At 47.8% G+C, this 70944-nt stretch overlaps 4 protein-coding genes across 4 annotated transcripts; 1 reads left to right on the forward strand and 3 right to left on the reverse strand.

Moving 5' to 3' along the window:
- On the reverse strand, window positions 11100–13671 carry LOC8057237. Its single transcript, XM_021464838.1, has 5 exons — window positions 13122–13671; window positions 12815–13019; window positions 11787–12745; window positions 11576–11694; window positions 11100–11492 (listed from the first exon to the last, which is right to left on the reverse strand). The coding sequence occupies exons 1-5, from the start codon at window positions 13669–13671 to the stop codon at window positions 11100–11102; spliced, it is 2226 nt and encodes a 741-aa protein (XP_021320513.1).
- On the reverse strand, window positions 29931–32409 carry LOC8057238 (putative cyclic nucleotide-gated ion channel 9). The gene has a single exon (XM_002466707.2). It carries the CDS (start codon window positions 32312–32314, stop codon window positions 30185–30187), a length of 2130 nt encoding a protein of 709 aa, XP_002466752.1. The 5' UTR covers window positions 32315–32409; the 3' UTR covers window positions 29931–30184.
- Window positions 32885–34577, forward strand: LOC8057239 (protein ROOT PRIMORDIUM DEFECTIVE 1). The gene has a single exon (XM_002464125.2). It carries the CDS (start codon window positions 32948–32950, stop codon window positions 34211–34213), a length of 1266 nt encoding a protein of 421 aa, XP_002464170.2. The 5' UTR covers window positions 32885–32947; the 3' UTR covers window positions 34214–34577.
- LOC8062208 (9-cis-epoxycarotenoid dioxygenase 1, chloroplastic) lies at window positions 48312–51020 on the reverse strand. The gene has a single exon (XM_002466708.2). It carries the CDS (start codon window positions 50771–50773, stop codon window positions 48938–48940), a length of 1836 nt encoding a protein of 611 aa, XP_002466753.1. The 5' UTR covers window positions 50774–51020; the 3' UTR covers window positions 48312–48937.

Genomic DNA, 70944 nt, shown 5'->3' on the forward strand with positions numbered 1-70944 from the left:
CTATATTTATTTTTGTTTTAAAATATGGATATAAATGTAAAAGTGTGCTACTTGTTTCGATAGCTAGGATGACGCAACATACAATGGTACCTAACTATGACTGTCCATCTCAAATCGCGGATGGTGCATGGATCTGTCTAGACTGTCAATCTCAAATCATGGATGGTGCATGGATCTGCCTAGACACGATACACTCCTAGGACAAGAGACGAACTTGAGCCAAAAAGTAAAGTGCAAGTTTTAAAATGCACTTTTTTGAGTATTTATGGATGAAATTGTGCCTACAATACGAAGTTTAAGGACAACAATCAAATTTGATAGTTCTGTAGGACAATACCGAGTCCAAAAAATAAGTTTAAGGATAAGACTAAGCTTCGGATGGTAGTTGAGAGACCAAAATGAATATTCCACCTAATTTGTTTATGTTAGTGTTCCATGAATGTGTTTTGTAACTTTTTTAAGAGTGGCAATGTTGGTCTCATGTCAGTCAGTTAGTTATAACTCTTTTTTCCACACCCATGATTAAGATGTGGCTCTGAGTCCTTGTGGTTGTATAACATTTTTATACGAAGACATATGATGATTGAGAAGAACACAAAATAATCTTTTTTGACGTTGGATCAGTATAAAATATAAATAAATATAATATATATGCATGAAATGGATGGGTAAATGTTGAAGGTGCATAGTAATTTTGTGTATAATGATCCACGACATGCCGGCCGATTTGGTCCTATCATGGGCATGCTCATGAATTGATTCACGACTCCATGGGCATGATCATGAATTGGTGCATAGGTTTGACATACAAAAACAAGAAATATTGTAACATCCCAAAAATTCACATTCAAAAATCACTCGCATTAAAAATTATTTCCAAAATATATTTCAAAAAACTATAAATCATTTGAGCTCTATATTATCTCCATCCGATTTATTTTCATCCATCCCAGTTATCCATCTTTAAATATAACCTGCACCACATGGCATGAGCATCACATGTCCGCTACTCATCCCTCTTGCTCGCTCGCTCTGCCCGATATCCGGCAACGGCGCGTGCGCCGACCCCACCACCATCAGCGCCGCAGTGCACTCGCGCCCGGCCCCCTCGCCGAGCGCACTCGTTCGCACGCGCACCACGACATGTGGGCCCCACCTCTTGCCTTTTTTCCACTCCTCTTTTGTTGTACAAAAGATAGCAAGTCGCAACGCACAACTAGGCACCATTTATATTCTTTTTCGCGCACAAATAGCAGCAAGTACCAGCAAGCTTACGTGCAAGAAAGCATAGCAGTGCACACACACGTGGTATATCTCATGTATGCATGCAGGACAACATGCACCGTCCATTTGCATGCACTTGCATGCAAGGACATGGTGATTAGGCATCGTCCATTTGCATGCACCGTGCATGCAAATGAGACATTGTCCTTTGCATGCAGATTAGGCACCGTCCACCATCCTGTCGTCCTGTGTAGCCATGCACTACAGTAGCAATTCTAATGGCATGAAGCTGAGCACTAGAGGTATAACCTAACTCATCTTGCCTATAAAAAGCCAGCCTCGGGTGCTCACTCTCACCACGCGGAGAAGCACGTTCACTCACTCGCTCACTCGCTCTCACTTCGCGTATATCGTATACGGCCATACGCACAAGCCGAGCTCGACTGTCGTCGCAAGACGAGGTGAGCAGCTCATGAGCATCTCCTTGCTCTTCTCTGTCTTTCTGTAGTATTTTTTCGGTATCTCTCATTGTATTTGTCTGTGTTGATATTTAGTAACGCAATAAGGAAACGATCCGCAAGCGCACGGATATCGGTGAGCATTTCACCCGGGAGGTTATCTAGAGTTATCGTATTTATATTTTTACCACTGGGAGAAAGGGTGCATCTGACTAACCAAATCTATTGCTACTATCCCTTTAGGCACAAAGAATGTCTTTCGATGTGAGTGATAAATAGAGAAGACTGCAACCGTAGTCTTCTTCTAACCTTGGTAAGGATGATCTACTGTTCTAATGGGGAGGCTAACGGAATCTAGACACCACAAAGGATGTTCAACCCGCACCTATAAACTCTATCCTTCCTGCTAACGAGATGTGATCTACAAAGGTAGCTCGGAATTGTCACGTTCCTCACTACTACCACGGTCCAGCTAGTCAGGGAATATCTATGAGTACCCCAGCCTAAACACCACGTTTACGCCAGCAATGATTACTCTAAACTCTACGCGAAGAGATTAAAGTAAACTCATAAACCATAAGAACAATAAAACAAGAACTTACTAGAATTTAGAAGTCGAATTACTGAAGAATCCTAGGAGTAAGCTTCGGGTTAGGAGAACTTGATCCCGCAGGTACAAGCTTGGAGTAGACACCGACAGGCCGGGCTTCCTCCAATCTACACCTCCACTCTATCTCTCTCAATCTAGTAGAAACTAGAAGATCTATTTCTACCTTACATTGGTTGCTAAGCCTAAAAAGAAATATTAATTAGAGAAGAGGTTTTCCTTCGAGGGCACCCCTCAGTCTCTATGATAATTTCTTCATGTCTTCTCCAGGGGCCAGGGGGGTCTCCTTATATAGTCCTCTCCTTCTATGCGTTTTTGGGTCGATAGGCGAGGTGGTACTATGTTTTCCTTGATCCAATAGGTCGGTGGAACATCCCGAGCGAAGAGAGTCCTGAACTGCATCCAACAGGGGGCGGGCGCCCAGGTCCTCTGGGCGGGCGCCCTGGGCCAGCCCCATTTCGGCCTCCGCTTCCTTCCCGTGGCTTCTGGAGTCTTCTAGATGGTAGAAAATTACGCGGTGTGTTGATATCTCTATGTAATCCTGACATGTGGGCTTTTCTTCCTTATTTCCTGATAACCCCCTGCAGAAATAGACAAACACCAAAACTCGTGGAATTCTGTCAGATAAAACCCTAAGTCTAGATGTTGATTTTATTTAGATCCTTTTCTTTGTTTATTTGATAATTAAATTTGATACTTAAGGACCGTCAACAAACTCCCCCAAGCTTACCTCTTGCTCATCCCTGAGCAAGGATAGACTTAGCTATGGATCAGAAGTTGTTGCAATATCTTAAAAATTTGACGGTACACATGCTTTTAATTAAGATCTCATCTCTGAGTTAGAGTAAACTGTCAAGAATTAAAACGTACTTACTTTACCTCTCACCATGGGACTTGTAACCGTCACTTCTGTCTTGAGTAGTTAAAAGATAGAACAGTCTAGCCAAGTGCCATGTCTCTTATTCTTGATCAGCTATAGCTCTGGGGTTTTTTTGCAGATTTTCAAATAAAACTCAGAGAATCCTTGTATGACTCTCTCATATCTCTCTTTTGTGGTATTTTTGGATCCTTACCAAGGCATTGATGGTATATGCCTTCTCTCAAGATATGTGGTATTTTATGGTATAAGGCATAGTGATATTGCCTTCTCTCTCACCCTACTCTAATAAGGCTTGATATCTGGAGCTCATAGGTGGAAGACAGTTAATACATACTTACAAGACATTTATTGCATAGTCAAGCCATGGATCTAGAGAAACAAATCAATAAGCCAAATCAAGATGTGCATGTGTGGCGAATGAATGGTGTATGGTGATGATGGTAATAACAATGGTGAAAGTCTAATTCTACTTTTGCTCTTTTGAGGGGATACATACCTTCCTTGCTTTTTGAAACTTTATGAGGAGAATGAGATGCTCTTCTTTTTCTTTCCTCTCAGGTGGGTATCTTGTACCCCTAATTCTACTGTCGGACACTTGTCCATTTTTACCTCTCGTCTCACTTTTTCTTTCTTTCGAGGTTCCGGGCACTTGCCCCTTTTTATTTCCTCGTTTATATATATATATATTTTTTCTTATCTTTTCTTTTTTTTCAGAGCACTCATCTCTTGAGATAATATAGCAAGTGGTAGTAACCAAAATATTTGGAGCATTTATTTCACAGGGAATAACAGGGATAGGAAAATGTTTTTGACTATTCTCTCCCGGATTAGGAGTAGAATATTTTTGGGTGATTCTGGAGATGGAAATGGATGGATATATGTGGATGGTACTTTCGGAGTAGAAGTAGCATATATGAGTGAACGTGCAAGTGAATCTTGATTTAACCACATGACAAGCTCCTAAGGGTCTACACAGTTTGACCACACTCAATGCTCATAAGCAGTAAATACTAAATGTGTGGCTCAAAGTCTAGCAAGCATGTATATATGGCTGTGGTAGGAATTTAAACTCTCATCATACAGGAACTCATCATGCAATATTTTAAAGATTTTTCAAAGATAAAATTCTCCAGAATTCTAGCATCTCTAGGAACAGATAAACAGCAGCTCAACCTTCCCATATCATATCTGTTAACAACTTAGATTTCAGATCAAGTTTTCATCCCACAAGTTTAGATCTAGAGCAAGCTTTAAATTATAACAGTTATGTCTAAACTTGAGAGGGAACTTCAAAATTGCAAATTAGGCAGAGCAACTATTCATCATATCCATGCTAGAGTTTTATTATTAAGATTCAGATTAGCAAAGCCACTTTATTTATTTATTAAATATACTAAGCAAAATATATATATAAGCACAAAATCTTTATTTGGTTTTTTATGGTTTATGTATTTTAATATTCTAACATAATATAAGTATAAAGATAGGTAGAAATACTTAGCGAGATAAATGGGGGTGCTCTCCCCAAGCTGAATTTTGACGTAATTTCTCTTGATGTAGCTAGCAGGTGGCAGAGGTGTATTTGAAAGTCAGCAGCATTCTGACAGCGATTAGAATGTCCTCCGTCTGCTAGTCTTCTTGATTCTTAAATTCTGTGGAGCTCAAATAGACAACAAAGCTTGTGGAACTAATTAAGTGTTAGCATAAATATCTAGCCCTTCATCATGTTGAGCTTCCTTAATAAATGTTATTTATTTAGCAGGATCATACACTTATTATTATTTTTTTATATTTTTATTGTAAGATGAAAACTTATTTATTTTATTTTTATGCCACCACAGTGAATGTACTTATGGGTTTTATGCCATGAGCATACTCACATGGAGCTTACTATTTTTTAACATTTTTATTTTCTTTTCAAGATAGCATGAACCTGATTACCTAAGCAAATTATAATTGAATAATTGAAAGGAAAGGGTAACTACCAAGTTTACCTCTTGGCAAGGCGTTCGATATTTTTATGTCCTCCGAACGAGACTCTCTGTTTTCTCAGTCGTCCTGGGATTTGCTAGGTGGCGTAGTCGGTGATTCCGGCGGCGCCTCTCTTCGTGTATAACTATCTTCTCCCTCCACACCTGACTCGGTGCTACGGTCTCCTCAGGACAGTTCTGTTCAAGCTGTATGACTTCAGTCCTTATCACTTTTCCTTCGTAGTCTACCCATCCGTTCTTGATGATTTGCCTCCTCTTGGTTGCGGTTGCGTCGTCTTCTTGTCCTGACCTGCTTAGATTCTTCAACTATATAGTTATGGTCAGTAAAATAGTTGCGTACCTTCTCAGAGGGGAAGTACATGTGGACTTCTCCGGTTCCAATGTAGATGATTGCTTTGATAGTGTTGAGGAACGGTCTTCCAAGGATGGTGGGTGGATCATATTCGTCTTCTCCCATGTCAATAACCTGAAAATCATCTGGAGCTGAATATATTGGTTGTAGGGGCATGGTTCCATGCAGGAGCTGATAAGTGACTGCGGCCATTATGTTGTCGTCAGATCCGGTGTCGTAGAGTGTCTTCTGAAAAGAGTATCCATTGATTGCGTACTCGATGCTTGAAACACCAGGGTCGTCCTTCTTGATCAAGAAAGGTGACTTGAGTCGACGATGTTGACCTCTTCCGACAAGGATCCAATGTTTTAAGTCTTCTGGACAAGACTTTCCACCATCTTTATCCTTTAGGTGCATCATTTGATTAGGTGTGGACCTTGACGTCTGCACCTCTTGATACGGTGTCACCCATGTTCTTCTTTGCCCAGCAGTTCGAAGTATGGTGTTGGCAATATCCTGCTCAGTGTGTTTGTGCTCATAGATCTAGGTCCTTCACTTGGTGGAGTCTGGGAGTTGTAAAACTCCTCCATGTTTTGCTTGAAGTATACCTGTTCATAGAGACAAGGCAGAGATCAAGTGCATGGGTTCTGTTGGTGGAAAACACCAACAGAACCAAAAGTGTATTTGTTCTTCTCTAACCTTAAGACAAAGTTGATGGATAATAAGATCATGAGTGTAGTATTTGAAACATTTGTCAAATCAGATGGCTCAACCTAATGGAAAGATAATCTATCTATATTTATATTTTGTTTATATCTTCCAAATATTGAATGTGCAACATATTAGCTTATATGTTTAGGAGCGTGGGATCACGAAGGTAATACTAAGAACAAAGATTAAAGGACTAAACATGTTGAATTAATTGAGTTGGTTAATCTGGAGTTATAAATCATACATGTTTGTCTCTTTATTTATGTGAATGCTAGAACCAAGGAGAAGCTTATAAAAGCGATAGTCAAGTACCTTAAGGTGTTACCTTACTTGAAGAGTGACGGTACAGTATCACCTTGTGGAAGCTTTCCTTTCTTAGCGGTTGTGCATCTTGTTTGTGGCACCCTCCATGAATCATCTCTTATGAGCCACGTCTTTCTTGTGCAAATTATTAAACTTCATGTGTCACTTTCTTCATCTCCAATGCGAGTTTATCTCAGGACTTCCTAGGTTGATATTGAAAGTTTTCCTGCAGGGGTTAGTCCAACAAAATATCCCATATCTACTATAGCATACTATCGGCTTAAAAATCAACCTAGACACCATGTCTAATTTGATTTAAAAGGGCATTTTAACCTAAGCACCATGCTTAATTTAAAATCCCTTGGAAGTAAGATCATCATTCCTAAACTAAGCACTATGCTTAATTAAGAGATAAATAAAACTATTCCAAACCTAGACATATACTAAAGCAAATAAAGGTAGCATGAGAGCATTTATAGAGATCTACTTAAGTGGAGATGAAGTAGTGTAATTAGTATTTAACAAATTGATCATGTCTCAAAGGTAAGGACAACCAACGTAGCAACATGGCAAAAGATGTTTTTATGTAAAGTACTCCCCCAAGCTTGAATTTTACAAAATTCAAGTATGGATGAATTTAATTCAATGTTGTGTGATGGTTGGTTGGACATACCCTGTGCTTGTCATTCATCCGATCTTCTTGCTCCAATCCTGGAAAGGTTAGTGACAAGAATACCCGAAGGAATATTTCTACAATTATCTTTATATGCTCAATACACAAGGCAATGTTGCAAATATCATAGGATTATCGGGAGGTTCAAGAGAAAAAGCATAGTAGAAATTATTAAGCTCAAGGATGGGTTGGATAGCCGAATTATGGGATTGAAATGTTTGGAAATCGGCTATTAAAACTTCCTCTCCTTGTATGGGAGATGATTCCTTCTCTATCTCTAAGATTTTTCTATGAAGACTAGTGCAAGAAGGATGTCTACGAATGAAGACATACCTTCCTTTACTAATAGATAAAGAAAGAAAGACTCTACCAAAGGTTATATGATTAAGACCAATGTGAAAATATCTAGGAAAAACATGGTCTTGTAGGGCTAGGTCTAAACCAGAATTTATAGAAAAATTAAAAGATTCCCTAGGTGTAGCTAAAAGTGCATTATCTTTTTGATTAAAAGATAGGACCTCAGCTATAGAAAAGGGTTGGTTTTGACCTATTGCAATCAACTCCAGACACAGATCATAATTAGGGGCAGGACGTGTTGACTCCCATGGTCTATGGCTGGTCTCCGAAGGTGCAAAGAATTTAATAATAGGTATGGAATTTGAGTTATCCATAAAGATAAAAATAAAAAGAATAAAAGTATAAAAGTATAATACAAGATAATAGCAAGACTCAAAGTTATCTCAGCAAACCGTCTTTCTCCCCGGCAACGGCGCCAGAAATGCTTGTTGATATTTGGTAACGCAATAAGGAAACGATCCGCAAGTGCACGGATATCGGTGAGCATTTCACCCGGGAGGTTATCCAGAGTTATCGTATTTATATTTTTACCACTGGGAGAAAGGGTGCATCTGACTAACCAAATCTATTGCTACTATCCCTTTAGGCACAAAGAATGTCTTTCGATGTGAGTGATAAATAGAGAAGACTGCAACCGTAGTCTTCTTCTAACCTTGGTAAGGATGATCTACTGTTCTAATGGGGAGGCTAACGGAATCTAGACACCACAAAGGATGTTCAACCCGCACCTATAAACCCTATCCTTCCTGCTAACGAGATGTGATCTACAAAGGTAGCTCGGAATTGTCACGTTCCTCACTACTACCACGGTCCAGCTAGTCAGGGAATATCTATGAGTACCCCAGCCTAAACACCACGTTTACGCCAGCAATGATTACTCTAAACTCTACGCGAAGAGATTAAAGTAAACTCATAAACCATAAGAACAATAAAACAAGAACTTACTAGAATTTAGAAGTCGAATTACTGAAGAATCCTAGGAGTAAGCTTCGGGTTAGGAGAACTTGATCCCGCAGGTACAAGCTTGGAGTAGACACCGACAGGCCGGGCTTCCTCCAATCTACACCTCCACTCTATCTCTCTCAATCTAGTAGAAACTAGAAGATCTATTTCTACCTTACATTGGTTGCTAAGCCTAAAAAGAAATATTAATTAGAGAAGAGGTTTTCCTTCGAGGGCACCCCTCAGTCTCTATGATAATTTCTTCATGTCTTCTCCAGGGGCCAGGGGGGTCTCCTTATATAGTCCTCTCCTTCTATGCGTTTTTGGGTCGATAGGCGAGGTGGTACTATGTTTTCCTTAATCCAATAGGTCGGTGGAACATCCCGAGCGAAGAGAGTCCTGAACTGCATCCAACAGGGGGCAGGCGCCCAGGTCCTCTGGGCGGGCGTCCTGGGCCTGGCCCCTTTCGGCCTCCGCTTCCTTTCCGTGGCTTCTGGAGTCTTCTAGATGGTAGAAAATTGCGCGGTGTGTTGATATCTCTATGTAATTCTGACATGTGGGCCTTTCTTCCTTATTTCCTGATAACCCTCTGCAGAAATAGACAAACACCAAAACTCGTGGAATTCTGTGAGATAAAACCCTAAGTCTAGATGTTGATTTTATTTAGATCCTTTTCTTTGTTTATTTGATAATTAAATTTGATACTTAAGGACCGTCAACAGTCTGTACCGATTCACTGACAAGAACTCCACGAACTAAACCATGACACATAGAAGAGCTCTAATGATCCCTGCTAATTTCTCTCCTTCCATGCATGAGTGGGCCATAAGCATTAATTTCACCAAATAGTACATGCATGCAACATGCACTACCAGCCAAAAATCATCTCGTGAAGAATGCATTCCTTAATCATTGTTAGTCTTTTTCGCGTGATTAAATTCCGGTCATTTCGCAAATGCCACATGCTAACTCTGATTTTAATAATTCTTTTTCCTAAATTCATCTAAAATCATGATCTACCTCCCATATTAATTTCATAATTTTTGGAGCTCATTTGAATTTATGTGATTATTTATCTGTGCTTGTTGTCCGTGTCGGTCGTCGCGTATTTTAGCTGACGGAGTGAACGAGCCAAAGAACGCGGACGTTGGAGACGAGTACCGCGAGTTTGACGCCGAGGACCCGGACTGTCAGCAAGAGTTTGCCGAAGACGCCGACGGAGGCAAGTCTAACCGATTCCCTTTGATGCATATTGATTCTATTTTTAAACATAACCCGTAGAAGCCGTTTTAAATATTGCATGTACGATATATGTATGAAGTATTTTCGCTGCTCAGTAAAAACCTATTGAATAGCCATCCTTGAATTGATATTACCCGATAATTGTCTTGTTCGAACCTAGGAACAAATAATATGCTATGACAGAAATATTATTATTTAGTATGCCTAGGACTTGCTACTCATCCTGGATACTCATCGCTATATTTTCTCAAATATAATGATTTTGAAAGTAAAAGGTGTGAGTGGTGAAAATAAATTGTGGGTATTGTGAAAAGGGTAACGAACAAGTTATAGATGTGATCACTATAGAGATGGGGCGGATGGGATCCCTGTTGGGGGATGCCTTGGTGTTATGGCTTATACCTTGCGGAGTTAAGTGTAACGAACAAGTTATAGATGTGATCACATCTTCACGCTGTTGGGGTACAAATACTGTTAGTTACCCTTTTCACATCTTCACGCTGTTGGTGTTGTGGGGTACAAATACTGTACAAATACTGTTCGTTACCCTGTTGGGGGATGCCTTGGTGTTGATTTATCCATATGCCTTGGGATGCTTTGGTGTTGTGGCTTATACCTTCCGTAGGGTAAGATTGGATTTGCTGAGTACTTTGTACTCACCCTTGCTTTATTAAACAGATGAAGATCCGAACTTCGATCCCGAAGTGGCGTTCGAGTAAGATCGTGTCTGCACCCAACTAAGCCTGTGGCCAAAGTTACGCTAGGCGCCGGGCGGAATCTAGGCGGAGACCCCTTGCCTAGCGCCTAGGAGGGATTAATCGCGACTAGGCGTTCCTAGGCGTTTTTCTAGGCGTTTTGGCAATATAGCCAATATATATGTATATATCCTATATATTATGTATATATCTATTTATAGCACAAAATCTGAATATAGGTGACAATCAATATGAAAAGAGGGTGAGTAGACATACCTGATCCCTTGGTAGGTAATTCTTACATGTTCCTAGCACCTATAACACATTTGGAGCTAGTAAATACTAAATAGTGAATAGACAGCATGCTGTTCATAAAAAGAAAAAATAGACAACAAGTTGGTCACTTATCTTGGGATTTCCACAACCTCCCATCCATGAGCACACTGCACACCATATCAACTCCTAGTAATTACAAATTGAAAGCACAAGCATAGGCACATTTGCACAAAGCACTAGGACATTTGATTAATAAAGGACAGCACAATCAGTCAATCACATAGCTGCCCACAGCCCCACACACAAACACATAGATGCAGTTCTTAGTTCTCACAAGCAAATTAAAGGACAACACAAGCAAAAGTCACAAAAGAACACAGTCACTCATAGACAGTCACACAAATGCAGTTCAGTAGGGTTCAACATAGTCATCCTCATCTTCCTCGAAGACTTCTTCTTCAGACTCAAACTCTTCTCCTTCATAGAGGTCCCTCACTCTTGCACTTCTACGCCTCTCTAGCTGTTCTTCTGCTCCTACTGCCTCTCCAATCACAGACCAAGGTATTCCTGTACCTTCCATCTCTTCCTCATCTTCCTCATCTCTAAAGTCAACTAATGCATAATCATCTCCACCCTCTTGGAGAAAACCTTGAGCTTCAGTAGTTTGACTAGACAAGAGAACATCAGGGAGTTTCTTTGACTTGATCCTTTCTCTCCTACTAAGTAGTTTGGAGTTGAATTCAATATAGACCAATTTGTTTAGGCGAGTTGTAGTAAGCCTATTTATTTTCTTAGTGTGCACCTATGAACAAAAAACAACAGAATTTTTAGATCTGCAATTTAATGATAATGTTGCTGAAATGCTCATAATAGATAGGAACGAACCGCTTCAAATACACTCCAATTCCTTTCACAGCCCGAAGAACTTGATGTCAAAGACAGGATCCTTGTAGCCATCTTCTGTAAAGCAGGAACCTCTGTTCCATACAGCCACCACCATGACGCTGAGAAAAAAGAAGAAACACAAACATAACTGTTAGTTTTACAGAAAACAGCCATGAGCCATGTTAGTTTTACAGAAAACAAACATGTATACCTCTACCTGGATTGTAGTCAAAACTCTCAAAAGTCCTTGCAAGCTTCTTATTAAATGGTCCTTCTCTATTCTGAAACATTTTCAGTTCAATGTTGGCAGCCTGATGTTGCTTGTCCTCATCATGATAATAAAATTTCTCAACAGCAGCTATAAATCCTTCTGTTATTTTGGGCTCATCAAAGATTGCTGGGTTACTATAGCTGTAGTGTGGATTCAGCAAATAAGCTGTCAAATGCAGTGGGGAATCAAGTCTTCCAGCCATCTTCTTTTCAATAACAGCTATGACTTCCTTGTATCGAGACTCAACATTGCCAAAGGCTTCTTTGATCTCTCTCTTTGCCTTTAGTAGTGAGCCATAAACAAAACCCATGGATGGCTTCACATCCCCATCAACCAAACGGAGCACTTTGACCAATGGCTCAAAAACAGCCAATGTGAGCTTCACATCCTTCCAAAAGGTTGGACTCAATATGGTTGCTGTTGCCTCTTTTCCTTTCTTTGATTTGACATCCTTCAATGAGTCCCACCTACTGTGCACCACCATCTTTCTTAACTGGTCCTTCTTTTCTTGTAAACTGGACAAAGTGAGAAAGTATGAAGCAAACCTTGTTACTCCAGGCCTCACTACCTCTTTCCCCTCTGTGAAGTGTCTCAGGCACTCCAATGTTCTTGTGTGGCCATAGACAAATATGGTAAATGACTTTGCTTGGTCAATCACTTTCCTGAACCGAGCCATATTGCCAATTCCTTGCAGCATCAAGTTGATTGTGTGAGCTGCACAAGAGGTCCAAAAAATGTGTGGTCTCTTCTCTTCCAATAGTTTATTTGCTCCCATGTTGTTAGAGGCATTGTCAGTCACCACTTGCACCACATTTTCTGGACCAATGTCTTCAATTGCTTTGTCCACTAGTTCAAAGATTATTTCACTTGTGTGTGACACACCTGACATCTCATTTGAGCTGAGGAAGGTGGTTCCATCAGCACAGTTAGTGCACACATTCATAATGCTTCTTCTCTTCCTATCTTACCAAACATCGGTCATAATGGAGCACCCATTTTTCATCTTCTCGGCTTCACGTTCCTGCAGCAAACTCTTCATTCTTTCATATTCTTCTTCCAACAATCTGTCTCTCAGTAAATCATGACTTGGAGGTACAAGTCCTGGACCAAACTGCCCAATTGCTTCACACATTTGCTTGAACTCATCATTGTCACATGCATTGAAAGAAATGCCTGCCAATGTTAAGAAATAAAGCCTAATTAGTGTTTTGTACAGAAATAACAGCATCTACTAAATTTTAAAATGCAAAAACAGAATAGTATACTAGCAGTTACCATGTGTATAGGCCCATCTTGCAATATACTTATGCACCTCATTTGTTCTTTGTTTCCAAAGTTCCTTGTTCAGCTGCTGTTGCTTCAAAGATTCAGCCTTGGTAGCTTTAGGATCAATAGCCCGAGTCCATTTGTCAAGGGGACCTAACTTGTGAGGCTCTGAAGCAGAACTCCCAATACAAGTGACTTCCTCTGACCCTCCAACTCTAGATACATCAACTTCCTGTCTAAGTTCTAACTCACGAATAGTTTTCTCCTCCCTCTTCCTTTTTGCCTCTTCTAGTGCTTTCTTGCATTTCTCTTTAGCCTCTAGAGCCTCCGGTGTTCTAACCATGCATTTCTTCACATTCTTGCCCTCGTGACCCACATGCTCCTTCAACCTATGAATCCCTCCACTCATCTCCTTATTACAAAACTTGCACCTCACCTTGTCCTTGTTGTCAGGATAAACAAGAACACCATACTCCCATCCAATATCATCCGAATTCCTTTTGAGCATATTCTCCTCACTGTTTCCTCCCTCAACTTGTGCAGCCTCTGTTGGCGACATCCTGCATAGCATTCAGGCATCCCGCATCCATGCATTCAGAGGCATAAGTGCATAAGCATAACATTCATTCATTCACAATTTCACATTCACTAATCAAACAGGCATAGCATCCATGCAGAACAGAACAGGAGAGGGGACCGTGGACTTGGAGCAGGGGAGAGGAGCTGGGGAGGGGGAGGGGAGTGGAGCAGGGGAGAGGAGCTGGGAGGGGAGTGGCCGGAGGGGGAGGGGTGAGGAGCAGGGGAGGACCTTGCGCTTGCGGACGAGCAGCTTCCAGGCCAGCGGGGAGGAGCTCGCCCGGCAGGGAGGAGGGCGTCCGGCGGCGGCGGGGAGGAGGACGTCCGGCGGCGGCGGGGAGGAGGGCGTCCGGCGGGCAGGAGCTCGACCTGCAAGGGGCAAATGGCAGCCACGCGGGAATCCTCGGCCTTATTCACGCCGCGCGGCCGCCTGGGCGCGCAATCGCGCGGGACAGCTCCCGCCCTCGACCGCGGCCGCCAAAATTTCCGCGGCCCGCGCGCGCGTCCGCCTACGCGCCGCCTAGCGCGCTTCAGCGCCGCCTAGCGCGCTTCAGCGCCGCCTCGACGCCGCCTAGCTCCGCCCAGCGCCGAGACGCGCGACTACCCCCCTGGGCGCGGCGACGGCCTTCGCCCAGCGCCTACTCGCGACTAGGCGCCCGCCCAGCAGCGCCCAGCGTAACTTGGCCTGTGGCATTAGGACTCGTCAGATGTTCGGTTGTGATATCGTTTGTTTTTGGGTTCTTTGGACCTATGTTGTATTTTGGTGTCTTTATTATTATAGCGTGCCTTTATTTTCCACGTTTATCGAGACTACTGCGCTGAAATTTATCTGATGTAATAAATGTGTTACTAGTCTCCTGGGACTAGTATTGTATCACATTTATGTTCCTGTTTTACTAGAGGCGCTTCAAATATTGACAGGGCCAAAGAGGCATATCATGCTGTCGAGGGTATCGGTAAGGGGTACCCTCAGCGATGCGCATTATGAGATTGCTCGTACGAAGGTTGGGACCCCCAATTCGACGCTTTAATCTTACTTACGCGCCGCCATCGACGGTCGCAGCCTCGAATACGGAAATAGCGTCGAGCGAATCGGTCAGGGCTCGAGCAACGACTACCGTCGAAGACGGAAGCGGGCTCGAGCGAACCGAGAGACGTCGAGCGTTAGGACACTGTCCGCCGCCTGACGCGCGCACGCGGGCGGGAGCATTAAATGCATCTGACGTTTCCCACCTAACACACGGGTCACGGAAGGCGTGATAGGGAACAAGCTTCTGTCCCATCGTTCTTTTTGCAGCCTTCCCACCGAACGACCCAGGGTGTGTCAGGACGCAGGAAACGAGGACGGAACGTCTAATCGGGACCCCCTCGAGACACCCAAGGTCAGCGCTCCGGATATCAGCCTATTACGCGGCGCCCGACCCTCGACCGAACGAGGTCCCTTCCCGGGGACAAGTCGGGCATCGACTGACAGCACCACAGCTGCTCCGCCGGATCCGCCACCATACCATACGAGCATGCGATCTCAGAACCAGCACAAGGCGGCTGGCAGGGCAGCACGCAGGAGCACGCGTAATCATCACCAAGCTATCAAGATGGGACGGCTCGAGGCCATGACGTACGGAAGCCTCGAGTAGGTCAGCGCTCCATGCGGCTATCGATCCCTACTCTAATATCTATGCATGTACCCTTTGTCTCTCCTTGGAGCTATAAAAGGAGGGACTCAGGAATAGAAGAGGGGGACATCACAACGCAAGAACACACACACACGTAGTAGAGCGACACATTTCATTCCACGCTTGTATTCGCCCCTGTACAAGCACTTAGGTGCAAGATAATACAAACTCTCTCCCCCCGCTGGACGTAGGGCCTTCTCTTGCCCGAACCAGGATAAATCTCCGTGTCTTCTTGCATCACCATCCGGAAAGGGGAGCACGCATACAAATTTACTCGTTGGTGTGACCCCCCGGGGAAAAAACACCGACAGTTGGCGCGCCAGATAGGGGTCCTGCGTGTTTTTTACCGATTTCCCACCACTTTCCGGATGGCTACTCCTGCCTCGCCGCTTCCGCACTCCACGGTGATTTGGTTTGGGAGTCTCGAGTTCATGTCTACGGGCTTCGGCTACGACATGATCTTGCTCTCGGTCAAAGGACCAGGAGGAGTCCGCGTTACGCCAGCACGGTTGAAGGCTCCAAGACGCCCTCACCACCACGCCTCCCCGCCTAAGAAGAGGCGCGGGCAGCACCACCGCGGCCCCCTTGCTTCGGCACGACCAACAACTCGTGCAAGGCAGGATGCGGGCCACGGGTCGGCAACACCGTGTGACCGAGCAACAAGCGCGACGACTCAGCACCACGCGACGACGGGGGGAGACGCGTCTCGCGCACCCTCCCCCACCGCAGCTAGGCTACCTCCACGCGGGTTGTTCTCTCCAAGGGCGGCACTGCCGTTCGGATTGGACAACGCCGCGGCATCGCTCGCCAAGACGATATGCCCAAACGCTCAGACATACGTGGAAAGACCAATGGTCATCCCACGTAGTTCCGAAGAGCGGCGGCCGACGTCCGAACTGCCGGACCTTTCCCGAGTACGGGGCCTCCGCCGTCTAGGCCCCGGACGATACTCGATCACCTCCCTCAGGCAACGATGGCTGGAGGAAGGACGTGAATATTTCCACGCTGCCGAGCCGGACTCCGACTCCGAGACAGACAGTTATGACCCTACGAGGGAATGCTATCACCTCGACGGAGCGGCAGAAACCACCGACGAGACACGGGATGCTGTTGCGGGTGGACGAGCCCCCGCGGCGCAAGAAGACCCCAGGACGCCTGGGAACGACGGACGGTTCGACCCTCTTCCTCAGGAAGATAGAACTGCGCAGCTCGCGCAGCTGCGGGAGCTCAAGATGAAGCTCGACGAAGATCGCGAGCGCCTCGTCCTGCTCGAGCAAATCCTCGAACAAGACCTGCCCTACCCGCCAGGCGGAAGTGTCCGCAGACGCGCTCGAGAGGTACATCGACAGATCGTCGGTGACACGGAGGCGGAGCAACCTGTCGGCCGTTTCCCTCGAGCAGGCCAGAATGTAGTGGCAGCGACGATGCTGCTGCGTAACATGCCAGAACCATCGAATTCCCAGGCCCGACGAATTCGAGATGAAGTTCAGACGTTGCTCCAGGTGGCAGCAGTTCAACAAGCTGAAAGTTCGGCATCTCGACGACGAGGAGCTGCCACAGAGAAGCGCGACGAACAGCCTCTAATCGAAGAGGAGGTGTCTGTCCAGCAACAACCTCCCCCTCGAGGCAGAAAGACCGCTCTCATCCTCCCTGCCGACAATCAACGTCGACACGACGCGCGACACGACGTCAAAGAAAATAGACGCCGACGGCACGGAGACGCGGAAGAACGTGGTTATAGCGCGCATCGCGGTGGGAGGTACGACAGCGACGAGGACCGGGTGGCCCCCGAGCCACCGGGCCCGCGGGTGTTCAGCAGAGCGATTCGCAGCACGCCCCTGCCTAGTCCATTCCGAACCCCAACCAGCATCGCGAAGTACAATGGAGAAACCAAGCCAGAGCTATGGCTGGCCGATTTCAGGCTGGCTTGTCAGCTAGGCGGCGCTCGGGGGGATGATCGAGCCATCATCAGACAACTACCCCTTTTCCTCTCCGACACCGCCCATCGATGGCTCGAGGAACTCCCAGCCAATCAGATTCACAACTGGGTTGACCTGGTCAGAGTCTTCGAGGGTAACTTCAAAGGGACCTATATACGGCCAGGGAACTCGTGGGACCTCAGCAAATGCAAACAGAAGACAGGAGAGACTCTTCGGGAGTACGCTCGACGCTTCTCGAAGCAACGCACTGAGTTGCCACACATCCCCGACCACGACGTCATCTTGGCGTTTGTCTCGGGCACCACCAGTCGAGACTTGGTGCGGGAATTAGGCCGCAATCGACCTCAGACCGTCGACGAGCTGATGGACGTAGTAGCTAACTACGCGGCAGGGGAGGAGGCAGTCGGCGCTTTCTTCAGCTCAGAAGGAAGAAAAGGCAAGCAGCCCGTCGATGAAGAAGGGACTTCCAGTCGAGGCCTCAAGAAAAATAAAAAGAAGCAGAAAGTGCGGCAGTTCCACCAGGGAGATTCGGGTGACGACCTCGTCGCCACGATGGATCGAAAGAAGCCGCGAGGCCCTCCGGAGGGAGGCATCTTCGACAAGATGTTGGAGGAGCCGTGCCCTTACCATAAGGGAGGCGCTAACCACAAACTCAAGGATTGTCGCATGCTGAGAAAGCATTTCGACGGTCAGGGGCTCAAAAAAGATGCGCGTGATGACTCCAAGAAGGAGAAGGCTGGCGGCAAGGAGGACAACAAAGATGACGACGGCTTCCCCGCCGTCCACGACTGCTACATGATCTATGGCGGGCCTTCGACTCAGTTGACCGCGAGGCAGCGCAAGAGGGAGCGTCGCGAAGTCTTTGCAGCAAGGATGGCGGTGCCCCAGTATCTTAGCTGGTCAGCACTCCCATCACCTTCGACCGAGAAGATCACCCCGACAAGGTGGTCGCCCCAGGCGTCTACCCGCTCGTCGTCGACCCCATCATCGTCAACACCCGACTCTCGAAAGTGCTGATGGACGGCGGCAGCAGCCTCAACATCATCTACCTCGAGACCCTCGATCTCCTCGGCATCGATAGAGGACGCCTCCAGCCAAGCGCCGGCGGCTTCCATGGCGTCGTACCAGGGAAAAAAGCACTGCCAGTAGGTCGAATCGACCTACCGGTCTGCTTCGGAACGGCGGCCAACTTCAGGAAGGAGACCCTCACCTTTGAGGTGGTTGGGTTCCGAGGCACGTACCACGCCATCATCGGACGCCCGGGCTACGCCAAGTTCATGGCTATACCCAACTACACATACTTGAAGCTGAAGATGCCTGGTCCCAAAGGCGTCATCACCATCAGTTCTTCCTTCGAGCACGCGTACGAGTGCGACGTCGAGTGCGTCGAGTACGGGGAGGCGGTCGAGAGCTCCACCGAGCTCGTTGCGAAGCTCGAAGCCATGGCCGCTGAGGCTCCAGAACCTAAACGTCATGCGGGCAGCTTCGAGGCGGTGGAAGGTACTAAGAAGATCCCGCTCGACCCCAACAACTCCGACGGCAAGGTGCTGACAATCAGCACCGACCTCGACCCCAAATAGGAAGCCGTGCTCGTCGACTTTCTCCGTGCGAATGCTGATATGTTTGCATGGAGTCCCTCGGATATGCCGGGCATACCGAGGGAAGTCGCCGAGCACTCCTTGGAGATTCGAGCCGGTTCCAAGCCAGTGAAGCAGCGGTTGCGCCGATTCGACGAGGAAAAGCGCAAGATCATTGGCGAGGAAGTCCACAAGCTTTTGACGGCCGGATTCATCAAGGAGGTTCATCATCCTGACTGGTTAGCGAACCCTGTATTAGTTAAGAAAAAGAATGGGAAAATGAGGATGTGTGTCGATTATACTAGTTTGAATAAAGCATGTCCGAAAGTTCCTTTTCCGTTACCACGCATTGATCAAATTGTCGATTCTACCGCGGGATGTGAAACCCTTTCTTTCCTTGATGCTTATTCTGGTTATCACCAAATAAAAATGAAAGAGTCCGACCAGCTCGCGACCTCTTTCATCACGCCTTTCGGGATGTATTGCTACGTGACCATGCCATTTGGGCTTCGAAACGCGGGAGCCACGTATCAACATTGCATGCTCCACGTATTTGGCGAACATATAGGTTCAACGGTCGAGGCCTACGTCGACGACATTGTCGTCAAGTCAAAGCAACAAGGAGACCTGATCCAGGACCTCGAGGTTGCTTTCAGCTGCTTACGCACCAGCCGGATCAAGCTTAATCCCGAGAAGTGCGTTTTCGGCGTGCCTCGAGGCATGCTCTTAGGATACATTGTTTCACAGCGCGGTATCGAGGCCAACCCCGAGAAAGTCTCGGCCATCACGAAAATGGGGCCAATCCGAGACATCAAGGGCGTCCAGAGAGTCACGGGGTGCCTGGCGGCTCTGAGCCGTTTCATCTCGAGACTAGGAGAAAAGGCATTACCATTATATCGACTCCTGAAGAAGGTCGAGCGTTTTTCTTGGACCCCCGAGGCCGAGGAAGCACTTGAAAAGCTGAAAAAGACGCTGACTTCGGCACCAGTCCTGGTTCCACCTCAACCTGCGGAACCGCTGCTCCTCTACGTCGCGTCGACGACCCAGGTCGTCAGCGCGGCGGTGGTGGTCGAAAGACAAGAAGAGGGTCACGCGCTGCCAGTCCAAAGGCCGGTCTATTTCGTCAGCGAGGTGCTTTCGGAGACCAAGGCGCGTTACCCCCAAATCCAGAAGCTGATCTACGCCGTAATCCTTGCCCGCCGTAAATTACAGCATTATTTCCTTGGTCATCCTATCACGGTGGTCTCTTCTTTCCCTTTGGGCGAAATAATCCAGAGCAAGGAGGCCATGGGAAGGATAGCGAAGTGGTCGGTCGAGCTCATGAGCGAGACTCTCACTTATGCGCCTCGAAAGGCCATCAAATCGCAAGCCCTGGTAGACTTCGTCGCAGAATGGACGGACTCCCAGCTTCCCCCGACTCAGGTCCAGGCGGAGCTGTGGACAATGTATTTCGACGGGTCACTCATGAAAACTGGGGCCGGGGCCGGCCTACTGTTCATCTCACCCTTGGGCGTCCACATGAGGTACCTAATCAGGATTCATTTCGCCGCATCTAACAATGTCGCAGAATATGAGGCCCTCGTCAACGGTCTCAAGATCGCTATTGAGTTAGGAGTCCGACGCCTCGACGTCCGAGGCGACTCCCAACTCGTCATCGACCAGGTAATGAAAGCCTCGAGTTGCCATGACCCAAAAATGGAAGCATACTGCAAGGAGGTGCGTCGACTCGAAGACAAATTCCACGGCCTCGAGCTCGTCCATGTCGCTCGACGCTACAACGAGGCAGCCGACGAACTCGCCAAGATTGCATCTACCAGAGGCACAGTGCCGCCTGATGTATTCTCAAAGGATCTACACGAGCCATCCGTCGACCTAGGCACGGGGGCTGGCGCCGATACCACCATCGCCCAACCAACCAATGCTGTCGATGCGCTCTTGATGGAGGAAGAGGTGATGGAAATAGAACGACGACCGGGTCGACCATTCGATTGGCGCACACCGTTCCTCGACTGCCTTATCCGCGGTGAGTTGCCAGAAGACAGAACAGAAGCTCGTCGTATCGCTCGACGGGCCAAATCATATGTGATCTATGGTGAAGACAACGAGCTATATCGACGGAGCCCGACGGGAATCTTACAGCATTGCATCACCATAGAGGAAGGCCGAAAACTCCTCGACGACCTGCACTCGGGGGCTTGTGGCCACCACGCCGCCCCACGGACCCTTGTAGGAAACGCTTTTCGGCAAGGCTTTTACTGGCCAACGGCCGTGGCGGATGCCGTCGAGCTCGTACGCTCGTGTCACGGGTGCCAATTCTACGCCAAACAGACGCACCTGCCCGCCCATGCTCTTCAGATGATCCCCATCACCTGGCCGTTTGCGGTGTGGGGGCTCGACTTAGTAGGACCTCTACAAAAGGCGAAAGGAGGGTATACACATTTGCTGGTGGCTATTGACAAGTTCTCTAAATGGATCGAGGCTCGACCCATCGCTAACATCCGCTCCGAGCAGGCCGTCCTCTTCTTCTCCGACATCATCCATCGATTTGGGATCCCCAATGTCATCATCACCGACAACGGCACCCAGTTTACTGGCAGAAAGTTCTTGGATTTCTGTGATCAGCATCACATCCGTGTGAATTGGTCCGCAGTAGCCCACCCTCGAACTAACGGCCAGGTCGAGCGTGCCAACGGCATGATTTTGCAAGGACTCAAACCAAGGATCTACAATCGATTGAAGAAATTCGGCAAGAGATGGGTCGAGGAGCTTTCCTCGGTCCTATGGAGCCTAAGGACAACGCCGAGCAGGGCCACCAAATACACCCCGTTCTTTATGGTCTACGGCTCTGAGGCTATCCTCCCCACAGACCTCGAGTATGGGTCACCTCGACTCAAGGCTTACAATGAGCAATCGAACAAAGAAGCTCAAGAAAACGCGGTCGACCAACTCGAGGAAGCTCGAGACATGGCCCTCCTCAACTCTGCTAGATATCAGCAGAGACTCCGACGCTACCACGACAAGCACGTGCGCAAGAGGGACCTCAACGTAGGCGACCTTGTCCTACGACGCCGGCAAAGCAACCAAGGACGCCACAAGCTAACCCCACCTTGGGAAGGCCCGTATGTGGTGGCCGAGGTCCTTAAGCCAGGAACGTACAAATTGGCGGACGAAAAGGGGGCAGTCTTCACCAACGCATGGAACATCGAACAGCTACGTCGATTCTACCCCTAGAAGTCCTAGATTTACGGTCCTACTTTTTGTACGAAGACTTTATAAATGAACGCATGAATAAATAAAGTCTTTCCCTCGAGCAGTTTCTTTCTGTACCAAAAATAGTTACGAATTATAGTCTCGACGTTAAAAGGGGATGCCGACCATGACCCATCATAGTCCGCACCCCCTCGGGGGCTACCAGAGGGACGACCCCTCCCCAAGCGTCGAAAAAGCCAAAAAGTTTCTCTATTTCCTACTTAGTAAACCTTGAACGATCGAGTAGTCGAGGCGCCTCGAGCCCCTCGAGGACCGAAGGATAGCGAGCCTGAGAACACCTACGCCCCCGGGCTATGGAAACTCTACTCACTTCCCTCACCCTCGAGGCGATCGAGGCTGTGTTTTACGAAAAATCGAACAAGGAACACATGTGTAGGCGCAAAGGAAATAAAAGAACCTCGAGTGGAAAGACAAACAAACATTTAACAACCACAAAAGTACTGTATCGCTCAGAAACAGGATTAACTAAGTTTTATACAAGGGGCCCCAGGCACCCCGAGCAGGCTCGCAGGCCTCGGTCCATGGTACGATCCTCGCCACCCTCACCTCCGCCCGAGCCAGTCTCAGGAGGAAGCACCTCAGGTTCAAATAGCTTGGCCAGCCTCTCTCCAGGGGCCTCCGCGTCATCGATCAAAGCGTGAAGCCTTTCTTCGTTCTCCGCGTCGGTCTTAGAGATGTCGGTGACGAAGCCGTGGGATACTACCTCCATGTCGTAGGAGAAGCCCGAGCAGACAACCGCCATCGCCCGCTTCACCCCGATGTGGTGGGCATCCCGCACCCGATCTCGCAGCGTCGCACCTAAGTAGCACAGCTGATCGACCAGTGCGTCACCTCGAGAGTCCTCCCTCGACTCATCCATTGGCTCGACCTCCCAAGAGGTCGAGAGATCGCTTATCGCCGTCCGCACTCGACGGTTCAAAGCAACCTCAGCCTCGAGTTGAGCCTTGGCGTTGCGAGCCTCGGCTTGGGCGGCCAGGAGTTCGTCCTTGAGCCCTACAAATACCAATACAAAGGAGCTTTAGAAAAAACTCAAGCACACCTCGAAAAGGAAATTCGACAAAGGGAACATACCTTTGATGCTCTCCTCTAGAGCCGTGTTCTCGCCAACCAATCTGGTATTGGCACGCTCGATCTCTCTGTTGGAGCGCGTCAGCTCAGTATTGGCGACGCGGAGATCTTCGATCACCCTGCCAGCCTGAGCGACGGCTCCACTCTTCTCTAGCAGTTCTCCCTTCAGACGCTCGACGTCGTCAGAGAGACTGCGGGATCGAGCTCGCTCCATCTCGAGGTCTTCGAGGGTTTTCTTCTTTGCGTCCTCGGCGGCACCCCTGGCGACCTCATTGTCCACGTACGCCACCTTCATCTTCTGGAAGGTATCGCGGAGGGAGTCCAGGTCGGTTTGGAGAAGGCCCTTCTCCTTGTCCAGATCCGCGATGATGCTCTTGTGGGACAGGACCTCTTCCCGGGCTCTGGATGCGGCCTCCTCGACCGTAAGAGTCCGCTCCCGTAGCCGCACCGCCTCCTCCTCCGCCTTCTTCGAGACCTCTCGGGCCTCGGCCAAAGCAGCCTCCCTCACCTTCTTCTCCTCCTCGAGCGCTATAAGATCCTTGTAAGCTTTAAGCAGCTTTTCCTGCGACTCGAGGAGCTGATCCTTGAGGAGGGGAAGCTGCTCCCATCCGCCCCTCGTGGCATGTATGAAGCTAGACTTGATGCGAGAGGTCTCTTTCATATCCTGCGAATCAGGGGTCAGGGGGATTAGAACACGGAGACCCGAAAGCACCGCAAAGATTGGGGCTCGAGAAACACTTACAAAATAGGCTGGCCCAAGCCCGTTGTTAATGACGTCCGATAGGAGCCCCACCACGTGTTTCATCCAAAGGCGGAGCTCCTCGACGTGCTCCCACTTCTCGACTTCCTTCTTGTCATCGAGGAAGATATTGGGCTCGGACGGGTCGCTGGAAGCCCGGATACGAATCCGATCGGGGCACCAGTTCTCCATCTCCCGATCGGCCCGCACCTTGACGCCGCGGAGGAAGTTCTCGACGGTCTCGAGGGAACCCCCGTGGCGCAAGAACAGGTCGGCGAGACAAGGGAACCGGCCGTCGTCGTCCACCGTCTTCCACGTACCGTCCTTGCTCCCAGACGATCCGATCTCGTCTTCCTCAGAGGGAAAACGGTCCTCCCACGCTCGACGCTCCCGGAGGAACCCTGGAGCGATCCCGTCCATGCCGTAGAGTGTCCCCTTGATCTCGGACTCGGGGTCGGTAGGGGTGCGCATCATGCAGGCGAGTGCCACCACTCCGTCCGCTCGCCCCGACTCTGCCCGGATCGCGGCAGGCGCCCCCGGGAGGAGCCACGCTGGGGTAGGAGGCCCGTACACCGGCAAATCTCCCTCTTGATCGCCGGGCTCTTGCGACGCCAGCGGCGCCGGTTCGGCCAAAGTTTGAGGCGGGGGCTCGAGTGGCTCGTTCTCTTGGCCCTCCAGCTGCAGTTGCTGCCCCAGCTGCTGCTGCTGCTCCCCCTGCTGATGCTGCAGTTGCTCCCCCGGCTGGGGCCGCTGCTGCTGCTGCCCCAGTGACGGCTGCGTCGCCTCGCGCTCCCGCCCCTCCTCCTCCACCATCTTCTTTTGCACCTCGAGGGCTCGAAGGCCTGCGGGCCAGGGAGTCCGTCCTGCGACGTTAGGAGTCGACGCTTCTTCCTCCATGGGTCGAGCGCCCCCAGACGCTTCGTTGCCATCAGACGTATCGCTGATGGTGATGGGTTCCCCCTCGACCCCCAATCGAGAGGGCTCGGGGGCTCCCTCTGACGCTCGCGTCTGGGGGGCCGCATCGTGAGTCGGTGGCGGCGAAGTAGGCGCGGGACGAGGCGAAGCTATCTCGACGCCGGCTGAAGGTTGGGTGCTTGACGAGCCTACAAAACAAAGGGTAAGGGTCAGACGTTATGATAACCGACGTAAGGATATCGTAGCACCCAGGAATTAACTACGAACCTGGTTCCGTGGAGGTGGCACCCGTTCTGAGCCTCTTGGCCATCGATGGTTGGGCCTGCTCGAGGGTTCGTTTCAACCTGAGAAAAAGTCAGCATGTGAGGAAGGGTGAAAGAATGGGGGGACAAAGACCGCAACGACAAAAGGGCTTACCCCACGGGCAGAACGGCTCGCCTTCCGCCTACCCGACCAGCGGGCCTCGAGCCACCCCGCGTCGGGGCGCTAAGCCCCTCGGGGGCGGAAACTGGCCTAGGTACGTCGGTCCCCGCCTGGCGGGCGCCGGGACTCGTGCTCCTACGACCAGCGTCCCCTTTCTCAGAGGCCGCAGCGCGACCGCGAGTTAGCGGCCCCGACGCCTGGGACCTAGCCGGACCGCTCTCCCTGGGCGCCAGGGGAGGGCGCGGTGCGTCTTGGCCCGCCTTGGGCGCGGAAGGAGCGTCGGGCCGGGGGCGACGAGATCCGCTCGGACCCTCCTCCGGCACCTCCGTCCAGGGGGCGTCGACGTCACCTCGAGGCGGGCCCTCGAGGATCCGATCGAGGCGCGACGCCATCCCCTCGGAATCGTCGCTACTCTCGTCGTCGTCATCGTCATCGTTGGGGGATTCTTCCTCAGGTTCCCCCCTCTGCCTGGATTTGGCTCGACGCGCCTCTAATGCTTGGCGGTCGAGGTTCTTCTTCTTCTCCCCCTTCTTTGCGGAGTCCTTGGCAGACTTCAGCTTCTCGGCGGATTGGCGCCGCTTGTCGCGATCGACCTCGTCCTCCTTTACCGGAGGCCTCGAGGACCGGACATCAATTCGACCCTGCCAAAACTAAGGTAGACTTAGAAGAAAGAGAGGGAATAAGGGAAACCCAGAATCGAGGCTGCACGTAAGAAGAAAACATACCAGATCGATCGAGCCTGCGTCAGGCCTCATGGGGAAGCCGTTGACATGCTCCGGCTTAAAATCACCGGCAATTGCGGCCCTGACTCGGGCCGCGACTTCATCGTCTGCCGGAGGCTCGCTGGACATCCGGCATGCCTCGAGGTCTCGAGACGAGACGCCAGGGCCCATCTCGTCCATCCTCAGCGGTCGTGACATCAGAGGGAGAACTCTCCGATGATGGACGGCCGAGAGGACAAGGGCGGCGGTCAAACCTTCCTGGCGAAGCTTCTTCAGGGCGTCGAGGAGAGGGTCGAGTCGAGGCTGATGAGCTTGGACGACGCCGTAAGTCCAGTCCGCTGGGCGCTCCAAGATTAGACGGCCCGAGTAGGAAGGAAGGAGGTTGTCGTCGTTCCACAGGTAGAACCATTGGGAGTCCCAACCGGCGTGGTTGGTCGACAACCCCACCGGGATGTACTCCCGCGGCCGGTCCGTCTTCCCCGTCTTCTGCACCAGATTGAGGCAACCCGCCCGCACGGGTTTCCTCACGCCCGTGGTTCCGGTGGAGGCGTGAAACAGCTCTCCCCTGTAGAGGTGGAGCCACAGCTCCCAGTGCGGCATCATCCCTAGGAAGCCCTCACACACGGCGGCAAAGACCGCCGCCACGGTGATGGCGTTCGGGGAGAAGTGCTGCAGCTCCACCCCATAATGGAAGCAGAGGGCTCGCATGAAGCGGCTGGGAGGCGCGCCCAGACCGTGGCGGTGAAACTTGGCGAACGACACCACGTAGCCCTCGGGTGGCTGAGGCGCCCTGTGGCTCGCTGGCGGCGCGATCCACTCTGGCGACGACAGCGAGGTGCGGCGGCGCAGCAGTCCCTCCTTCTCGAGCTCTAACAGCCGGCGCTCCGTCATCGACGACGGGCGCCAGTCATCGGCGGCGACGAGTCTTACAGGCATCTCGGCTAACGGGGCGGTGGGTTCGCTACGGCTCGAGGGGGCGTGTGCGCGTGAGATGACGAGACAGTTAAGGCAGCAAAGGAACGAGAGCGAGAAGGTGGAAGGGAGAGGAACGGCGGTGACGCGACGGCATATTTATAGGCAACTGTCCGCCAACGGACAGATCCGAGAAGTAAGGTAACTCCCCCCATAAATGCGCCGCCTGACAGCTCTCTCTCTCTCTCCTCACAGACCGGACTCTCCGAATTCCTCGCCGATACGGTGTCGCGACGTCATCCGCCTAAAAAGACGCGCCCAACGGGCAGAAAGGCGAACCGCCACGACCGGTTCCTTCCCTCGTAAGCCAAGGTACATAACCGCAAAAGTCTCGAGAGGTCGATGGCTGGCCCGCCGAAAGGGTTCGACAGCCGATCTCGAGCGCCAGAGTCAGGGATCCCCAGCGAGTGGTCGAAAATCGAGGCCCGCCTCGAGGACTTGCTGGCGATGTTCAAGGTAGGGTCGAGACAGTCGAGAGGAATCCCCCCGAAGGGAGGCATCGAGCCGCTGGACTCTATCGAATGAGACCGGTATCCCCGACCACGTCGACCCTGCTTTATGAGGACGCCTCCGGGCTACAGCTGACCCCCTCGAAAGGGGCACAGGTTCTCACTTGAACTACCCGCTAGGAACTCAATTTGGGGTGGAAGACGCTCGCTCTATCGAGAGTACGTCAAAACCTCCGTGCAAAGACGAGCTAGTCAGAACCTTCCATCGCTGGTGTCGAAAGCGTTTCTGCGAATTAGATAACATAACCCTCGAAGGAGTTAAAAACTCCTTCGAGGGTTCAGGGGCTACCCCGCGGGGTCGCTCGCGCGCCCCCACGAAAATTCAACCGTAAATCAAAAACCTCCATTCGAGCGCTAGCGCTCAAATGGAGGCTCGGGGGCTACTGTCGAGGGTATCGGTAAGGGGTACCCTCAGCGATGCGCATTATGAGATTGCTCGTACGAAGGTTGGGACCCCCAATTCGACGCTTTAATCTTACTTACGCGCCGCCATCGACGGTCGCAGCCTCGAATACGGAAATAGCGTCGAGCGAATCGGTCAGGGCTCGAGCAACGACTACCGTCGAAGACGGAAGCGGGCTCGAGCGAACCGAGAGACGTCGAGCGTTAGGACACTGTCCGCCGCCTGACGCGCGCACGCGGGCGGGAGCATTAAATGCATCTGACGTTTCCCACCTAACACACGGGTCACGGAAGGCGTGATAGGGAACAAGCTTCTGTCCCATCGTTCTTTTTGCAGCCTTCCCACCGAACGACCCAGGGTGTGTCAGGACGCAGGAAACGAGGACGGAACGTCTAATCGGGACCCCCTCGAGACACCCAAGGTCAGCGCTCCGGATATCAGCCTATTACGCGGCGCCCGACCCTCGACCGAACGAGGTCCCTTCCCGGGGACAAGTCGGGCATCGACTGACAGCACCACAGCTGCTCCGCCGGATCCGCCACCATACCATACGAGCATGCGATCTCAGAACCAGCACAAGGCGGCTGGCAGGGCAGCACGCAGGAGCACGCGTAATCATCACCAAGCTATCAAGATGGGACGGCTCGAGGCCATGACGTACGGAAGCCTCGAGTAGGTCAGCGCTCCATGCGGCTATCGATCCCTACTCTAATATCTATGCATGTACCCTTTGTCTCTCCTTGGAGCTATAAAAGGAGGGACTCAGGAATAGAAGAGGGGGACATCACAACGCAAGAACACACACACGTAGTAGAGCGACACATTTCATTCCACGCTTGTATTCGCCCCTGTACAAGCACTTAGGTGCAAGATAATACAAACTCTCTCCCCCCGCTGGACGTAGGGCCTTCTCTTGCCCGAACCAGGATAAATCTCCGTGTCTTCTTGCATCACCATCCGGAAAGGGGAGCACGCATACAAATTTACTCGTTGGTGTGACCCCCCGGGGAAAAAACACCGACACATGCATAGATTCGTGCGTAAGGCAGAATAAGGAAGGTGACCTCTGGTAGATTGTCGTTTTTTCTTTTTCCATTTTAATGATTTATTGATTACTTAATTGTTATATGTATTTCAAAAACCAAATACTACTATATGTACCGTAGCAACGCCCTTTGGTTTGACATACAAAAACGATTCCAATGCTATTGTTTTTTAAAAACATACATTGCTCACCACAATTTTTTTTTTCGAAATGCTTACTTTCATTAGAACCACTTTTAAGTGTAGGGCAATCATTCTTTTAAAACCTTTAAGCATTGTGGGATCATTTGGCTGGTAGGCTTGATTCTAATTAAACACGGTTTTCCATAATAAAGAATATATATAAATGAATATATATCTAAAAAAATCTGGAAGCGTAGAACAACTTATTAAGTACAACATGTTTTAACCTATTGTACTTAAAGATGTGGGAGAAAAAAAATACGTAGTAGAAGCACATGAGTGGCATAAGAATCATGCAAAACCACCCAAATGGCGCTCCAGTCCTTCACAAGGAAAATCTCAGGATCACAAGAAACATTTCAGCTCCGAATCGCTGACTCTGACTGTAGCCTTGTTTGAAAGCGTTTCAGATAATTCTCAAGAGGAACAGATATGATTCTACCATCCAAACATACCTTAAAAAGTTCACTCAATATAAACATGATGTATAAAAAGGCCATTTGGTTGGGTTTTGTCTGGCTCTGTTAGGCCTTGTTCACTTGACAAAAATTTTTAGTTTTGAACACAGTAGCATTTTTATTTGTATTTGATAAATATGAACGAGATTCAGTTATCCTTCAATAATAAAGAATCGAGTCTTCAGCTCACACGTCATATGGGTTCAACCACTAGAAAGAAGGCCCAAAATTTCCTACTTGGCTCCGATACTGGCACTAGCCCGTTCATTTGTATAAAAAGTCATGGATAAGTTCAAGCAAACCTGCGGCTTCTCAAGTGATGACTTCCCGGTGCACCCTTATCTGTCAATAGATGCCTGACATATTTTTGCTGGTGCTTTTTCCAAAACAAAAGAAAAGAAGATTTTCGGTGCACACTACATTAGCGAATGTCTCAAGATTCTACTCCAGTAGCTAGTATACGTACAAGAGATACAAGTCAGTGATGAGATAGTTGAATCAAATTCCATTCCATGTACAAGATGCAGAAGCAGAAGCAGAAGCAGAAGAGCGTACGCACGCGGGGATGTTGCTGCCTGTATGAAACTCTCACTCTGGTCAGTAGTCGTCGCGAAAGTCGGGCTCCCGCGGCTTGGGCATGGGCATGAGGAGCTCGGGCACGGCGGCGCCGGCCCCCCGCCTGGAGCGCTGGCGGTGCACGCCGCGCATAGCGTTGGCGGCGAACCGCGAGACCAGTATGGTGGTCTTGATCCTGTTGGACTTGCCTTCGTCCTCCTCCATCTCCTCGTCCTCCCTGCGCCGCAGCTCGGCGGCTCTGCGCTTGAGGTGCCGCCGCCACGCGGCCTGGATGTAGGTGGCCGCCCACGTGCGCCACTGCTGGGAGTAGAACCGGAAGGTGTGCTGCACCGCCTTGCTGTGCATCCGGCGGAACTGCCCCGCCACGAACTTGAGCTCCTCGGCGGGCAGCGCGAAGGCCTCCACCTCGGAGAGCGCCATGACGGTGCGCGTGGACGACGGCAGGCAGGCGCCGGCCTTTGGGTCGAGCGCCCAGGTGAGCAGCTCCTCCCCGCAGAAGTCGCCCTCGACGAGCAGGCTGCGGTTGTAGAACCCCGTGCGCCCGCCGTCGGTGGTGATGCTCTCGAGGCTGCCGCGGATGATGAACACCATCTGGTCCACGGGGTCGCCCTCCCGGGTGATGTAGGTGCGCTCCGTGCACAGGCTGGGCTTGAGGCGCTCGCAGATGGCGTCCAGGAGGCGCTCGTCCATGTTGGCGAAGAGCGGCACCCGGCGGACGAGGCCCAGGCAGAGGTGGCGCTTGATGTCGCGGCGGAGGTCCTTGGGCAGGTTCTGCACCAGCGCCTCCTCGTCCACGCCGTGGGTGTTGAGCCACTTGTACTGGTCGTAGCGGCGGACGCGCTCGCGGAGCTCCGGCGGCAGCAGGCGGTGGTGCATCCACTGCTCCGAGTCGCGCTGCTTGACGCGCATCTCCTCAAGGCGCACGGTGAGGGACTGCAGGTACGTCTGGATGTTGCCGATGAGCATGGCCATGAGGATGAGGCCGAAGATGGCGAGCGCGATGGAGAAGAGCGCCTCCCCGGTGTAGATGCTGGTCTTGAGCCCCTGCCCGAGCGTGCTCAGGTTGGCCAGCCCCCACCAGAGGCAGAAGAGCAGCTTGGAGGCGGTGTCCTTGGTCTTGAGCACGTCCGACGTGACGGCCGGCGAGTAGATGCCGTAGTTGAAGGGGATGCTGCCGTCCCGCTTCGGCTCGCACGTCTCGTTGATCACCTGCCGGGTGATGGTGCGCCACTCCAGGAAGCCCAGCTGCCGGTCGTTGCCGCAGTACATGTAGATCTGGTTGCACCCGGGGAACTCGTCGCACGCGTTCCGCCAGCAGTCGCTCACGCGCTCGATGGACAGCAGGTACCAGAAGGCGCCCACGATGTGGCTCGCCAGCATGTACCACAGCAGGTAGTAGGCGGCGCCGGCGTAGGCGGTCTCGGCGAACACGCCGCTGGTGCGCTTCAGCTCCGAGGAGATGGGGTAGATGCGCACCACGCGCGGGACGTACTGGATGAAGACGATGAAGAGCAGGCTGTTCTTGGTGTCCAGCACCGCGGTGCCCTTGGACCGGTGCAGGAACTTCCAGATCACCACCTGCGGCAGCGGGAGCACGGACGCCAGGTCGGCGGAGAAGAAGCGCCGCATGTACCGGCGAGCGATGAGCGCGGTGTCGATCACCAGCTCGCCGCGACCGAACACCCGGGACGACGGCTTGATGTAGGCGGTGCGGAACTGCAGCGCGATGCGGCCCAGGAAGAAGAGGTCCACCACGCTGCGCACCACGGTGGTGGCGACGGCCAGCCACCGGTCGATGCCCACGCACAGGTTGCCCTCGTCGGTCACCATGGGCAGGTAGAAGAACATGGGGTCCACGGCGATGGCCACGATGCAGGAGATGAGGAAGGCGCGGTTCAGCCGCACCAGCACCGGGTCCTGCGGGTCGAAGATCCGCCGGGAGGTGTTCTTCAGGTCCTCCTGGAACACGGCCGCCATGGTGGCGCCGGCCCGGATCGACCGCCCGATCGTGCGCAGCTGCGCCGACCCGTGCGTGATGACGCCGCGGGCCAGCGACTCCGAAGGCATGAACCGACGCCGGGACGCGCTGACGCCGGCGCCGGCGCCCACGCCCCCGTAGTCCATCTGGAAAGCCGACTGGTCGTACGACATCCTGGCCCGGACGCGTGCTTATGGCCGGCGGTGAGCTGCCGCAACCGGGCACAACGCTCCGGGGCAGGGGAAGGAGGCGCCTCCTCCAGGGGATCTGTTCGATTCATTCATTCATCGTGTCGCCAGCGCTTCGTCGCGGAGGAAACTACGAGCATTTCGTGAGTGCGTTCGTCTCGCCTGCGTCCAAGACCAAACAAAAATGTGATCGATTTCTAATCGGTGTGTACCAGAAAACCAATTTCTTGCACAATCATCATCAGAAGCACAATCATCATCAAAAGCACTGTTGTTGATGTGGACATTGAAACATGCATCATATATGAAGTGATAAAATCTCACCTTAGAGGTCGCAGTTTCACCCCAAATCACCGCAAGAAATCAATTCGTCGTTGAAACGGCCAGATTCTTGGCTCTTTGCCCACCGTTTCACTTCCCCCGCCGTTGCGGCATGCCACTGGACCTCAATTGGGCCGAGAGTCTCGGCACCACACGGTCCAACCCACCCACGACTGACGACCCACCTAAAAATAGGCACAACCGGCCACCGTCCGATCTCCCCTTCCAGTTCGCAGCGCACGCACCCCGCCGCCACATTTCGGCCGCCCGCCTCCCAAAACCCCCACGAAGAGAGAGATGCCTCTGCCGCCGCTGCTGCCGCGGCTGCGGCGTGTACCGGCGGCGCTTCTAGTGCCGGCGCGGGGCCTCCTCGAGGCGCGCGTGCCGTGGGTGCGAGACCGGGCGCTCGACCACGTCGTGGAGCGGGAGGGCCACCTGGTGCCGTTCCTCCTCACCAAGGACGCGCTCCTCGCCGCCACGCCGCCGCCGCACGCCGTGCCGCTGCACTCACTGCCCTCCACGATCCCCTTCCCGTACCGCCCGCTGCGCTTCCTGCGGCAATACCCCTCGGCGTTCGCGCTCTCGCCGCACCCCATCGAGGTCTCCCCGACGCCCCGGCTCTCGGCGCTGCACGCCGCCGAGGCGCAGGTCGTCGACGCCACGCTCCCCGACGCCGCTGACCGCCTGCTTCGGCTGCTCATGCTCGCCCCCTCCCGCGCGCTCCCGCTCCGCCTCGTCGCGCGCCTCCGGCTCGACCTCGGCCTCGCGTCGGACTTCCAACGCTCGCTGCTCCCCAACTACCCGGACTACTTCGCGCTCTCCCCGGACGGCAGCCTCCTCGAGCTCGTCTGCTACAGGAAGGACCTCGCCTTGTCGGCGATGCAGGCCTACGCGCAGCGCACCGGCGGCTACAAGGTCGGTGACGCGGTCGCCTTCCCACTCTCGTTCCCCAGAGGATTCGAGCTGGACAAGAAGGTGCGCAAATGGCTGGACGAGTGGCAGAGGTTGCCGTACATCTCGCCCTATGAGGATGGGTCGCACCTGGCGCCAAGGAGTGACATCACGGAGAAGAGGACCGTGGCGGTGCTGCACGAGGTCCTGAGTCTCACAGTGGGAAAGAAGATGGAGAAGGAGGTGCTGGTCAAGCTTGGGGAGGCGCTGCGGCTGCCACCCGGGTTCAGGAAGGTGGTGGCTAGGCACCCTGGGATTTTCTACTTGTCGCACAAGCTGAGGACGCAGACGGTAGTTCTCAGGGAATCATACCGGAGGCAAATGCTTGTGGACAAGCACCCCATGATGGGGATAAGGTATCAGTATCTGCATTTGATGCATATGGGGATGGAGGAGGTTGGAAAGGGCAAGGGCAAAGATCGAAGGAGTAGCCGCAATGAACAAAACATTGGGGAAGAGTTTGGTGCCGCGGGGGAGGATGATGAAAATGAGGAGGAATATGATGATGAAGACGATGTGGACGAAGAGGACATGGAAGCGGGTGTTGTGTCCGAGGATCATGAGAGTGATGACGATGTTGATGAGGATATGGAGGAACAAATTTCTCATTGATTTTTGAACTGGCAACCACTCTTCAAGGGGAGGTGCTTGTACATCTCTTTGTTTGGACTGCATGAATGTGTAGGGAACACAGAAATACAGATGTGCAATCAACTCTGGTGACAGGTAGAAGCCCTATTAGAAGATAGAACATGTTTTTGTTTAACTCAATGTGAAGTACTTAGTGACATTCAAGTGTATCCTCTATTGTTGTATCACGGTGGCTTCACCTAAGTTACTCATCTAAGGGTTGACAACAATTGCCATCTCTACTGCATTATGCAGTTGTCAGTTAGGTATAATATAATCAATAATATAGTTTGGTTTTACTGCAGAGGTGAAATCCTTTACTCAATTAACTAATACCAATTTTTCATGCCTATGTTTTTTGTGATCACTTAATTTTGGTATTCATTCTGCTCTCTATCGCACATTCATATTCTATTCTATGCCTTTGAGGGAAGCTCTTATGTTTAAAGGTGTATATGGTGACATGATACCAGATATAGAAGGTTCTGTCCTCTTGCCGCAGTCAAACGATTGCATTTTTTTAGTTTAAGATGTTTGATTAGGGAGACAAGAATTAGTATATATATCCTATATATATAACATGATTGCAGTACTGCAGAGCATCTCATGATTTTCCAATTAACTGCTTTTGGTAGATGGCCAGCCTGTAATTTTCTTTTTAAAAGATTTATGACTTTGATTATCTTATCCTGGAGTTCAGTATATATAGTGCCAACTTATTCACCTGAGCACCATGCCACCATTAGATTTAGAATTTGAAACGTGCCCCAGTGTGTAATCGAATCCCAGAATGCTCAATGCTAAAACCAATATGCCATTAGAGATTATTATTTTTTGAAAATATTGGTGATTGTTTTAAGCTAACAAGAAGTTTAACACATATTGCTATGATCTAGGGCTATTTTTTTGCCTACAAACTTTATGTAGGTTAATATACTGGAGGGACAACTTGCAGGTGCTGAAGTAGATCCAGCATCCTGAAGCTGTGTTTTGCTATAAATAGTGATCTTGTGCTTAATTTTGATTCCATTGTATTATTAGGTAGCTGTAAGCCTAGATTGGTAATGTGCACATTTTTGCTCTTCTACTGTCTTTTTGTCTACTTCTTCTATATGTTTGTTTCGCTTTCATATGAGACCTATATTGTATATAATAAATTGCTAGCCTTCTCTATGTTTTTTTTACTATATGATTTTTACTGGTTGATTCTACCTGGTTAGTTAGTGAACAAAAGTTACAATCATATCTTGCTACAAGTTCAGGCCAGTATTGTTAATATAGTGATCTCTGTGTCCTAGCAAAACCTGAATAACAAGTGAAGAAAAGCTGGAACCTCAAGAGAAGTTTGCATCAATAGAGAATTTATAAGTTTTCCCTTTGTGTGAAATCACCATTTGGCTCCTTGTTTGCCAAAAATACAATGTCCACAAAACCTGATAGTCATCAAGGTCATTCTCTCAGTCACTGATGCTTAAAGTAGGGTATCATCTGAAACTTGACTGTAGTCCATGTGTAATTAATTATTTTCAGACAAAACAGAATGTTTCAAAAATCATATTGGTGATCACACCATTCAAAACTTATATGAGTGACACAGAGAACAATTCCCCTGCTGATGCTGATCCCAGTTGTTTTTATGCATTAGCCATATGATCTGAAATGATTAGATGTCAACGCCATAAATTATTACCTGTGTCTTACATGGCAATTCATTTGCTTTACATTGCTAATACACCAGCACACATGAATAATTTTGACAGAGTTTAGAGTTTTAACAGCTTTACTGTGCTTTTTAAAGTGTGCTTTTGAGCTCTAATGCTCTATGGTGAGTAAGAACTTCAAGGGCAGTGAAATAGTTCTATATGGGCAATATTTTGCTTAGTCTAATCTCAATATTGAAAACAAATTTAAGTAGCTAGGCTGATACATGGGTAAGATACTAAATTCGTGGTCACTTGTTTGATTTCCTCCTTCAATTCATGAGCCTTGATCTTTATGCTGGTCCGACAACTATATTGCCTGTCATGATTCATGAATAACATACCTTAGCAATAGGTTCCGCCTAAAAATCAACAATGTTGGTTCTATATATGTATGTTTGGAATTTCATTTAGGGCTTTCGCTCATCTGAGCTTTTCTTCATGATTTGTATCACTGTGGTTCAGCAGTATCAATATGCATTGTGATGCCTTTTGCTTTATCTTTTGCCATACAGGTGAGGAGCAAGTAAGCTAGCAATTTCAAAACTGCACTGCTCTTATGTTAGACCGCAGTAAGAAATCTTTCCTATTGTAACCAAGTTTGTTTCTAGAATCTAGATCTGTGGCAAAAAATACCAAGGAGCCTTTTGCAACTGAAACTGAATAAAGCATATCTTTCGGTATTTTGTTTCTATTCATGTCAAAAATTGAAAATTCAATCTAAAAAAAATACTACGCACTGAGTATAGCATATTACTAAGCGACTTATTCTCAAACTGGATGGGTTCTCATTCTTCTCACCTTGGATTGCTGAGGGTTTAGTGGGAATGTCTGTTACTGCCAAAAAGATTATATGTTCAGTTGTAAGTTGTAACTTACTATTGATTTGCTTAAGTTGTAACTTACAATTGATTTGCTTGGTAAACTTCTCTGAGTCTCATTCTTCTACATATTTAATTGATTTTTTATTTGACTGGAAATACCAAATAGGCAACAAGGCATGAAGAAATAGCTTTGACACATTCGTTGTATTGTCAAACCTTTTTTTTCTTTTAACTGAAACAAATACAAACTGTTGCCTTCAGTTGAGAACTTGAGATCAGATTTCCACTGATAAAGTAGAAGACTAAACATAAAAGGGACTTACATGTGTTAACCATAGTCACATAAAACTGGGTCTCGAAGGCATCGACCCTTGACCCGGTAACGTCAACCCCGGCCTGAGTACGCGGGGTCATTTTCGACCCGGCAGTGTAAAAACCTCTCGCAAGTAGCATACCACATTCCTCTATGCCATCAACCTGGAAACTTTGTGACTATGGTGTTTACTTGGTGAATGTTTTGTTTTACTTTCACATGCATACCTAAGTGTTTCACAGAAAAGTATCCTACTATCCTTTCATGCATTACCCAAGTGAGAGAGCAACGACTTCATTTTTGTAGCCTGACATGTAAGCATGACTGTCCCAATACTACAAACATGCAGTACGTGAAGGTTTCAGATAGCTAATTCTGAGGCAGATAAAAGTGTCAGCGCCACTAATCATGAGAGTTGCTTCGTCTTTAGTGTATATATTCCAAGAATCCTTGTTTCAATTTTTTCTTTGTGTATAATTGTAATATTCTACATTCTTTGACTCTTTGTGTGTTAGCCTTAGCTTATATGTCAATATATGTTTCATTCTGTTTAAAAGGATTTGTAAGAAAATAGTGCAGAACCTCGGCATCATATAGCTCAACTTTGCTCTAAGAGTAGTGTCTGCAAAACTTAACTGGCATATGGGGCTTGCATTCCAAGGAGCTACAAGGGAGAAGGGATTCTGCCAAGTGTAGTCAGCTGCATTTGACCCACATTTGTTGATGTTAATGTTAATACATAGTATAACATGTATCAATCCATTTGTGGTCTTAATTCTGTAGGTGCCTCTTGAAGGGGACACCTTTAATATTTCTAGAACAAACCATAACTGAAGCACATCAAGTTCATCGGTAACTGATTGCATTTATATTATGCATGTGTCAAATGATTGTTTTGATATTTTGGATAGTACTATACCAGAAAAGGCGCCTTTTTGAATTAATATTGTTCCAATTTTTTCTGTAACATGTGCACTGCTCACAGCTCAGTTTCACCTTTGTTCTTTACAATGGCAAGGAAATGAAACAGGTTGTGGTGGCTTGGACTTTGTTATGTAGATTATCCATCCAAAATCTTGTGACAAATATGTTCTACCAAAATTAGTGGATGCATGATATAAACTTAATAACATATCTAGGAGAAAACTTACCATCTGCTGAGGTGCTAATACAGTCGTGGTATGTGAAAATCATATAAAAGCATGTTATTTACATGTAGGCTAAGTTGTATGGGTGGCAAGGTAAGAAATAGCATGTAATCATCAGTGCAATTGTTTAATACTTTACTGTTGATTTTTGCCATGTGAATCACCTGCCGCCACGCCAAAGAAACTAAGTACTTGATGACAAAGGAAAATAAAAGGTGTTCCATTTGGATCTGTAGTTGCTATCCCGAAAACCCATAACTACTTCAATCAAATCAAGATATTGTGCTGATTTGCATTAAACACCATATATACTGCTAGGTAGTATTGAGACATCATCATACATGCAACATCCTTCCATCAAACACCATGTGTACTGAAGTGCTGGGCACTTCTTAGTCAGCTTAGCTGTCTATTCTGCTGATACTGAGTCACTGGTTTGAAGTAGTACATTTTTTATCCTACATGCTAGAAAAACATTCCAAATGTTCTCTGCATGTTATCTTTGAATGATGAAGATTTGATTTGTAGAAGTTCTGATATGCACATATTATTGTCTTTCTGCAGTATCTCGTGTCTTGTTCTTATAACTTGATGATGCAGTGATTATAATTGTGTACTGAAGTGCTGGGCACTTCTTAGTCAGCTTAGCTGTCTATTCTGCTGATACTGAGTCACTGATTTGAAGTAGTACATTTTTTATCCTACATGCTAGAAAAACATTCCAAATGTTCTCTGCATGTTATCTTTGAATTATGAAGATTTGATTTGTAGAAGTTCTGATATGCACATACTATTGTCTTTCTGCAGTATCTCGTGTCTTGTTCTTATAACTTGATGATGCAGTGATTATAATGAAACTTCATTTTCCTAGTCAGTATATTCTGCAGAACAGTTACATTGTTTTGGTCCTTCATTTCCACTGGCTAAACTGAAGAATAAACTATTTCTAGACTAGCTGTAGCAGTCCTGTTTAATATCTATATTTTAGACGAATAGTATGGGTTCAGACTTTTTTCTGGAAACAGCTATGGATTTAGGCTTTTAAGTTTATTATCTTACCTTCTGCATCATCAGTATCCTCGGTACAGGCACGTGCACTCTTGTTGCCATTTGATTGTATCCTTCTACCATGTATAGACTCTGTAAGACTGTAACTGTGTCTCTATATACTCATACTCATATCTGCTCAAACTTCACACAGATTTTTGTTGATCTCACCAAGTGAATGCAGAGGTGTCATATTTCAAACTTCTTGGTGGTTGGTGCTAGTCCTATCCCCAACTCCACTGTTTCAGAACTGATAGTATGGACAAAAAGGCACTTCAATTTGGCTGTGCCACTTGTGTCCCTCTTTCCAGGCTACCTTAGACCATCTGTTGGACTATCCTCCAGTGTTCACTCCACCACCTAACTTGTTTTCTTGGCATTCTGGAGAGTGGAGAAACAAATTTTTTATTGTTCTTTCTGTGGCCACTAACCAAAACACCTATGCAGTCAAAGATAAACACAAGAAGGTCCGCATACAAAAGAAACATGACATCCCATTCGTCTTGGTTCTTTACTTTGTTCAATTGAATCGTGGCATATAACATGGATTTCCCTTTAGATGACCAGATACCCAGTCCTGACTTATTGGGCACAACAATGTGACTGAGCAAACTACTGGGGAGAATAAGTACCAGGTAATACAACCACAGTGTCATCTGCAGATGGAATAATGGCCAATGAATTCCATCTCCATGTGCAACTGCCTAGCCTATAGCATGAACTGAGCACCAATGCCTGACCAAAGCCTGCATGTCTCCAGTTCACCTGCTATCAACTGCTGAGATTGGTTTCGATAGGGATCTTCGTGGTTTGTATTCGTGCACCCCAGAATGTGAGCATTGACTGATTCCTGGTCCTAAAGATCCCAGTCCAAGCTCCAAATGTATCTTCAAGGTTGTGTTCTCATCTCATAGTTTCTGATTGGGTATTCTAAACGTGGACTAACGTTTCACGTTCTTCTTCCAGGGTTGACAGAACCACTGATCAGAGGATATAACAGGGTGAATCAATGCAGAAGTGCTCACCCACTGCGATCACCAACTGTCCTAACCGTTTCTTTTGATCAACTGGGTCATGACATATAACATGGGTTTCCCCTGGGAGCACCGGATACCCCTGTCTGTCCTCACACGCTGGGCATCACCATGTGACTGAGCATCAGACTGCTGGTGCTGGGCTGCAGTAACTACCAACTGATAGATACTATCACACAGCAGTGTCTTTGGCTGAAAGACAGTGAGCTCCACCTCCATGTGCAGCTGCCCCTCCTCTACCACGGACGCAGCATCAATGCCTGCTCACTTTGCTCAGGGCATATTGCCATGTCTCCCTCCATGGACACAGATCAAGCATGTCTCGTGTGAAGGGTCCCAGCAAGTATCTTGGAGGTTAATGCTGATGTCGTCAAGGATCTGGACATGGCTCATATTCTGGTTCCGAAGGCCCATCCATGCCCAAAGGTGCCTGCCGTCGTCAAGGTTAGTAGTAGTATTCACGTAGTCCAGAATCTGAACACGACAGATACTTTGGTTGCAAAGATATTCCATGCCCAACATCCATGTTTCCTGGGCCACAAAGTAGGGCCACGCCATGTGCCGAAGTGTTACATCTGGCCAAGGATCCCTGTCCAGCTTGACGGCCAATTGGTAGCCAACCCGGGGACACACTCACTCACCAGTCTGCTGCCTGTCTGATTCGATCAAGAGACTGTTTGTGGCCCCAAGCTCAGTCAGACGGGAGTAGGATAGGAGCTGCCGTTGGACTAAACAAGGATTTTTTTCCCCATGTCATCAGATGCACAAGGTCATTATCTTAGAAGACTTCAATTAGTGGAGCCAATGAGATGGCCAGAGGCCCCAAGGCAGGCATAATTGAAATGGGATGAGATGAGATGAGATGAAAACTTTTCATTTCGCCAACTAAACAAGGCCTAAACAAGGATTTTTCCCCCATGTCATCAGATGCACAAGGTCATTATCTTAGAAGACTTCAATTAGTGGAGCCAATGAGAGGGCCAGAGGCCCCAAGGCAGGCATAATTGAGATGGGATGAGATGAGATGTGTGTGTGACATGCCACCACCAGAAGTCCAGTACCGACGTCTCCTCCACAGAAACGGGGCATCCGGCGGCCGGTAGCGAGCATATCTCTGTCGTCGTGGACACATCCTGGACCTGGGGACTCCGGCTAGCTACTGGCAGTTGTTTTATGCTGCTCTAGCCTCCTAGTGTAGTGTTTGGTGCCGGGGCATTTTCCTAAGCTACTCGTGGATCATGCAGCTACCGGACTGGCTAGTGGCTACAAACGCTGGGAGGGTATATTCGACTAAAATTTGAGTGCTGTCAGCTCAGCTGCATGATCTCGTCAGGTTTCGGGACTTGGAAGGCTTGACTTGCTGCTGCCACCGGACTGACTGGAGGCCTGCTGCAGGCCACAAGAACTGGAGGAATCTTGCGTACAAAGATCGATTGAGGTCGGGCGGAGTTGTAGAGCATGCACACAGCATCGGCCCTTGTGATTTCCAAGGACAGGGATATAGCCAAGGACAGGGGAAAGGGCTCCTATCAACGTTCTGCATTAGCACCTCATGGACACCAGCCACACATTAAGTATCCGTTAACTAATAGATTGATTCTGGTTAGGTGATTAGTAGCAGTTTCTGGCCGGTGACAAATGGCGTATTTTTATAATTTACTATATGAGATTAAGTTCCTGCGGATCAGACTATATCTTTCCATAATTCCAGCTGTATACCAAGTTAATGAGCCACATGGAGAGCTACATATATAGATCGAAAGCACCCAGTTGAGGTGTTTCTTCTTGGTTTTCTTCAGAACACGCAGGCAGGACAGATCAAGTGTTTGGCTGCCTTGCGTCAAAATTTGACAGGATTGTGCATTGCTTAAGCCAGAAAGTGTGGATTGCATGCAACTTTGTGGCAATTGATAAAGAAATGCTGCGGGAATCCTGCGTCGAAAAGCAGGACCTAAGATCGTCTCAAACCTTCCAAAGATGCATGACGCTCCATCTCGAATTCTTTTTTATTCGGCTTCGGCCTGATGGCATCACTGCATACGTACTCAAACATTCTAGCGACGGCTGCTTTTGCTACGTACTCTTTTCTTCAAGGTATGTTACTTAATTTTTTTTTGAAGGAATAGGTATGTTACTTAATTGCACTCTAAGCTTGGGATGATGATCGTTCCTGCAGTCCTGCTAGTTGTCGTCATCATGTATCAATGATTGCAGAGTTTGGCCATCGGCTCCTCGAGCTAACTGGCCGTTTTAGCTTAGGCCTTGTTTAGTTCACCTCAAAAACCAAAATTTTTTCAAGATTTTCCGTCACATCAAATCTTTCAACACATGCATGAAGTATTAAATATAGATGAAAACAGTTTACCTATAAATCGTGAGACGAATCTTTTGATCCTAGTTAGTCCATGATTGAACAATATTTACCGCAAACAAACGAAAGTGCTACAGTAGCGAAATCCAAAAACTTTTCGCATCTAAACAAGGTCTTAGTTTAATAAGTGGCTATCTCGCTTTCTTCCCAAAGTTACACTGTAAGGAAAGCACAACACGTGTGAAAAATTTTAGCTAGCGTTATGATTTGGCAGCTTAAATGAAGTTATGAATTGTGATGTCACTCTTTCTTTTTCATTTTCATAGAATGACAAAGAGATTTACCATAATTATAAAAAACCTGACCTATGGGAAAAAAAATCGTTCCCGTGGCATCACATTAAGAGGAAAGAACAGAGAAAAAAGAGTGATACCACTTGTTCGATCTCATCTATCTTTTATACATATTAAGTTGTCTTCTTGATATCTACAAGGATCCATTCATGTATATAGGGTTCCTTAACAACGACGAGAGAACTCACCAAATGAAGTTACAGATTGTGGGTGTCGCCTGTTGTTATCTATCTTACTCTTTCTGTGATGTAAATTTCGCCCAATACGTGCTTTGTTAGTTGGTTGCTTCGACACACATCAGCAACGAATTAAGCAATAATTGGCCAAACACCAGAGCCTCTATTTGAAAAGTGCTGGGACCTAACAGTAGGATTATCCTAGTTCGCCTTAACACCGTTGCCACTTCATTGGCACTAGCATATACTGTAGTACGTAAACAAAGGCACATACGTCTGCGAGATAAGGACAAGGACCGCCCCTGCTACTACCCTGTATACCTGCTCGCCGCTTTGCACACTGCTGCATACAAAAGTAGCCTCTTTTAGGCACATAATATACTTCCTCCGTCCCAAACTATAAGTCATTCTAAGAATTTTGGAGAGTCATTCGAAGAATCCACATAAATTTATATAGCAAAATAATAATATTTTTGGTACTAACCAAGTATCATTAGATTCTTTGTTAGTTATATTTTCATAGTGTACCTATTTTATGACATAAATATTTATATTTTTCTCTATATTTTTGGTTAAATATGAAAATGTTTTGACTCTCCAAAATTCTTAAAATGACTTATAATTTGGAACGGAGGGAGTACCAACTAAGGTCGAATTGAAGTAGCTTTCTTGCCCCTCTAATCAGTCCTTTAAAAAAAGAACAGAAAATCGTGTGGTTTTGGCCTTGCTTTGAGCTGAGCTTGGACCGTACGGAAATGGGCGGTCCGGCCAGTGACGAGTGACGACTGAAGACCGGTCGAAGGATGCCAAGATTCGGACGTTTATGTCGTTGTCTGCGGATCGATCAGGGCTCTTTGCGTCTGCTTTTTTGTTTTCCTCTCGAGGGAAAAGTTGGTCGGTAACCTATACTATGATATCCGTGGATTAAACAACAAAGTGGGGTTTGGATAACGCGTTTATTGTTCCAAATTCTTGACCAGTGATCCATCGATCGAGCATATATACTGTTTTGTAGAGGAGTGATAATGCTGCCTTTTTATCCATTTGGTCATCATGGGTGGCTAGATCTGTGAGTAACCTCGTCGTCATTAACGTGGGCAGCATTCTGTTCCAGCGGTGGAGTAATGTTTTTTTTTTTTAGCTTCGGCTCCATAAGTAACTCTATTACCGGAGCTGGAACTGTTTTGGAATGGTAAAACAACTTCTCATAGTAGATAGAAGGGGAGGGAGCTAGCAAAAGTTAGTATTTTCAACGGTAGTCACTTTGCTCTATTCGTCAGTCACTTCATGTGAAAGTGAGTTTTAAAGAGCTTCACCTGAGAAGCTATTATATTTTAACCTATTTAGCATAACCAAAAAAAAATGCGACTCCTAAAGCACCTAGAGAAATTGTACTAAATGGGCCTAGATAGAGTGCCTCCCATGATTGCGCAGCTAGTATGATAATAATAGCAATCCCTTCGGCCCTGAATAAATTAATTTCTACGGTTATCTTCAATCAACATTTTTATGTTTGTCCAAATTTTATTAAAAAGAGTAAAAATATTTATGATATCAAATAAGCACATTATGATAGTATATTTTATGATATATCTAAGACTACTAATTAGGTATCATAAATCTTTGTACTTTTTCCATTGACCGAAGGTAACTATAGAAATTCATTTATTCAAGTCAGGAGGAAGTAGTATATAATTCTTATGTAACTTAGTCTATATCGCATTTTATCATTTTACTCCTCTTATCCCAAAATAAATCAATTTCTAGAGTTGTTCAAAATTAATATTTTTTTATTGACTAAATTTACAGAAAAAAGGCATTGTTATCCCTCCATTCCAAATTAGCATAACTAGATATATATCATATGACGTATATCTTCACAATGTACTTATTTGGTGTGATAGATGATTTTTAAGAAACTTCCACGGGATTATGGCTATTACATTGATATAGAATAGAGTTTTACAACCCATTTAAAGTGGGGAAAGACCAAAAACAAAAAAGTTACTCTCGTGCTAAAAGTATCACTAATTGTTTCTTCCCCAGCACAATCCAGCCCTGCTGCATCTTCAATGAGACTCGTAAGCATGCATATTGTTGAAGATTCTCATTGTCCAAAGACTCCAACATTTCTTTCCTTCCGTACTTTTTTCTGTTAGCCAACAATATTTTTTTCTTACAATAAATCAGCGAACAGTACTTTTAGCCACGATTTTTCAGACAAGCAAACAAGTTCCCAAGGGTCAAGGAAAGTGAGATTTTTTTATCACTTTTCAAGGTGTGTGTCTTACGTTGTTGAGATATTATCTACCATTCTTGTACTGTGGTGCTCATTGGCTAGTTTCCTAGCCTGTATAAGCTGAGTGTAAATCTAGCATAGATTCACAGTAAGTAAAATTAGGATGTGGGAGAGAAGATTTTTGTCTGAATATTAGTTTTATCCCCTTCTATGCACGCTATCCAGGAAGACGAAAAGGAAAAGAAAAGAAAAGAAAAGCAAGAAAATCAGGTGTGGGAGAGAAGATTTTCACCCGGACACGATAGCAAAACTGATACTATATTAAGATAGTAAAGTTAATGTTTGGTTGTGTAAGTAAAAGTACCTTTAGGAAAAAATGCCTAGTGACCTCAGTTGATCGAGGTCACGCAAGTTAGAATTCTTTTTGTCATGAATTTGGGTGCTTAAATTGGCCATTGCCCATTGGCATGGTTCACACGGATAAATGGTAATTATAAATTTTAGGCCTTGATGAAAATTGACGTATATGCTTTTCTTTTACTGTCTAAACACATAGATAATGCATGTTTGCTTATAGTCAAAGTGACTGTAGATAATATATGCCTAGCTAGCTCAGTTGTTGACTGCTAGCGAAAATATCCACCGAGGTCACCCAAGTTTTTGGCACCAACTTGGGCCATTGCTATATGGTTCGCGTGGATGCTACGTTGCCACCCAAAATGGCAAACAAGTGCTACCATACGTCGGCACAGTTCTGATAAAGAACGGAGGAAGCTGCCACGGACCGACCGGCTGTTCACATTTCTCCACACCAGTGGCGCGCCTGTAGCAGTGTGTAGCTAGCTCACTGAGCAGTGAGGAGTCAAGACACCCATCGACGACGTACGCACGCAGACATCCCCACTGGCTGCCACGACGAGCCGGCAACGCCCAGACGTCGTCGATGGTGGCACGCACAGTGGGCGCCGCATCAACGGCCCGGCGCGCGGTTGGCGGCGCGACGACAACGACGCACGACGGCCGGCGTTCCCGGTCCCGGCAGGTCGCCGTCCGACCGGTCGCCGGCGCTTCGGTTGCAGCCGCGCGCGCGCGTGTACGCGTGGTGGCCGGGCGGACGCACGCGGGGGTTCCCTGGCATGCATGCAATGCAATAGCCGGAGCCGGGGATAGGAGCGCGCGCGCGTCCTTGTCTCGCGGCCGGTTGCCGATATGATGCCGATGGCCGCCGGAGGACCGACGGCGAAAGGCTTGATCGCGAGTGTGGTGGCCTTAGCACTCTCTGCACACGCGACCGGAGCCTGGCATGCATGCACACCATACCGTCGTGTCGATCGGATAGCAGGCAACTAGAGAGGATCGTCTGGTGGACCGGCCGGCATCACGGGAGCCTGAACGTTAGTGTCCGCGCGCGTCTTCAGGTAGCCACAGCCGATCGAGGCAGGCAGCAGAGATTATATTAGACATATATATATATGGCGCCAACGTGTGTGCGTAGTACTACGTGCTTGATTCATTCAGTACTGCCTCGATCTGCTAGGAGGAGGAGTACGCAGTAGTATAGTATCTGTTGTAGTATGTGGCCGCTCTTGCTCCCGCGCGCGGAGCCGGGAGTCCCGGCCCGGTGTCGCGGTCGCACTCGGCGCGCCGGGACGCGGATCAACGCGATCGGGATGCGCGTGGTCGGCGCGATCTTCGCCGCGGCGTCTTTCGCGTATACGTGCCGGGCGCGCGACAAAAGCAGCGCACTCCGAGCAGATATATACCCCCCGAAAGGGACCCCGGCGCCGCGAGAACGCATGAGCAGCAGCGGACGCTTCGCGCTGCCGGTTCGTGCACGAGAGCGCCAGAGCGGGTGTGAAACACGACGGCGCGCGCAGTGAGAGAGGAGGACTAGGAAAATCCGTCACATTGTCCATGCCTCTGCTGCCGTGTGCCGCTAATTCTTAATCTCACTGTGGCCGCTCCAAGCCGAAAGCATTTCAGCAGCAACAGCCACGCACGGGAAGCTTATGGTCGAGCCCACGCACTCACACGAAAAGAACGCAACGCACGCGGGCAAATTTAAAAGTAGTGCTGGAAGAACTACTACCTTGTCCTCTTGGCATGCATCCGACAGAAAAGAATCGCTGCACCTTTCTTTGATTCTTTCCTCTTTTTCATTTTCATTCAGAATTTGATATGAACTGAGGCCTTGTTTAGTTCACCCTAAAAACCAATTTTTTTTTTCAAGTCTCCCCGTCACATCGAATCATGCGATACATGCATAAAACATTAAATATAAATGAAAACAAAAACTAATTGCACAGTTTCCCTGTAAATCATGAGCTAAATCTTTTAAGCCTAGTTACTCTGTGATTAGACAATATTTGTTAAATAAAAACGAAAATGCTACCGTGTCAAAACCCAAAAAAATTGGATCTAAACAAGGCCTGAGCGAACAAAACTGTTGCCCAGAGAGCCGACCGTTCGGAGATTCTTTCATTCTGAAGCGCATTCTACACAACCACGATGTCCGTCGACACCGAACAGCAGCATCTGGACGCCCTCACCTACAGCGACGAACCGCATCGCACATGACAAATCCCTTCACCTCAGTTAGCACAAAGCCCATCAGAATCGACTCCACTTGGGAATAAATTCACAACAGCAACCAGCAGCAGCAGCGTCAAAACACACACACACACACACACACACAACACACACACAGCACAGTGGCAGGAAAGAAACAAAGAGTCCCAACACAAGTGGTCAAGTGGACAAAGCGGAGAAGCGTTCGCTTGCTGTGGAGGAAGCAAATTCCCCATCTGCGTTCAAAGTTGCTGTGCCCGTCGACAACGAAGGCTCTTCTCTTGCTTGTCCCGGCAGCACGGCAACAGGAGCCCCACATCACGACACACAGATACTCTACGACTGATGAACAGGAACGAAAATTGGATCTCTGAACAAAGATCGGGACAGAAACCGTCACCGTTCTTATTCTTATATCATCATCAATCATATATATATTATACTACTATGAACAAATGTACACACACTGACTGATATAGGAGCCAAGCCAGCAACACCTCAGCAGCACAGCAACTGCAACTGGGTGGCAATGGCGAGCAAGTAGCAGCAACCAAGATCCTAGACACCCCAGTCCACTGGACCGAGTGACAACAACTGGAGGAGCTGGATGCATATCCATGTCATCCAATCCAAAGAAAAAAAGGGATAAAGCGAAGAAGGAAAAAAAAATATACTACTCTATACTAGCAAGAGGCGCCGCCAGCTGAGCTCTGGTTGCTCGGTCTCTAGAAGCAAGCACGAGCTGAAAAGCTACGAGCTGGGCGCCTTTCTTCTCTCACTCTCCTACTACTACTAATAATCTCTCTCTAAGCTGCCACTATCCCAATTTACTTACACTAGTGTGAAATCAAATGAAAAAAGCAACTACCAACTGTCACTGTGGTGTCGGGGAGGGGACGGGAAGACCCCGGGGAACTGATCTCGGCTCCCTCTGGTGACTTCTCCCCTGATCCATGGCAACTCTGTTCCAGCTCCAAGAAACGCGGAGCTCGGTCAGGCCTGGGCCTCGAGCTCCTTGCCCGTGATGAAGGTGCCGTGGAAGCCGAAGGGCACCCGGGACGGGAGCTGGACCGTGGCCTCCAGCCGCATGTCGGCGGCATTGACCACCAGGAGCTCCGACGTGCCGGCGCGCTCGTCGTGGACGAAGGTGAGCACGTACCCGTCGTCCTCGCCGCGCGGGTGCGCCGCGGACGGGTCCATGGGCACGAAGCAGGGCTCGCCGCCGAAGCGGCCCTCGCCGTACTCGAACTTGGTGAGCTCGCCAGTTTCGAGGTCCACCTTGGCGAAGCCGGACACCTTGGGCCACGGCTCGGCCACCGCGAGGTAGGCGTACCGTGTCTTGCGGCCCAGGAGGTTGCGGTTCACCATGCCCACCTCCAGGTTCACCTGCTGCGACGGCGGCAGGACGGCGCGGCGCGTGGACCGGCCCGTGCGCGTGTCCAGGCGGATCTCCGTGAGCACGCTCTCGAGGCGCTCGTCGGACTCGTTGAAGATGGAGTCGGCGGGGGTCATGCAGGAGCCGATCACCACCACCTCGCCCGTCGCCTCGTCCTCCCACGCGTTCCAAAGGTGGAAGCAGAAGCAGTCCGGCACGTCCACCCACACCATCTCCGACGCGTCCGAGGCGTGCTTCGGGAGCACGCCGAAGCGCGACGTCTTCTCCTTGTCCAGCACCACGGGCGAGCCGCCGCGCAGCATCTCCTGGAGCTTGAACACCACCTGGTGGTCGGGCACGACCACGAAGTTCTCGGTGATGGCGAAGTCGTGGATCATGGTGGGCTGGTCCAGCGGGATCTCCACGTCGTCGGACTTGGTGCCGTCGGGCCTGAAGTAGAAGTACTTGAGGTACGGCTTCTTGATGACGTCGTAGCTCAGCGCGTGGAGCTCTCCGGTGACCGGGTCGAGCTTCGGGTGCGCGATCATGGCGCAGCCGAGCTGGCCGTCGAAGTCGTAACGGCCGACGGTCTCGAGGTCGCCGTCGTCCGCGACGCGGACGTGGTAGGGGAGGTCGTCCTCGGACATGGCGAGGAGGTGGCCGTTGAAGTAGACGAGGCCGGCGTTAGCGACGCCCGTTCCCGCCGAGGGATCGACGAGGCCGCACGCGGCGCGCGCGTAGAACAGGGCGAGGCGCGCGATCCCGGAGTGGCCGTGGAGCTCGCCAATGGCCTTGGGGAAGACGGGGCGTCCGATCGCGCGCTCCTGGGTGAGGCGCGCGGTCTCCGTGAAGCGGCAGGCGTAGGACTCGGCGACGCCGTTGCGTATCCGCAGCGCGTGCACCATGCCGTCGCCGTCGAACAGGTGGTGCCCGGCGACGGGGTCGAAGCAGGGGTTGGCGCCGTTGCGCGCGTAGACGCCGTTGATGAAGGGCGGGATGCGGCCGGAGACGGGGAGCTCGCGCACGGGCGGCCTCTCCCCGACGGGCGCGAAGTTGCCGGCGATCTGCACGGCCGGGTCGGCGGTGCTGGGCAGCCCGTGGGGCCGCTCCAGGACGTTGGCAACGAACCCTTCCTCGAACGCGTCGAGCGCGGCCGCCGCGGCGCGCTGGAAGAAGTTGAGCTGCTTCTTGCCGCCGGCCTTCCGCGGCGCCGCGGCGTGCCTCGGGACGGCAATGGCGGTGGCGGGTTTCTTGGACTGCGCCGGCAGGTCGGCCGCGCCGGGCTTGTGGAACGGCGCCTGGAGGCGCTCGGCGGGCGCGGTGGCGCGCGGCACGGAGCTGACGGCGCGCGGCGAGAACCGGACGGAATTGGAGGCCCGGGCCCTGCTGGACCCGGACGCCGGCAGGTGCTGCCGGTGTATGGAAACAGAGGTGGGCGGGGCGAGACTCTGCATCACGGTGGCTGAATTGGCGTGGATCGCGTGCGGGGTTTTGAGGGATCGGGTGGGTTTTTGCGCGGTCGGCGGAGGAGGAGGAGGCTGGAGCGGAGAGCGGAGCCCGTTGGTGTGGCGGTGGTGGTGGTGGTCTGTGATGGATGGATGGTTTGGGGGTGGTAGCCGGCGGTTGTATTTATAGATAGAGGGTCGGAGAGCAGCAGGGGAAGGAAGGCAAGCTCAAAGCTGTGGTGGGTGACTGGGCGAGTGAGTGAGGAGGCCCGGGGGGGAAGAAAAGAATTGACAGGGGGCGAGAGCGAGACGGGCGGCGCGGGTGGGGGAGGAGGGGAGAAGTGTGGTGTGGTGTGGTGGACTGGTGGGGTGGGCGGTTTGAACGGGCCGCGACTCCAAGAATGAATGAATTCGCGACGCGGACAGGGGCGCCCACGTGGTGCGCTGCGGGGGGCGGCAGCCGGCAGGGGGGACGCGCTGACGGGGACGTGCCCGCGGCCCCGCCGCCCCGCGATGGCTTCTCGTTGCCATGCCCACTGGCCACTGGTGCTTTGCTGCTGCTGCTGCTGCGGTGCTCGGAGAGGGGAAAAAACCGTGTTTTTCTTTTTCTTTTTCTATTATTATATCACTAGTTTCCCTTTTTGCCACAGGATTTATCGCGTGCGTTGCTTTGTTTATATTATTTCTGGAAGGAGTGTTTTTTGAGCAGAAAACACTAAGGCCTTGTGTAGTTCAAACCAAAAACAAAAAACTTTTTAAGATTTCTTCTCACATCGAATTTCACAGCACATGAACGAAGAATTAAATATAGATAAAAAAAAGCTAATTACACAGTTTTTTTGAAAATCACGAGATAAATCTTTTAAGTCTAATTAGTCCATTATTAAATACTAACAATTACAAAATAAAAATAAAAGTGCTACGGTGTTCCGAATAAAAAAATTGGTAAGGCCTTGTTTAGTTCCAAAAAATTTGTAAAATTTTTTAGATTCTCTGTCACATCGACTCTTTAGACGCATGCATGAAGTACTAAATATAGACGAAAATAAAAACTAATTTTCCAGTTTGGTCGGAATTGACGAGACGAATCTTTTAAGCCTAGTTAGTATATGATTGAACAATATTTGACAAATACAAACGAAAGTGCTATAGTGTGATTTTTCCAAAAAATTTTGGAACTAAACAAACAAGGCACGAGCGAGGAGGAGCTGAGGCCGCCTGCGCAAGTAGCGACTGGCGATCGAGTCTTCTCCCCGGGCGCAGCCCATATATGTTGTCCCTCGGTACTTGCGCTTCCTTTGGACCCGTCACCCGTGCCAAATGTGCTACAGCTGCCCAGTGCCGTGCAGCCAACTTCTCATCAAGTCACTAAACTTTTGTTGCACATTATGCAGCACTCAAGACACGAGCCGGAGTGTGTGCTTGCCTGCCCTCGAATCCTCGATGCTCGCCAAGTACTACTACAGCTACAGCTAGGAGCTCGTGGTGTGGAAATGCGAACCCGCCGCGATGATCGTGCTCAACCAGCTGGGACAAACCGCAGCCGACCGTCGGCGGTAGCCGGCAGGGGGGCCCTTGTTCTCGCCCGGCCGCCCGGGGACAGTCGGACAAACCAGATGCCCGGGGTTCCCAATCTGCTGCCAGGACCGCGGCACAACGCTCGTTGATCGCGCGCTCGTGCCTGGTCGGCGAAGAACCGGTGTGCTGGTAAAACAAAATCTGCAGACCCAAATCACACTGTCAGACCACCCGCCCGGGCATCCTTAAACTGAGCATTACCAGCAGAACAGAACCAGTGTATGCTGCGCCTGCCCTGCGACGACGGATATGTTCCTGATCAGCATCTGTCGTCGCAGCAGGTCCCGTCCAAAAACAAGGCGTGCATGCGTGCGTGATCCGTTCCGAGCAAACCAAGCCAAGCCAAGCCAAAGCCACATGCCCCGCTCGTGTTGCACGACGACAGCACGGAGACCGCCATATTCACCACCGAAGAGGAACGAACACACGGGGACAGAGCGGCGGCCTTCGTCGTCACTTTCATCAGGTGCTGGCAATGGGAGGCGAAGCGAAGCAAAGCTCGTGGCCCGCGGCATGGCGCGGACGGCGGCGGGCGGCGTCTTCCCTCCCCCCTTTGGCGAGTGGCGCCTCGCGCTGGCGCGCAAGCCTCGCGCCGGGAGCCGGGGCTCCCGCGCGGCCGCCACGTCCGTCCGCCCAGGGGGCTTACCTGCCGCGAGCCCGCGGCGCGACCGCATGCGCGCGCGCAGGGCGTGCTGACACGACAGACAGCCCACGCCGCGGCCATGCGCGGACCCCCGTCCGCCGCTCTTGGCCAGATGACATCCCACATGCCTGTGCCCGCGCGCTGTGCGTGTGCGGCCGCATGCCCCATTTGGCACGTACGACCCGCCGGACGGCTCGGCGGCGCGATGTTCCGACCTGCTCTGCCGGCGCCTTGCCGGGGTAGTAGTATAGTACGTTTTACACGGGGCTGGATCTTCCTTCGTGTGTTTTCCAGCAGTAAACGCCTGCGAATAATGCTGCTACTCGGTCGGTACGCCAAGGGCCCGACCGTCGCCGACATTTTTTTTTTTCACTGCGGACGTGAGCGGCGCCGCGCACGACACACGACCAAATTGAAACTGTCGGGCGGCGTGGCCTTTGCGAGACTTTGTGTGCGCAAACAACAAAGGCGAGAAAGGCGACGGCCTCCCTTCGCAGGGGCCATCGCGTAGACTTGTGTGACCTCTTTGTTGACTGTGGAGTGAGTGTGAGCGACTGGGCGAGAGCATGCCAATTCACATTTCGGAGGGCCTGGCCACCAACAACGTGCGGAGACCCGTCGATCGCAATCTTCTCGCCGACGGCCGGTGAATCAAGTCATTCACGGCCAAAGGTTCCATATGCAGCCTGCTCAGCTGTATTTTTTCAGCTATCTACCTTACAGGGTTTTTTTTTTAGCAGCATCTGTGGTTGCAGCGCTGCAAAGAGTGTTGCTGAGCAAGCTGACGTCTTAGGCCTTGTTTAGTTCCAACAATTTTTAAGATTTTTCGTTACATTTTTGAACACATGCATAGAGCATTAAATATATATAAAAAATAATTAATTGCATAATTATTTATAATTTATGAGACGATTGTTTTTAGTCTAGATTAGTCCATAGTTAAATAATAATTGTCAAAATAAAAATAAAAATGCTACGGTAGTCAAACTTAAAAAAATTTAAAGCAAAGTTAGAATAAGATTCAAGAGGCGTGAATGTCTGGCACATTGATATTGAGTTCGAAGAGCAGTGCAAAAGACCTGATCGGCTGATAGATCGTGTTGGTCGAGCACATTAGAGCGCGTAGCTTCTGCTCGTCTCGCCCTGCTGATCTGAGCTAGAAATTGGATGGTGCATTTGGTTCACAGGTCAGGACGCCTTGAGACCTACGGAGTATGTTGGCAAGTTTTTTGCTTGCTATCCCAGGAGAGCCGTTTTGGCTAAGCTAACTTGGCATGGCGACACTCCGCCCACGTGGGCGAGGTGAGGCAAGCTGGACCATAAAACTAAACGTGTCGGACTAAACGTGTCGTAGTCTAGACTAAAATTCTTTTTAGTTTATTTTACTATTTTTTACATACCCAATATAATCATGTAAAATCTTTGGGTGTGATCAGTAGTAGCTCTACTCTGCTGCTTTTTTCTTCTGTGTCGAGATGAAAACAGATGATATATAAACGGATATAGCTGATATTACATTTATTTTCATATTTCTGTTCGGATTCATATTCAAATACGCCATGCTGAATAGGGTATGATTGGATATCAACATCATAAATATGTGATTTGAGTATTCGGATACAAATACAGTATTAAATTCAATATCCAGACTCAGATATAAATAGATTTAAACCACTCTAAACAGATTCGGTCTCGAATACGGTTAAAAAATATTCGTACTGTTTTCACCCCTAACTGTGCGTACCTGTTTCCCTTCTTTCCTACCACTGTAGCTACTTCTTGCTTGCAACAGTACAGTCAAGAACCGCTGCTGAATCCGATTAAATGATAATGAGAAATGTAGGTTTATATGCTAAAATTGTCATCAAATTTCAACAAAAATATCCACCTTTAAGTCTGATTATATATAGACCACACACACATGACACACAGTATCGACTCAAGCGCATAGGTGATGGACTGCCGACTGCTATATGCCTATATGCAACAGATCGATGAATGCATTGACGTCAAGTGTTACAGTTTCACTTTGTCTACGTCGAATCCACCGCCGTTACTTCGTCATTTCAGGAAACAAAGCAGACAAAGGATACATAAGTAGTTCAACATTTCTTAAAGCTAGGCTCTCTGAGTCAAAAAAAAAAAAGCTAGGCTCTCCAACTCCAGACGGCATGAGCACAATCTAGTAGAATCGATACCTTTTGCCGCTAGCATGCATGCACGCATATGCGCACTACGATCCGGCAGCAAACAGTCCTAAACGCAACACTCACCACGCGTAGTGCGACACACATGGCAGCATATGCATGGGCCAGACATCGGCATGCAGCTAGGGCCGCCCGCAGCGCAAGCAATCAAACAACCCCCGTCGGCCTCGGCCGGATAGTTGGTCGATCGAGCCTTCGCTCGCTCGTTAGCTCGCGTGTGGATCGGTGCGACCAACAATGGCGTACGTACGTAGTGCCCGTGACCACCGGACGGAAAAAAAGGCCGACCGACACATGGGGATGGGGAGATGGGGCCTGGCGCACCGAAGAAGACGGTCTCTGGCCTGCCGGTTAGTTAGCAGCTCTGATCCGACGTGATGCTGATTTGGACGGATCATGCGATCGATGCGTAGCGGGCACGTACACGCAGCGACGACCTCACTCAACCTGGCGGGTGCACGTGCAGCGCGGCGATTGGCAGCCCCGATTTCCTCCGCGGACAGGCGGCCATGAACGGGAAAGAAAATCCTACCGGGTCTAAACCAGGACGGGCTCTTTTCTCCGTCGCGACAACCAAAACGGCAAGCGTGCATTCCGGGAGCTTTCGGAGCCCCCCTGCTGCGCCATGATTTCGACCGGCGACGATCGACGACGTCACTGGCGCGACCTGACATTCTTTTTATCCTTTGGCTTTGTTTTTTTGGCTGATAGGGGCCCGGGGTACGTGTAGCGCTGGGATTGGGTACGGGCGATGAGGTGGCACCGTGTGGACCAACGTCGCCATCGCGGCGGATGGCGTCGCCGGGTCCACGTGTCGCCCCCGGCGGCCACCCTGCGTGCTTTTCATGCCAAAAACTGTTTTGGTTCGGTAATCGGGGGAAAGAAAAAAAAAATGTCTGGTTCGGTTCGCGTGGGTCACTTTCGATGACTCACTCGGTTTAACGGAAAACGAAGGTAGCTCGGCCTCGGCGTACGACGTGCTCTGCACCGAGACGGGCGAGACCCCAGGCGGCCGATCGAGAGTAACGGCAGGCAGCATCATTCCCGGCCCGTTCCGTTTGGACCGCTACTTTTGGTTGTGAATCGACGACGCTGAGAGCTTGGACTCGCTCTCAATGGACTGGAGTACGCCAGTCATCACAACATTTTTTGTATGCTGGAACCGTGTGCTGCTCGTCGGTCGCTCCATTCCCATTTACCGAAGACTGATAACCAGTCTGACTGAGCTGCCGGAGTAGTATCCGCCCTGTTCACTTAGGTGCGCCGAATCTACTAGTCATTTAATAGTATTTTTTTTTAAAATAAATCAACGAACAATATTTTATCATAATTTATTAATATTTTTAATCATAGCTTATCGGTCAAGCCAACAAACCGGTGACAAGCTCCACCACTGCTCACTCACTGTTGTTTGGGTCGGATCAAAGTTGTTGGGTTGGTGTATAGCATGGGTGGCACGACCACGAAGTGAGGCTGAGGGCGGCATGCATGCAGAGTCGCTCTCCGCAGGTCAACGTCGCGCCCCGGTTGCATTTGCATGCATGGACACCACGGGAGTTCCCACGGTTGCAGGCGCCCATGCCCCGGTGGCGCGCGCCGGTTGGGGGCCGCGCCGCTAGCTCCCAGGGTGCAACAGCGACAGCGCCGCCCACGCTTTCTCCGTCCGCCCCCGCCCACAGTTAGCTCGGACCGGTTCAACGACGAGCGAGGTCTCGTTCTCGTGTCGTCGTGGAGCACCCCTCACCGGTCATCATCACCATTGTATTAGTTTTGATTATTTTTCTAGTAGTAGCAGCAAATACAATCTTTTTTTTGTCCTAATAACTAACGCACTGATTAACTAGTATACTTTTCAGCAGAGCGAGGGTCGTTTTGGCCGGCAAACTTTTTTTTTCCCTCCGCAAGTACTCCCTTTTGCGTAGCACGACGGTGTCATTTTCCATGTCTGATGTGATGATGTCTCCGCTAATTCCAGCGATAGATAACAATCACACTACCTGATTAAATTAAATATAACTAAACTAAACCAAGAAAGCGAAATGAAGCCGCGAGACGTGCGCGCACCGACGAATATATGCATGATGAACGTAAAATCGTGCACGATCCAACTCCATCCACCGTCCAGCGACCAAGTCTCTTGCTTACTCATTTCCAATAACTTCAGATCTACACGGATCTGTACTTTTGAATGGCTATTACATACCCCTAAGATTTTTTTTTTCTGAAACGCATACCCTAAGAATTACCAGTAGTAGAGAATATATTTTGTACAACACCAACCATTGTTTGCATGCATGACACGTATGTGTTCTGCATGTGACCACCTTGTTGACAAAAAAAAAATACCAAAAAGATTTGTCTAGGCCGGGTTTTCTAACTTTGTTAAAATGTGCAATAGACTCAAAACATATATGGAACTTCTGATTGGAGCCCCGACGAAGAAAATCCAATTTTGAAAAGATCTCACTTCAGCCAAACAAGCCTGAGCTGATTTTTCCAAATGAGCCTGTCATTTTTTTAACTTACTCAAATTATAAATTGAATTTTACCATTGTGTTCCTCTCGTCGAGATGAACGAAATGCATATATAGTATGTAAAATTTAACTCCCGGATGATAAATCATGCACTTGGGGAGTTATTTCACCTTCAAATAAATCAGCCCAAACTAGTTTTGGTACCGTTCAAACCGGCTCGAGCCGATTTTCTCTTTTCTGGTCCGTTTTGAGGGTTATTTTTATGTATTTTGTGTCAGATGAGGTCTAATTCTTGATTGTTGGTGAAATTTAGATTTGTGTCCCAAGCCATCTTACCCAAGGGAGCTTGGAGGTGTTGCTGGCTTCTCAAAAGTGGTGGAGAAGTTGGATCCACCTCCCCTTCCCATGTTGCTCCATTTCTTGAAATCTCATTCTCCTCCTTGCTCCTAGTTGCTACTTTGCTAGGGAGAGAGTGCTCCTCCCTCTTCAGTCTTCAATACACAACCCTTGTGGTCATCATCTTCACTTGATCTCCATAGTCTTTGTGGGGGTATAAACCCCTATACCCTTACGGCTAGACTTCGGCCAGGAGGCTTGGCCCATTACGAGACGAGTTCAAGGCTTGATCCGACAACCTGGAGTTTCGCGCAAGGAAACAAGATGTGGAGATCAAGCAGGATTCTAGTCGGTTAGAATAGGAATTGATATCGAATTATCCATGGCAATTGTAACCGACTAGGATTAGTTTCCAGATCTGTAACCCTGCCCTCCAGACTATATAAGGAGGGGCAAGGGACCCCCCTAGGACACATCATATTCTCTCAACACAAATCAATACAACCAGACGCAGGACGTAGGTATTACGCCAACTCGGCGGCCGAACCTGGATAAAAAGCTTGTCCGTGTCTTGCGTCACCATCGAGTTCGTAGTTTGCGCACCGTCTACCGATAAACTACTACCGTGGGTATACCCCAAGGTAGACTGCCGACCAGCTTTCGTCGACAGTCTTTTTGCTTGACATAAACTCCAATCTTTTCCCTTCTCTTCTTCTCATTGTTCTTGGTGACTAGAGTGAGAGAGGATGAACTAGAGCGAGTGTGAGAGGGAGGAGAGTGAGTGTGTGAGTGGAGAGGCGCCGATGAATCTCATTCTCATGTAATGGAGGCAGGTGTCCTGACTTATGGGGCTAGGAGAGCTCCTGTGCGGACAACTCATTAGTGTTGGTCGGGCAGACGGTCCAACAAGACGGTTCATGGGAACACTAATGGTGAAAATGCACCAGACGATCCGAGGGAACATTGTAGAGCCCAAAATGTATAGTTTTATACAAATGCTATTTTACAAATCGAAATTGCAATGCATATGATGCCCGTGATGGTTATGAAAATGACCATATCACAATCGGGTTGTGGCAATGCATGCATCGTGCTTTTTTACATTGAGTTAGTGTACTTTGGGTATTTTTTTAAAATGATAACGACGAGTCATAATAGAGGTAGATTTAGGGTTACCTTAAGTTTTCTATAATAATGACATAGGTGGAAAGTCGTGAGTTACTTTATATGCTACTTTTAATAAGAGCATGGGTCGGTCATTTATATGTAAATTCTAGGGATTACTCGTTATTTTCTTGTGATAACAAAGGTGGTTAATTTGTGAAGATAAAAAAATCAGTAGATATTATTACCAATGATAGTTAAAGTGCACCGAATTAAATGTATGATATTTTTCTGTTTTTTCTAAAAGATTCTACCTTTTTTTCTAGCGTTTCTCATTGAAATTAATCATGGATCCTCCAAACGAGCTCTCTCCAACTAGTGTGTACTAAGATAATCGCAACAAGATCCTATAGTTTATTAAGGAAAAGAAACTCGTGGTGGCTTAAAAAGATTCGAGCCGGTGGAAGGAAGTAAATTGCCAGGTAACAATTGAAAACTGCCTGCCTGAGATAAATAGTACAATTAGCACATGCAAAAGGCATTTGCGCCTATGAAAACCTACTTTTATGCAGCTTTATTTTAGACCAAATTTATAACCTCTAGCCTAGAGAGAGATAAAATATGTGGGCGACCAACTGACTGGAAGGCCACACACGTGTTGAGCCTATGATGCTCCTGGAAGTAGGTTTGGCCACAAGAGCTTCCATTTTTAAAAGAACGCATATGCATATGCCCCCTTATCTGTGCAGTAGTGGCACTCTTTTCTCACCTGCTGGTTGCTGTTGCTGGTTCCAAGCAAGCCAGGGCCAATATATTGTCTCTGTTGCACTTTGGCACTCGCCGCAGTCGGATTGGCGCAGCCGCTGCTATCCCCTGCCCAATTATTTCCTCAATCATTTGGTAGGCCCGGCCGGCTGTTCTTTCTAGTCGCTGCTCATGATCTATAGCCTGTAGGATTTCTCTATTCAACAGTGGCCAGGACATCATCAGATAGCTTTCACCTCACTGCTGGGTGCTGGAGTGTTTTAGGTTGACCGTAGAACTCGAGTGTAGTTGCACTCGAGCTCTATAAACCGTATAGAACTCGTGACTCACGAGGGTTGCCCAATTCGCTTAGAAAATGTATGTAGGAGTAAAAAAATAAAGCCATGTTTGGGACTCAGAAGTTCATAAGAATTATATGGGGAAGTTTCATAGGACACAGGAACATAAAAAAAAATAACCACATTCTAAATAGACCCTGATCATTAGCTCGATCAATCATATATATGTTCTCTGTGGTTACAATGGGCATATTTTTTTTCATTATGTTTCTGTAATTAAATAATGACTGTGGCTTAGTTAATTGTTTCGTGCGTCTCGACCAGTCGTCCGATCCACTTGAAAGTTGAGCATGGATAATTGCACCGTAAAATGTACTAGATGCCATCGAGATTATTGCAGGAATGCACGTCGCGATTCCTAGCTAGCTCGAGATTATGGCTGGCTGGCTGCCGGCCGCCGGGCGGCAGCTCTCACATCTCTGTCTGTCTCTCGCAACAAGTTGCTGCATGTTGCAGGCGCGAGAGATCCATCAGTAGTGGGCTCTGTGATGATCGCCTCAACTAGGAACCTCTCTCTGCCCATTGCGCCATTCCGATCCATATGAGAGGAGCGATCGAGCATATCCTCTCAGAATTTGCAGTGTGTGCGTGCTCACCACGAGCCCCTGTCATAGCTAGCAAGCAAAGCTTGCTACGTAGGAGTAGTAGCTCTGTAGGGCCGGCCATCGTGTACAATATGCTGCGTGCACTTTTGTCGCCGTGATTATTGGAGGACAGCCAGCCGAGCTAGCTAGCTAGAGAAAAAGGCAGAGTCATGATCTAATCTATTTTTAGTGGAACATATGAAAGGAATAGAATATGAGAACTTTCTAACAACGATCAATGCAAGTAAGTCAAGTAGCTATGCTCTGTAAACCCGTTCATAAAGAGTAGAGTGGAAGGTTTCTTTTTCTTTTTTTTTTCCTCCCAAATGCTTTTCTTATTAGTAGTTTCACTCTCTTCTCTGGTCGGGTTGTTCCTTCTCGCTCAATGTGTTATGGCCAGGGATCTTTATGTCTTGATAGTTTTAACTCGAAGTTTTTAGTTTAGATAGTGGTCAGAGTAGAGGTGTTTTGTAGCAAAACTGTGACTGTTGTAACTCTTTTTTTTCCTCGTCTAATAAAATTTCAGCAAATCTCTTGCCGCCTTTTAAAAAAAAATACTCACGCCCACACCCACGCTGACACCGGTGCGTGGCTCTTGCACATCGCCATGGACTGCTGCAGACTGCGCGCTGTCACCTGCACTGCACAGCCGGGCGATGCGGTGATCGATGCGGTCCTGGTATATACCGGTGCCGCTTTGCTCTACCAGCAGTGGATCAGATTCGATCGCTCTGCCCCACGGCAGCCCGTAACTGTCCTGATGCAGTCGTGGTCGTTGGGTGCACGGTGCACTCGCCGGCCGGCCGGATTGGCGGATTCCTCCGATCCATCCATCGCCGGCGCTGCAGATGCGGTATGCGCAGTCGGCACACTTTAATTAGCGCCCGGGACGTGGCGGGTTGGAGCATGAGATTCCCTGTCGCTAGCTAGTGCGACGCCGGACGCGCGCGCGCGCACCTGTCTGCACTTTCCCTGGCAACCTACCTCATCGCCATACCATTAGCTAGCTAGCTATACGGAGCTCTCTCTTTCTCATTTCACTGTCAGGCTTCTTCATTCCCATTTGGTGAAGTGTGTGTCCGGTGTTCGCTACTTACGGCAAGTGTGGCAAAAAATGGTCGAAATGGCACTCGCCATCCATCGCCCTGCTGGATGTGTATTCAGTAGTGCACGCTCACTTATCATATATGCTAGCTAGCTGCATATGCACTTGCATTGGTATGTACACGTCACAAGGTCTCCATACCGCCAGAACCTATAGCCTCAAGTCCGTTCTTTCTTTATACAATTGATATAGATGTACTCCTATATATATAAAATAAAACAATACTGTGGCTGGCCTGGTCTCTGACTCTCTGTCGTCGTCAGGCATGCATGCATATGGCCGGCCGGTGCTTGATGTAGTAATTTTTTTTCGGTTAAGTTAACACCGTATTAGCACGGGGCTCGATGCATGTTAGTACTAGTGATTAGCTTAATCTAAAACCTGTGTGATAACCACTTGCGCGTATAAATTGGCATGCATGCATGAGCGGATCGGAGCTGCACGAGACTCCGCGCGCTCCCGGGGCACGATCGATCGTGCCGCGCGCCGCCCACCGCCGTCCGACGCGGCTGGCCGGCCGATCCCAGTCTTGGACGGTCACATGCTGCTGCGGAGTGATGGAGGGCGACTCCGACGACCAGAACTTAGATAATACTGTACTTTATATGCAGCGACGACATGGGCAACTTGGCATGATTAACTGCCGGATTAAACAAGCATTAATCGGGATTTGGGGGACATGCAGGCCAGATTCAGGTATGTGTGCGCGGGTCCGCTGAGTCTACTTATTGGAGACTGTATTTTATACTAGTATATATATACGAGTACACTGCAATACATACTAGCAGTACTAGTAGGAATTTATTTTTAATATAAGAGGTCGAATTGAATAGTTGGAGAGAGAGAGAGGAGAATTTGCAACGAACTGTGGGCAGGGGCATGTAGGTCACACCTAAGGCAGGTAGTTGTTTCACGTGTGATGACAGTATTATATCTGTGTTCATTTGACTGAAGCGTATCATATATGCTTCCTGTAGTACTCCTACTCCTACTTCGCTTATTAATTAATTGAATTGATTATCCTCTGATCTAAGCTAGTGACGGTTAACTCGATCCGGTAGCTAATAACTACTTGTTTAATTTTTCAGAACCAAGATATAGTTAATTAAGTGTACCTTTTTGATACTGTTAATTAAGTGTACTAACAGACAGGCAGCCGTCCAACCACCGCCCAGTTACTACTAGTTGGTAATAACAACGTGCACCAACAGGGGTGGAAGTACATGTTTCGAATAAATGTGTGTAAACAGCTTGGCTATTATTGTTGTTGAGGTTATTTTAGAATTTATATAGCAAAAATTAGACTCTAACATATATAGTAAAAAGTAGAAAATCTGGTTTTACAAAATAGAAAGTTAGTTATTTCTTGATTTCGTTGGCCATATATAGCTATCTGGTTTTTATAAAATAACAAGTCTGTTGTAGACCTCTTCTTTTAAAAAAAGTTTTATACTCTATAAAATAACTAAACAACGAAATTTGGCTACTAATTTTAGCCAAGCCAGTGGAGTTGCGCACGAATACACGATGAACATCCTACTGCTTCATTCTTCATACGCCGGATATATGTGCATACATTCCCCACTGCACACGCATATATACCAATATGTACTTTATATCCACATGTAAATTCTAATGAGATCTGTGTATGAAGAATCATACGTGGGACATATATGGTCTATTTGGTTGCTGTCTGGCCAGGCATGGAGTAATCTTCTATCGCCTACTACGGCGTCAGGGTTTTTCTTCAAAAGAATTGGTTAATAATAACGTCTTATTACAATCTAGTCATTGTGGAATTGAAATATCGTGTGTTGAATTCCTTACTTGACGATGTGGTTGCGATGCTTGTAGCAGTTAGCTACAGTGGACTAAGGCTAGCTTCTTTTATTTGGAAGGATATGAAGCCGGAACATTATTTATTTCTTTTTATCAATAATAAATTAAAAGAGAGTGTAACCAACATCCGAATATGCATCTAATTTTAATTCTAGGCACCTCGTAACCAATCGAGATATCAGATCAAGAGATCGAGATGCTCAATTGAGATCAAGCCGAAACGAATTTTGATGATGAGCTTCTTCTTCTTTTTCTTCTGCTGCTGCTGCTGATGCTGCTGCTGCTGCTGCTAAACAACGACACTGACATGCATCAACCAACACCCATGTGGCATGTGCCAGTTAAGCCGCTGCGCTGCGTGCGCGGGGCCTCAAGTGGTCCTAGCTGCCGGCCGGCCGGCTTCGCATGCATCATTATATGAACTGAACGGCGCACCCACAAGAACAATATCCCAACGCCACACAACGAGAACCGACATCCCGCCGGTATCGAGATTCACCAACTGACGATCTGATCGATCTGATCTACCAATGCGTGCAACAAAGCGCATTCATAATTCCCTTTCATTCATGCATGCATGCACGCATCGATCAATTCAAAGCCATGCATGCATTCATGAATTCATACTCCATGTGGGGCCCACGCGTACTGTGGGCCGGTGGCACACAGAGACACACTGCTGGGGTCGATGACCGACCGCGACCGGCCGATCGATCGATCAACAACCCCTCCGGCGGCCCTGGCGGGCGGGCGGCGGCCGGCCGGGAGTCGTCGATCGGCACATGGCGGCACATGACCACGCCACCCATCGCGCCATCACCCTCACGATCGACGACCTCACCAGGCCACTTGCGTCGTGACGATGCCCATGCATGCATGCAATGCAAGATGATCCCTCAGCTCCTCGTCGATCGATCGCGTGCGCTCTCTCGATCGATCCGCTTCCGGCCGTCCCAAGGAAGATCCGTGCGATCTCCGGGCCAGTATTCTATGACCTCAGTCCACATGGCTGCGCAAACCAGTTCCATCAACAACCCATCATTAACCACTCATGCATGGCCATGGCTCTCTGTTTGTTTGTTTTGTTTGTTGCAGCTGCAAGCTACTGCAACCGTCTCTGACCCTGCCGCTGCAGATTAAACAAATGGGTTGTCATGATTGCCAGTCAACGTAACACACAGCTCCCTAGCTAGCTATAGGCTATAGCTAGTAGGTTATTATACTTGATTAGTCAACATGCATGGATGCAAGATTCCTCGGTTTGCATGGCTTAATTTGCATTGGCCAGCCTTTATTACTCTTTTCTTGTTGTACATTAACACTCTCTCTCCATACTTAGGCCAGTCTCAGTGGTAGTTTCATCTGAGTTTCATTCATACTCCCTCCGTCCCCAAATACTGCTATTTCTAGCAGATTTCAGACAGATTAGTGTGACAAACAAAAGACCATTCTACCCTCAATTAATTTGGGTTCCACCTTTAATCATGCACGTTAAGTCATGGTTCTCTGGTTCCAACGAGCTGCATTTAATGTCAACTGAATAGACTCAAACAATTACTATGCGCCAAAGTACAGTACTACTCACTAGAAGAAATTAAATGAGTTGGTGGACCACGCAAGTTCCGAGGAGAATTAAATGGGCTGGTGGACTGAATATGCTAGTAGAAATAGCAGTATTTGTGGACAAAATTTTCTCCTAGAAATAACAGTATTTAGGGACGGAGGGAGTATTAAATAGGTTTTTACATAAGCATTTTGGATGACATGACAGCGTATTTAAGAAGAGAGAGAAAAAATAAGTTTCATCTATATGAAACTCTCTTGGCACGATTACCAACTCTCTATGAGTCTTGAAATTAAATACCTATAAAACTATGGAGTGAAACTCTCCTTTAGACTTTAGAGACCGTGTCACGGTCCTAAACGACTTCCTTTACGAGTACAGAGAGAGTATAATATGTTTATTAATAAAGTCACTGGTAAGATGCATAGTCGGTTCGACTGCACGTTAATGTGTGCTTTGGTATAGGTAGGGTCACGTTTCTCTGTCAGTGTCACATGTGCCCCTTAGCTTGCTGCCAAGTTGCAACGCGCAGAACGTGAAAACGGCCCACGCACCCTGCCCCCCCTCTCCCCGGTCCTTAGCTTGGTTTGTTCTTGTCATGGACCACGCATTGATGCATATATGATCCCTACGCGCCGTGCCTCGGCCACATTCATCATGATTAGGATATGGATCGGCGCGATGAGAGGAGAGGAGAGTGATTATGGCTTAATCATGCATGCTGCAGAACAATAATGTAGACGAGATGCAGCATGTGGTCCTACACATACATGACCCAGAAGCTAATCATGGATATATAGTATATAGATCCATGGATGATACAGCCCACGCATCGATCCTAACTAACCCTCCCCACCAGAAATAACTACCAACGGCCAGTACCTACCGGCCGGCCCAGTCTATCTATATGCTTCAGTTATTGTATAGTACGTACTGTGTGTTCTTGATGACACTGCATACCCATGCAAGCAGCAGCGTCCTGTGTGCGCCATACTGCCATGCTTCTTGCTTAAATGACATATATATATATATATACACGTACGTATAGTTACTCTTATCTTCAATAAGCTACGTTGTGTATGTATTCATACTTGTTTATCGGTTTGAGTATGTTTATATACTCATATTAAGATACTCTAGATCTTACCACGCGAAATTTTTTCAAAAAATATATATTTTAAATATATTACTAAAATGCCACTACTATATTATATACAATAAATATAACCATATACTCTATGTATGCATGCATACTTAACATACATATCACTCTAGATGGTCTAGTATGACCATATACTTTGTCTATATACATTTCGTTCGGTCATATACACCTTAAATCTAGAGATATATAGATGAGAGTAACTACACGCGCGTGTAAAAAAACGCTATATATATATATATATATATATATATATATATATATATATATATATATATATATATATATATATATATATATATATATATATATATATATATATATATATATATATATATATATATATATATATATATATATATATATAGAGAGAGAGAGAGAGAGAGAGAGAGAGAGAGAGAGAGAACTATTAGTCTGTAGCTGGCTATAAAATAACTTATTTTGTAGCCATTTTGAGTTACGATAATTACTATATTAATTTACAAGATTATAGTAACTCTTTACTAAGTGGTTTACTATAGCATTATGGTAAATATCCCCATATATTATAGTAACCCAACTATCGTAAATATGTATACATATTATCGTAAATTATTATATAAAATTATCGTAAATAAAGGTGGCTACAGAATAACATATTTTGTAGCTAGCTACAGAGTATACTTTCTATATATATATATATACAAGTGCTATTGTACACCCTAGGTGTAGAATAGTATTCTACACCGAACTGTTATACTGAGCAAAATTTAGTATCGTTCAGTATTTGTGTTTCACTATTTGTTCAGCATTTCGTGGTCCTGGGTGTTGGACAAGATGATAGTGAACATCTCCAGTATTGCTCAGTATTTTTTCTACTCAGTTTTGACTTGCGGTGTAGAATAATATTCTACACCGCAAGTGAAAAGTGAGAAGAAAAAATACTGAGCAGTACTGAACACGTTCAGTATCATTCATGACTACACTTAGGACTCTGAAATACTAAAAAATACTGAAACTCAAGTACTGAATAATACTAAATTTTGTTCGGTACAGTAGTTTGGTGTAGAATAATATTCTACACCCACACACACTCGATGCTACTACTATTCGATCATCAACTTGGATGGGTACAAGCAGCTAGCTAGCTCGATCATCAGGCCTTGTTTAGTTTGTAAATTTTTTAGTTTTTGGGTACTGTAGCATTTTCGTTTTTATTTGACAAACATTGTCCAATCACGGAGTAAGTAGGCTCAAAAGATTCATCTCACAAATTACAGGTAAACTGTGCAATTAGTTTTTATTTTCGTCTATATTTAATGCTCCATGCATACAACCAAAGATTCGATGTGACGAGAAATCTTGAAAATTTTTGCGAACTAAACAACGCCTAAGCTAGATCAGCAGGCGCGGGGCAGACCGATATATTTGACCAATAACAAATGGGCGCGCGCGTATGGGCATCCACATGTATGTCTGATCGATGTCTAGCTAAGGATGTGTAGCTCTCCAAATAGATCCGTAATTTTCTCTATTGTAATTTTATAAACGACAATTTCTTATCTTATTTTTTTCATTTAGTTATAATAGAGATGAACCGCGGCTATCTTTTAGAGTGCCGTCCCCATCCTCATGTCTAGGCATGTGTGGTTGGCCTAGGGAGCAGCTAGGGCACGGTAGCAGCTACTCGCTGCAACTTGCAAAGGATGCTGCGTGCCTGCGTGCAAGTTGATGTACCGCCACTTAGGGGCTGATTGGTAGGCATGAGGGGACTTAGAAACGGACCAAGAGGGAGGCTAAATAATATAGGCTAATTTTTTTCTTACTTAATGCAATACACTAATAGATATAGCTAAGATTGATAATTCAATATTGATTCAAAGTGTTCAAAGGCAAAGATTCATAGAATAAGCATAGAAAAATACCAAATATATAGAATCTTTTGCAAAAAAAGAAAACTTGTTAAAAAATTTTTGAGTCCAAGAGGGGGGCTGCAGCCACCCCAGCCCCCCTGTTTCCGCCAATGGGTCCTAGCACGGTTTAACTGAGTGGTTTTGTTCGAGCGCTTTGTTTGGTTCCTCACTTGAATCAAATCGATGCATCCGACCATGGTCTTGTTTAGTTCCCAGAAAAATTTGCAAAATTTTTCAGATTTTCCGTCACATCGAATCTTTAGACGCATGCATGGAGTATTAAATATAGACGAAAATAAAAACTAATTACACAGTTTGGTCGAAATTGACGAGACGAATCTTTCGAGTCTAATTAGTCCATGATTGGACAATATTTGTCAAATACAAACGAAAGTGCTACAGTGTCGATTTTGCAAAAAAATTTGGAACTAAACAAGGCCATGCATAAGAGGCTGCCATCATACAGTTTTTCTATCAGTAGAAATCGAGCTTCTCTTTCTATATAGGACGACTTGATTCATGCAGGATGCAGATGACCTACATGTCAAACACCCAGAACTTTGATCTATACATGTAACCAAACACGATCCCGTTTCATACTGGACCAATAGCAAAGACAACCAGACACGCACAAATCCAATTCCACGATCGTTCATCAGTAAGGAATCCAGCGAACCATCAGCTACTCCCGCAACTTTCCTTATTTGGAAATGATAATTTCCGCAACTTTCTATTTTTAGAAGGTAACTAAGTTATACATATATGTTATAGAACATAACTTATTTCTATAAATTATACTAAGAACTTGGTATAACACTTTGCAAAACTTATCACCATATGACTTATACCATATAACTTACAACTTATGCCAAAACTTTAAAACACAGAATTATAAAACATTTTTTTAATTTTTCTTTTGTCTTTTTTTCTCTTTTTATTTTTTATATAAGTCTATCAATTTTTTCTTTTTATATATACTGTCAACCCTTATTTTATTTGGACGATCGTTCACTTAGATTTGATGTAACAAAGGTTCAAACTACCTCTCCTTCTAGCGGGCCTTTCCATAACCACCGCTGATGTCATAAAATGCTAGATGTAAATTTTAACCATATAATTTGTAATTATTAACTTTCTGCACGTAACTTTTATGTCTAACTTTCTGTACGTAACTTTTATATCTAACTTTCTACGTGTAAGTGTGTAACTAGTAGATATTAACTTATAATTATTATCTTTTATGTCTAACTTTTTGCAAAGCTATTTGATTTATTATATTTTGTGCTTAACTTTCAGTTATTAACTTATATGTTAAAATTGGTTTAATTAAACTATATGCTTAAGTTTTAATTGTAACTTTTTTGAACGTTCGCTAAATTGTCTCGTCATAAATTATGTTGATAAACTTGTTCCATAAAATATTATAGATAAAAGTTATGCGTATAACTTTATCATGTAGTAAGTTATATGTATAAGTTATGTGTGTAACTTTGTCACAATGAAGGTATATGTTAAAGTCACGTATATGAGTATACGTAAAAGTTTGTTTCATAAGTTATACGTAAAAGTTGTGAGTACAATTTTTCAAAAAAGAAAAGTAGCGAATTTTTTTGCCTAAAATAGAAAACTTTCCAAAAATAGAAAATTGCGGGATTTTTTTTTGCCAAAAAAGGAAAGTCGTGGGAGCTGTCTGATCGTTCGCTAGATTTAAATCTACTGAACGTTCGCTATTTAGTGAGGCCACACACCCAAACACGACCATATGTACGAGCTCAACTCAGCTCCTTTGGCCCTGTGTATAAGACATCTTCTGCAACCAATCACACCCTTACTGTGTGCCATCAGCTTCATGGAGCACCAGTACGCTATGCGCTGATGTACGTACGCGTACTGTACGTAGTAATGTGCATGGCGCGCATCTAGCAGCACTCACGTACGCATCAACTTGTGTGCTGATAAATATAGACGTACTAACTACTGGTACAGTGGCGCCCAGTGCAACAAGTTGGCTGAGCTGCACAGGTCCACGACACGTACGCTAGCGAGCGAGTAGCGACAAGGCGCGCGAGAGAAATATCAAAGGCTGTTGCATTGAGAAGAAAAAACATGAATTTGGGGTCATCAGATTGTGTCCTCTGTCATCTCAGCACTGAAGAAACGATGGAGCATCTCTTTCTGTCTTGTCCCTTTGCTGCCGAATGCTGGTCCAAGATTAGCGTTTCCATCACTGCTCAGAATAATATCTTCAATGCAATTCAAAATATCAAAGATCAGTCTCATCCTCAGTTCTTCATGGTAATGGCAATCCTTATGTCCTGGTCTATCTGGACTGCCAGAAATAATCTCATTTTCAGAGGAATTCAACAAAACCCAGATTCAGTCAAAGCTAACTTCGACAAAGAATTGAAGATTACTGCCTTAAGGGCCAAGACTAGATTTGCTGCAGCTTTTGATTCATGGATAGAATACCTGTTGTAATTCAACTTCTAGCTTTCTTTCTTTCGTTCTTGGTTTCTTGAGTCTCCCTTGAGGCTTTCTCTCTCCCCCTGTTCTATAGTCTAGACTTTAGTTTTCTTTCTTCCCACCCTTTT

This window comes from Sorghum bicolor, chromosome 1 (assembly GCF_000003195.3).
Source record: "Sorghum bicolor cultivar BTx623 chromosome 1, Sorghum_bicolor_NCBIv3, whole genome shotgun sequence".
Classification (NCBI taxonomy): Eukaryota; Viridiplantae; Streptophyta; class Magnoliopsida; order Poales; family Poaceae; genus Sorghum; species Sorghum bicolor.

Bases quoted from the DNA above. Each gene is read 5' to 3' on its own strand.
- LOC8057237 (XM_021464838.1), bottom strand. From the start codon at position 13,671: ATGTCGCCAACAGAGGCTGCACAAGTTGAGGGAGGAAACAGTGAGGAG. The intron at 12,746-12,814 runs GTAAGATAGGAA...CACCTTCCTCAG, and splicing joins TCCATTATGACCGATGTTTG to CTCAAATGAGATGTCAGGTG. The intron at 11,695-11,786 runs GTATACATGTTT...CTTTTTTCTCAG, and splicing joins TGACTACAATCCAGGTAGAG to CGTCATGGTGGTGGCTGTAT.
- LOC8057238 (XM_002466707.2), bottom strand. From the start codon at position 32,314: ATGTCGTACGACCAGTCGGCTTTCCAGATGGACTACGGGGGCGTGGGC.
- LOC8057239 (XM_002464125.2), top strand. From the start codon at position 32,948: ATGCCTCTGCCGCCGCTGCTGCCGCGGCTGCGGCGTGTACCGGCGGCG.
- LOC8062208 (XM_002466708.2), bottom strand. From the start codon at position 50,773: ATGCAGAGTCTCGCCCCGCCCACCTCTGTTTCCATACACCGGCAGCAC.